Genomic DNA, 72,089 nt, shown 5'->3' with positions numbered 1-72,089 from the left:
AAAATGCCTAGTTTAACATGGTGACCTTTATTTGCATGTTTAACAACTCTAAAATATTGTTTAGGGAAGAACAGGACCAAATCTAAAATATGCTATGGGGATTTACCGGAATTGTTGTTCGTTGCTTCCGGCCTCATTTAAACTTGACTAGATAGGTAGTTTTCATTTGCTTCACTCTCTTGCCATGCTAACAACATTTAATCTTGTTGGGTACATAAACGAGATCGAACTAAATAACGTGTTGTGGTGTTTTGTCAATATGCAACTCGTTGCATATTGAGCTCCACTTAATTTGTAGTGTTGTTTGTTGCACTTTGCCATGCCATGACATGTATCATTAAACCGGACATGCATCATACTTGTTGTGCATCATGCCATGATCGTGTGATAGTTGTTTACTATGTTGTGTGCTTCTTTCCGGTGTTGCTTCTTCGGGTTGGTTCCGATAACGTCGCGTTTGTGAGGACCCGTTCGACTACGCCCGTTTGTCTTCTTCATGGACTCGTTCTTCTTCCTTGCGGGATCTCAGGCAAGATGATCATACCCTCAAAATCACTTCTATCTTTGCTTGCTTAGTTGCTCGCTCTTTTGCTATGCCTATGCTGCGATACCTACCACTTGCTTATCATGGCTCCCATATTGTTGAACCAAGCCTCTAACCCACCTTGTCCTAGCAAACCGTTGATTGGCTATGTTACTGCTTTGCTCAGCCCCTCTTATAGCGTTGTTAGTTGCAGGTGAAGATTGAAGTTTGTTCCTTGTTGGAACATGGAGATGTTGTTCCTTGTTGGGACATGTTTACTTGTTGGGATATCACAATATATCTTATTTAATTAATGCATCTATATACTTGGTAAAGGGTGGAAGGCTCGGCCTTATGCCTGGTGTTTTGTTCCACTCTTGCCGCCCTAGTTTCCGTCATATCAGTGTTATGTTCCCGGATTTTGCGTTCCTTACGCGGTTGAGCTATAATGGGAACCCCTTGACAGTTCGCCTTAAGTAAAGCTCCTCCAGCAATGCCCAACATTGGTTTTACCATTTGCACTAACAACCTACCACCTTCCCTTGGGTTCTGCAGACTCAAGGGTCATCTTTATTCTAACCCCCCCTCCCCGGGCCAGTGCTCCTCTGAGTGTTGGTCCGAACTAGAGTCCCGTGCAGCGCCCCCTCGGGGAAACTCGAGGTTTGGTTTTAGTTGTACGGAGCGCTCATCTGAGTGTGCCCTGAGAAAGAGATATGTGCAGTTCCTATCGGGATTTGTTGGCACATTCGGGCGGTGTTGCTGGTTTAGTTTTACCCTGTCGAAATGTCTTGTTGTACCGGGATACCGAGTCTGATCGGAATGTCTCGGGTGGAGGTCTATTCCTTCGTTGACCGTGAGAGCTTGTGATGGGCTAAGTTGGGACACCCCTGCAGGGATTTGAACTTTCGAAAGCCGTGCCCGCGGTTATGGGCAGATGGGAATTTGTTAACGTCCGGTTGTAGAAAACCTGAAGTTGACCTTAATTAAAATGAATCAACCGCGTGTGTAACCGTGATGGTCTCTTTCCGGCGGGGTCCCTGGAAGTGAACACGGTTATTGGAGTTATGCTTGACGTAGGTTGTTATAGGATCACTTCTTGATCATACTTTTACCGACCGTGCTTTGCCTTCTCTTCTCGCTCTCTTTTGCGAATATGTTAGCCACCATATATGCTAGTCGCTTGCTGCAGCTCCACCTCATGCCTTTACCTTACCCATAAGCTTAAATAGTCTTTATCGCGAGGGTGCGAGCTTGCTGAGTCCCCGTGGCTCACAGATACTTCCAAAACCAGCTTGCAGGTGCCGAGGTTACCTTGCAGATGACGCAATCAAGCTCAGGAGGAGCTCGATGAAGATCTTGTCCTTTGTGTTGTTTCGTTCTAGTTGATCAGTAGTGGAGCCCAGTTGGGGTCGATCGGGGACCTTTGTCGCTTTTGGGGTTCTTCTTTTATTTTGGTTCCGTAGTCGGACCATGAGTGTATTTGGTTGATGTAATGCTTTATTCATGTAATTGTGTGAAGTGGCGATTGTAAGCCAACTATGTATCTTTTTCCCTTATGTATTACATGGGTTGTGTGAAGATTACCTCACTTGCGACATATGCCTTCAATGCGATTATGTCTCTAAGTCGTGCCTCGACACGTGGGAGCTATAGTCGCATCGAGGGTGTTACATAGGTACAATGTGTTATTATGTGGTACAATGTGTTAGAGTTGATGAGGAGGAGGAGTTGTGATTATGACTATTGACCAACTTGGTATATGATGTCTCATTGATAAAAATGATGATGATGATGAGGTGTTATATGACAATGATGTATAATGATGATAAGTTGTTAATGATACTCCCTCCATTCCACAATGTAGTGCTTCCTCTATCCTCGTGCTTCAACTTTGACCGTAAATTTAACCAACGAGACTATTTGCGGCGGGAGCAAAAGTTATACCACTGAATTCGTATTCAAAAGAAGCTTTCAATCATGTAATTTTTTCTCCCACCGTAGTCGGTCTCGTGGGTTAAATTTATGGCCAAAGTTGGACCTCGGGAAGCGCGGGCGCACTATATTTCGGAATGGAGTATGATGATGAGTTATTATGTCATTGGGTGAAAGAACCGTGGTTTAGTTTGAAACTAATCCAGGGTTCTTTCACCCAATGATATAATAACTCATTCTGATGTAAAAACAATCTCTGAATTGCTACTGTATGAAAACTTGTATAATGGTGTATGAATACGACATAAAACAAAAAATAAAAACCCAACAATAGTAGTAGCACGGGTAGGGAGGCGCCCTGCTAGTAACTACCAGTAGCGCTCTGTATCAAAAGCGCTACTGCTAAGCAGGTATAGCAGTAGCGCGGGCAAGCACACGCTACTGATACACTTTAGCTGTAGCGCCGTATCAGTAGCGCGCCACCCCGCGCTATTGATATACCTAAAACCGGCACTACTGCTAGCCTTTTCCCTAGTAGTGTGGCGAAAAGTCACAGCTGGGCAACCAGGGCCTGCCTATAAGTCAAGAAAATGGGAAAATGCCTTGGGCCCCAAGAGAAGGAGGGTACAAAATACAAACTATATACTAGTAATCACTATATGATTATCTGTCATTGACGAAATATTGAAGATGATCAAAAACACTATTTGTAAGGGCAAGTCCACTCCACATACCAATAACATGTATTAACGAAAAAAAACCAATTTGACCGCGATAGTTTGGTTGTGACAGACTAATAGGAGATTTTGTATGGAGCCTATAAATAATCAATATAGTGTACGTGAAAGTAAATTTGAGACAATTTTTATGTTAGTTGTTAATTATTATACGCAATATATTTAATTCCCAGTAAAAACATGCAAATTTCAACATTTCACTGAATCCAAGTTCCAAGACCTATTTACCAATGGCACAATTTATACCTGAAAAGTTTATGTAAAAATAATTACCTAATAGTAGTACACCAGAAACCACTACTAAGATATTTGATGGACGATACACTTTAGAGCTATAAATTGTAATGATATTTAAATATATTGGACACATGTATATACACACAAATACATTCATATACACTACATGATTTATGCAATCATCAAAATTTATTCAAACAAGTTTTTTATTACAACAAAAAAAATTGTGGAAAGAAATTTATCAATATATACATCAGAACTATATTAGCAATATTAGTAAATTTTATTCAACAATCTTATTACGTGGTTTATTATGTCAACTATGTAATGCAAAGGACATTAATTATGAGAGTAGTATAATAAAATTTAATTTTGAAAAGTATAAATGTTTTGTATAAATATATTGGATATATCACCTAGGAACAGAATAAAAACTTAACAAGAAATTGTATAATTAAAATAAAGATTCTTTCTTCAAATGACAAACAGACACTTACATATATAATTTAGACTTAATTATTATCAATGTAGGAAGTAACTGGGGTTCCAATATTCTTAATCTCAGGAATAATCTCACTATTTTGGAGAATCTCAGGAGAAACTTTATACTCCAAGGAGCACTTCAGAGTGTGTGCACCAATAGAATAGGCATGATGATGTAGTTGGCCATAAAGGTTCCTGTATTGCGCTTTATTGGTTGTTGCAGGAAGCCAATCAAATGATAGGTTCTCTGCAATGAAAACTTCCCGACCGACACCTCGTGGAGTTCTAACCCACTCACGAACGATCACTCCATATTTGTACCCATATGGGAAAACAAGTTTATCCTACATATAGCACACAATAATAAGGTTGTCACTTCTAACAGAATAACACATGGGCAAAAACTTAATGTAGCTTAATGTCAACCTACCAGAGAAGTTTTCTAAACCAAATGTTCCGCTCTTGACTTGGCCGATTCCTTGGCTGCTTTCTCTAATTTTTTGTGCTACATTTCAGATGTTGTTTATCAAAGGTAAAACATATAATATCAAATCATACTGGCTGGGAACAATAGGTAACAATAACTACAAAAGAAGATATAAGCACAATCTTATTAATACCTCAGGATGTCCCATTTCATACAAATTTGGCACAAATCTGATTAATACCTGACAAAAACACATATAAGGTACAATAAAATGTGGAATTTACAGGGTGTACTAATATTTTACTGACACACAGACAAAAGAAATAATACTAGCACAAAATTCAGCTGATAACTGAGTGCATTATTAGCTGTCTTCCCAACTAATGAGATGTTGTTTTCAGATATGCAGTAGCAAAAATAAAGTAAATAAGCTTCAGGAAAATCTACTAACACTATAATGACAAGATGCTTTTTGTAAATGTATACTTCACTTAAGTAGTACCGCTGTCCCATAATATAAGATCATTTTTAACACTATACTAGTGTAGAAACACGTCATTATGTAATGAGACAGAGGGATTCGAATCACAGTTACCAAATAATACTCAAGTACTGACTAGCAATAACATAGTAAACAAGAGTTGATTACAGAAAAGCATCTTCCAAGAAATGGAATAGACAGGCACGGGGACAAAAAAATAACTTAGCCTTAAAGCAGTTGTTACAGCAAAGCAAGGGTTCAAACAGAAACCTTCCAACTAAGCAAAATCAAGACAACAACAGTTCTAACTGATGCGAGTTAACAAACTCAATCCTTAAAAGAGAAAAAAATCAGATATGTGCCTACACCTACACCTTCAGCAACTCAACCAAATGCGAAAGTGATCAAACAAGGGGCACCGATCACAATAGAGGAATGGAACATCAGCAGTAAATATTGGTTGCCTTTCTAGATACTGAGATGCTATTTTCACAAATATATGTTTCATTTGACTATGATTTTTACAGAACACTCACCAGCAGCTAATCAGTACTTTCTATTCTCATATATGCAGTAACACTATAATGACAAGAAGATACTTACTAGAAATATCACATCCAAGTACTGACTAGAAATATGAAGTAGTAAACATGAGTTTATTATAAAGAAGCCAAGCCTCTTAAAAATGGAATATAGCTCACCTTCAATGGAGGACAGGCATCGTATGAAAATAGATTTCGGCATCAAGCAGTGGGTGCTGCAAAGCAAAGGTCGGTCCAACATCAACAGTTACAACTAAAATAAACAACCAGGGGAGACAAACCACACACAATACATCTAGAAAACAATATTACAGAATGTGAATAAAACGCAAAAGTGATCAAACAAAGGGCACCTCTCACGATAGAGGAATAGAACATCAACAATACTTATTAAAGCAAAACATCTTTGAGGAAAATCTTCCAACACTAGTATCACAAGATGACAATTTTCCAAATATATGTTTCATTTGACTGATTTTTCCAGAACACTCACCAACCATTAACAGTACTGCTACAAAAGTTTAAAATAGTAAACATCAGATTACAGCACACAAATTGCCTCATAGAGTAGCTGCAATTGGACATTGGTTACAAAGAAATGATTGAAAGCAATGAGCCATGAACTTACAGTTATTTTCTGGTCATCCTTGCAGATGCACTTTGGAGGAAACGCTTCATGTTGGTCCAACAAAACAAAAGCTTCAAGATGCACTGTGCCCTAACACAAGAAAAAAATGAGCATATCACTCAGCTAGGAAATCTTGAACAATACAAATATGAGGAAGTAGCTGCTAACAAAAAAAAGGGTCACCTTTGAAATCTAACTTCAGAAGCTGGGAGGAGAGTTTGGTGCCCTATTTCATCTTGCAAAGGGACAGATGGAAGAACTACCCTTGTACTTGTAGCAGGATGCGTTTAGGAGGGGCTGCAGAGCTACAATGAACCACGATGCAGCAAGCAGAAGGAAATCTCCTCAGAAAACAAAATCCCGTCATGAAGACCAACAGGAGGGGAGGGGGCAAGCTCACATGCTGCTTGGCTTGGCGTCGAGTGGACGAGGAGGAGCCGCTCCACCGTCGGCGTTGAGGGGAGGGCACCATGCTAGTCGAGCGTAAATGACGGCGCGTTGCTTCTGCTGGTTGGTGGGAGGGCGGCTAGGTTACAGTGTAGGCATAGTGAATGGGAACTGGACTGGGCCGCAATGCAAGATTGGTGGACTCGTCGTGGGTACCTGGGCTCCGTTTCACAGGCGGGCCGGAGGCAATTCGGTCCAGCAGGACGACGGTAGGCTCCTTTGTGGTAGCCCACACATCCACCATACAATGGGCGGACACCAATACGACCGTCATGCCGCAGTGCACCACGCCGGCTTGAAGAATCTATCCCTTGGATTGCATGATGATGGTGATCCATCCAACATGACCGCCGGCTGACTGGATCGTCCCATCTCATGGTTGTTGATGCGGAAGGGCACCAACGACGAAGGAAGGATGCGTGTCGCCGGCCGGCAGACCACCACCGGTGAAGGACGTGGCGAACGGCTGGTACGAGTGAGAGAGATTCGATTTTAGGAGGAGGGAGGATGGGAGCGTGGCGGCTGGATGCATAGCAGAGGAGTACAGGGGCAAGTGTGTATTGTGATTAGGTGGGTGTTTATATAGGCCGACGGTGGAGGTGGGGCATTGATTACATTCGGGCCTGCCACCCCTGCCTACCATGTCGCATTCTTACTTGGATCCGATCCACATTCACTCAGGCGACAAAAGCATAAATGCGCCAGTCAAGCAACAATTATCGAGAACGCTCACGTGGAAAGTGACCCGTCATGCATGAATTGAATTGGTGCGGTGCGCTGCACGCGCGCAGCGTCAATTGAATACCGTAGAAGGGAAGGAGCCGTCTAATGAGTAAAATCAGATTTAAACCTTAAGGTTGTAGACCTCGTCCGAAACGGACCGTCACGTTTAAATCCCTGAAGTTTGTAGCCTGTCCTTTTTGATCCTGCTCTAAATGAACCTTCACTCTGTTTTAGGAGGGGATTTTGTGACGTGGCACCGAGGGTCCCGGATTATGGACTTTGACCAAAATAATTATTGCCATGTTGGTGTACACATATGTGGGTCCTTTCTTGTCAGTGTGTTGGAGAAAGAAATGAGGGTTTGAGGCAAAAAATAAAAGCAATCAGTAGCTTCCCGGCGCGCACGGCCAATCCGGCTTTGGCTCGCTGTAGCTTCCCGGCGCGCACGGCCACTCCGGCTTTGGCTCGCAGTAGCTTCCCGGCGAGCCGTGCTCCTGTTTGAAACAGTAGCCCCAGGCATACGGTCCGTCGGGCACTGCCGGCCACCCGCCAGTGGTCTCGTCTCTCGTGGGAGGTCTGCCTGAGGAAGGCCGCCACCTCCCGCTTCCGTGTCTCCGTGCTTCCCGTGGGGCCGAATGACGGGAACGCGGCAGAGGCGGTGAGGAAGGTGTCGTACGTGTAGAATGTTGGTTCTCAGGCCAGATCACACAACGACGACGATGAACACACGCACGCACGCGAGAGAGGCACACACGAACACCCGGTGGGAAGAGTAGTTTTGCGACGCGCTTAACCTGCGTCTTTTCCGTTCTTTCCTTTATTCTATTAGGAAACAGACTAACAAACTTGGACCGAATCCTAAGCCACGATCCACTTCCATCGTGCCATCCCACGATTAAGATCACGGCCTGGTCCTTCTACTAGACGCACCCCACGTGAACTCGTAGCACATGTCAGGTTCTTTTATTCTGCTACGTACAAGATGAAAATACAGACTAATGGGCACGTACATGTACAGAACATGTTTACGTCCACCAGACTTCAGTTGGAACAGAAAACCTACATGATAAAACTGAACAAACTTGACAGCAGCAACATTCTCTCCCTCAAGTTTGCTTCATGTTGCTCACTGCCGTGACCCCAGCCTTCTTCCTCATCTCCTGAAACTTCACTCGCCCCAATGACTTAGTCAAGATGTCGGCCAGCTGATCATCAGTTCGCACATGCTCAATATCAATGTCACCAGTCTCCACCTTCTCTCTCACAAAATGATATCTCAAATCAATGTGTTTGCTTCTATCGTGAAAGACCGGATTTTTGCTGAGTGAGATCGCTGACTTATTATCAACCTTCAGCAGCACCTTATCTGTCTCTCTTCCCAACAGGTTCGCGAGCAGCCTCGCCAACCAAATACCTTGACATGTCGCTGCCGTAGCAGCAACATACTCAGCCTCACATGAAGAAAGGGTCACAATCTTTTGCTTCTGTGAGGACCAGCTGACCGGGTTTTCACCAAGATAGAACAACACACCAGAAGTACTTTTCCTAGTATCCAAGTCTCCGGCATGATCACTATCGCTGTACCCAATCAGTTTTCCATTTCCACCCTTCTTGTACATACAGCCCAAGTCCAAAGTACCTCGCACATACCTGAGAATGTGCCTCACCGCTGCCATGTGCTCCGACGTGGGTCTCTCCATGAAACGGCTTACTATGCCAACTGCATAACATATATCTGGCCATGTATGCACAAGGTATCGCAGACTACCAACAATGCTGCGATAATATGTGGAATCAACGAGTGGAGCATCACTTACTTTTCTTATCTTCAGTCGTTGTTCCATCGGTGTAGGAGAGGGGTTGCAATTTTCCATTTGGCACTTCTCCAAAATTTTCCAAGCATAAGCAGATTGAGAGAGAGTTGTACCATTAGGGCCTTGTTTCACTTCAATCCCAAGGTAAAAACTCAACAAACCGAGGTCACTCATCTTGAATTCTTTCTTCATTTGTGACTTGAATGCTTCTATCTCAGTCTTGGTGCCTCCGGTAATGATCAAATCATCAACATAAACACCAACAAGAAGACCTGAATTACCTTCTGACTTCTTTAAACAGCATGCTCGGTTGGACATTCTTCAAAACCCAAAGCTTGGAGAGTAGCATCCAACTTTGCATTCCACGCACGAGGGGCTTGGTGCAGACCATAGAGGGCTTTGTGCAGCTTGTAGACCTTGTTCTCTTCTCCCTTGACAGCAAAACCAGGAGGTTGTGACACATAAACCTCCTCTTTAAGTTCTCCATTCAAAAAGGCGGATTTCACATCCATGTGATGGATTTCCCAATCCATATGAGCTGCCAATGCGATTAGGAGACGCACGGTTTCTATCCGTGCAACAGGAGCAAATACTTCATCAAAGTCTATGCCTTGCCTTTGCACATATCCCTTTGCTAGTAACCTTGCTTTATGCTTTACCACATTTCCTTCGGTGTCTTTCTTCAACTTGAACACCCATTTGAGACCAATTTTTGTCTGACCTCGTGGAAGCTTCACAAGTTGCCAAGTCTGATTGCTCTCAATGGACTCAAGCTCCTCTTTCATAGCTTGCTGCCAACATGCCTTTTTCTCAGCTTCCTGGAATGTCGCCGGCTCCTCCATACCCATCAAACACAGCCCGGAGTACTCAAGCTGCATCTCCTTGGTTTCATCATATATTTCTTCCAAAAACCGCTTCCCTTGGGGTCCCACGGACGAGCTTGAGGTGCTGGTAATGCCCTGCGACCCAATGGAACCAAGTCCAGGAAGTGTTGGCGAAGGAGTCTCAAAAACAGGAGATTTCGCTGTCGTGGCAGGGGTTCTTGCTGGAGTTTCTGCTGCCACGGCGGTGGTTCTGGCTGGAGTTCCTGCTGCCACGGCAATGTTTTTCCCTGATGATTCCGTTGCCATGGCAGGAGTTTCACTGTCCAGTCCAATTGAGAAGGTGCTCCACGCGGCTTCATTCGCCTGCTGCTCAGCCCCCTTGCTCGACCAATCCCACTGCCTTTGCTCATCAAACACGACGTCTCTTGACACAAGTAGCTTCTGAGTTTCTGGATCATACATGCGGTACGCCTTGGATTTTGCTTCATAACCAATGAACACCATGGGAGAGCTCCTATCGGCCAACTTGGGGAGATGCCCACCTACTTTCTTCACATGTCCAACACAACCGAAAGTGCGTAGGTGCTCAACACTTGGCTTCTTCCTGTACCATGCTTCGTATGGAGTCACACCACTAACACTCTTTGTGGTAGCACGGTTTAACAAATACACCGCTGTGGTAGCCGCTTCACCCCAAAATTTGGCCGGTACCTTCATACTTTTCAGCAAGCTCCTGGTCATACCTACCACTGTTTGATTTCGACGCTCCACTACACCGTTTTGCTGCGGGGAATATGGCGCTGTCAAGTGGTGGTTTACACCCAATTCCTCACAGTATTCAACGAACTGATTTGAGGTGAACTCGCCCCCACGATCTGTCCTCAAAACCTTCAGCTTGCAACCTGATTCCAACTCGGATGCGGCCTGAAACTTCTGAACAGCAGCAAAAGCTTTGTCCTTTGACCTCAACAATACAATCCACATGAAACGAGACATGTCATCTACAAGTAAGAGAAAATACTTCTTTCCTCCCGGTGTTGCTGGAGTGATTGGGCCGCACAAGTCACCATGCACCAGCTGCAATTTACCCTCTGCACGAAAACGAGCTTGACGGGGAAAAGGGTTTCGGTGTTGTTTCCCTAGCATACAGCCATCACATACTTGATGAACCCGATCGAGCATTGGTAGGCCCTTTACCATACCTTCTCTTCCCATTTTTTTCAGTGCATGAAAATTTACATGACCATATCGAGCGTGCCATCGCCATGCCTCATCATCTTGACGAGAGAGCAAACAAACCGGTTGTGCCGGCTGTATGTCAAGGATGTATAATCTGTTCTTTGCATGTTTAACTCTTGCAAACAATTTTCTCTGCTGATCCAGTACCACCATGACTCCATCTTCAGCTGAGTACTTGCAGCCTATCTCATCTAGCTGACCCAAACTAATGATGTTGCTCTTCAGCTGAGGAATGTAATAAACCTCGGTTAGAACACGATGCTCTCCGATCTGAGTTTCCATTAGTACTGAACCTCTCCCACAAATTTCAACTTTGGAACCATCACCAAAACGTACAGTACCTTTCACAGATTCATCCAACTCTGCAAACTTGCTGATGCACCCGGTCATATGGTTGCTAGCTCCGGTATCCAAGTACCAACTCAGATTTTGTCCACCGGTCAGCTTCGGGATCACCCTCTCTTCATTCAATAGTACATGATCGACACCCTTATCAGAGGCAATGACCAAATCACACACTTCGGCCATCAGCAGCCCAGGCTCATCCTCTTCATCATTAGCAGCAAGGTGAGCTCGCTCTCTCTTGGGCTCAGGACAATCTGAAGAAAAATGCCCCATCTTCTCACAGTTCCAACACTTCACCTTGGTTATGTCGAACTTACGGTGTTTCTTTTGCTTGCCACTGTTGTTGTTGCCCTTCTTGCCGCCACCACTACCGCTACCGCCGGCGGCACTATTTCTAGGACATTGACCCTGGTTCGGCTTCCCCTTACTGCCGCTTCCGCCGGCGCCGGGACTACCTTTCTTCTTCTGGAAAAAGGACTCAAGGGCCTTGGTCATAAGCAACAGCTGATCATCCTTGCCGCCGCGACCATCATAGCGGTCAAACTCGTTTTCCTCAAACGTACGCAGACGACCTATAGCCTCAGCTACCGTCATCTTGCTCATGTCCGCCCACTGCTCAATAGTGCCGATGATCTGCGAGAAACGCCTCGGCATCGCTGCAAATAACCTCTGAACAACTGTCCTCTCTGTTACCTTCTCTCCCAGAGACCTGATCTCGCCCACCAGGGTGGTAAGGCGTCGAGAGAACGATGACACGTCCTCCCCATCGGCCATCGTCAACCGATCAAGTCGCCGCAGCAGCGACTGGATCCGCGCTTGCACCACGCGGTCTTCTCCGACCCGCATCGTGCGGATTGCAGCCCACGCCTCACGCGCGGTCTCGTACTCGGCAAGGATCATCATGACGTCGTCAGGGACAGATTGCGAGATCGCCGCCATCGCACCTTGATCCTTCTCCTCGTCGAACTCGGCGTCACCCTCGACCGCCGACCACACGCCCATCGGGCGCATGATGATCTTCATCTTCGTCGCCCACAACTGATCGTTGGATTCCGTCAGCTGCGGGTACTGGACGGGAACGTTTGTGGCCCTCTGCACCGGACGCACCACGATGGAACCGCCCTCCTCTGAGCTGCCATCGCCGCCGGCGCGCTTCTTGGGCGGCTGATACTTTGCGCCGCCCGAGAGATCCTTGGCCGCGTCCTTCTCCGCCATCTGCTTCACGCCGCCGCCACTGCTGCGCCTCCAATCACCGCCGCCGTATCGCCACCAAACCTCACGACCAAGCTCTGATACCAATTGTTGGTTCTCAGGCCAGATCACACAACGACGACGACGAACACACGCACGCACGCGAGAGAGGCACACACGAACACCCGGTGGGAAGAGTAGTTTTGCGACGCGCTTAACCTGCGTCTTTTCCGTTCTTTCCTTTATTCCATTAGGAAACAGACTAACAAACTTGGACCGAATCCTAAGCCACGATCCACTTCCATCGTGCCATCCCACGATTGAGATCACGGCCTGGTCCTTCTACTAGACGCACCCCATGTGAACTCGTAGCACATGTCAGGTTCTTTTATTCTGCTACGTACAAGATGAAAATACAGACTAATGGGCACGTACATGTACAGAACATGTTTATGTCCACCAGATTTCAGTTGGAACAGAAAACCTACATGATAAAACTGAACAAACTTGACAGCAGCAACATAGAACCCGTGGGCTTCTTGGCAGTCGTTGCGCTGGAGGAGGAGCCGGTCGAAGAGGTCCCTGAACAGGATTGACAACACGCTCTAATCGCCGGGAGGAGTGGGGATACCGCCGCAGCCGCTGCACTAGCTCTGGCAGCCGGCGCCGCAGTAGGCGTCGCTGATGCTGCAGTATCCGAATTTGCTGCAGCAGAGACAGTTTCAGCACGTCGCCCCACCAGCCTGGGAGCCGCACTGCTGGGCGTTCACGGCTGTGGCGAGTGCCGCCGCCACAACCATGGCCAGGATGGCCACCACCCTCGGGGCTCTCAGTACCGTGGGCATGTATGGCTTCATGATCGGTCTTGGGTGGTGCCTGATAGATTATGGCTCCAAGTGCTGCCATTAATTTATAGGCCTTTTGTGGAGAAAAGGTCATGGTGTGCCTTTAGAGTAAAGTCCGATTTAAACTTAAGGTTGTAGACATCGTCCGAAACGGACCCTCACGTTTAAATCCCTGAAGTTTGTACCATGTCCTTTTTGATCCCGCTCTAAATGAATCTAAATGAACCTTCACTCTGTTTTAGGAGGGGATTTGGTGACGTGGCACCGAGAGTCCGGGATTGTGGACTTTGACCAAATTAATTATTGCCATGTTGGTGTACACATATGTGGGTCCTTTCTTATCAGTGTGTTGCAGAAAGAAATACCGGAGGGTTTCAGGCAAAAAATAAAAGCCGCCGAACGAGGGTTCGAGCAGCAACCCGAGCTGACCGCCGGACCATCCCGCTCTATCTGCCGGAAGATATATTTGTATTCCACATTATGCAATAGCATGCCCATGGCGATGCTGGTACTTATCCAGCCGCTCTTGATCGCCATGAAACTGCTCCCACGCGAAACGAAGCTGGCTCCAGTTGCTTTCGTATCCAGCCGGAATCAATCAGCACTGTAGGTTTGAAGCTAGCTTGTACCGTTGTACGTATGCCTTTTTCTTTCCTTTGTATGGTCCACTAGGCCACTTTGCTGTTCGTCCTTCGAGGTTAGCTGCAGGATTATCCGGCAAAAACCAGTAATGTACTCACGGGCTACTTTCATCTGAAGGGCAGACTGTTGTTTGCAGGCCGTGCTCTCTCTCTCTCTCTCTCTCTCTCTCTCTCTCTCTCTCTCTCTCTCTGTTTTTTGATGTATTTCTTTGGTACGTGTTTCATGCATGCAGCTGACGTGCTACTCTATTTGACTTCTTCTGTTTGAAGTATGATAGAAATCAAATTCCTATGTACTGTGAGCCTTCCAATTTGGACAAATTATCTATGCAACTTTTGATGTACTTGAGGTGCAGGAATCTACAAGCAAGTTTGATAATGGAGAGAGAAGTATTAGTTAATAACATGCAGAGCTCAATCTAATGAATCAGAAACTTAGCGTTGAAGCAAGAAAAGGCCAAATCGTTGGAGCGGGAGGGAGATCAACTGCACTTTCAGGTGGCATTATTATTATTCGAGTCAAAGTGTGGACATGATACAATTTTAGTGTTCAAGGTCTTTGCAGATTGAGCTTTTGCGGTATCATGAATTTTCACTATTTTGATGACGTGGTGAACGCATGAGGCACAATCGTATTTATTTTTGTATTAGGATTTCTTTTGAAGGAATGAAAACAGAGATGCAAAGAATGTTTCTGCATATATTTTTTGGAAGATGATTTAGGCTACCCATCCTCATCTGATGAGCATGGAATCTATGATTGAACTAAGCGGACATAATTACAGATAGTTTGGTGCTCCCTTTCTCTGTATTTTTGTGGCTCTCTATATTATTTCTGTATTGAGCTGATATACACAACTCTGTTAAGCTACTTTAGGACATGACAAGATACATCTTTCAGATTTCATGCCAGAATTTATTCTTTTACGTCGGTAATTCAATTTATTTTCTTAACTGGGCTGCTTACATAATGGTGAAAGGGTGCATTAATTTATGTTTCACATTTTATTTTATCCATGCAAAACTCCATTTATTATTACGATTTGATTTGGGGAGGTTTTTCTCTATCATCAATTCGCAAACTTAAGTGAAAAAATTATATTGATTCCAGTTTGAGTTGATCCAATCTCTATATTGAGAAGCTATCACGAGGTTGACCTTGAATGGTTGTCTTGAAATAGTCCTTAGTAATTACCTTTGTATTCGGTCCCATTAAACAAACCAAGTAAGCATATCAATTTGCATGCCCCTGCAAACGAGAAAGAGATGATGTCAAACTAGAAACCAATCAACGGTCAAAAATTTAACACATGAGTCTTCCTTTTATCACGTATCCAATTTAAACATAAAGTATTAACAAAGTTCTGTATAATTTCATCATCGACACAAATCGGGCAAGCGGTCGAACATGGATGCTATGAATTATTGAAGAATCAAATTTTTATCATGCAATATCAATATGTATTCCCTTTATCTACAATGCATTGATTCTTTTTATGCAATAATGATTTTATCCATGAAATATTTCAGCATATGTACGAATATGATGTTTATACATACATTGCAACATAAAAATTAAAGTTGAATAAGCAACAATTGAATAATTAATCAAATAGTTAACAATTACAGTATAATATAACCATATGCAAAATTTATCACATAGTATATCAACAGGCGCGGCATGTTGTATACAATGCCAATAAGTAGACCTTATTAGTAATGTATCTGTGTGTACACTTTCGTTCATCAGTATGTATCATGCATAGCTGCAATAGATGACCCTTTTTCTATCTTTTTTTTACTGGACTTTATCACATAATGTATCGATAGGCGCAGCGTGTTGTATACAATGCCAATAAGTAGACCGCACCGCAGTAGGCGTCGCCGCTGCCGCAGTACCCAAATTTGCTGCAGCGGAGACAGTTTGCGCACGTCGCGCCACCAGCCTGCGAGCCGCACTGCTGGGCGTTCACGCCAGGATGGCCACCACCCTCGGGGCTCTCCAGTACCGTGGGCATGTATGGCTTCATGATCGGTCTTGGGTGGTGCCTGATAGATTATTGCTCCAAGTGCCGCCATTTATAGGCCTTCTGTGGAGAAAAAGTCATGGTGTGCCTTTAGAGTAAAGTCTAATTTAAACTTTAAGGTTGTACTCCCTCCGTCCGCGAATAAGTGTACATCTAGCTTTTGTCTTAAGTCAAAGTTTTAAAATTTTGACCAACTTCATAGGAAAAAGTGAAAGCATTCATGGTACCAAATTAGTATCACTAGGTTTGTCTTGAAATGTACTTCGATAATATATCAATTTGATGTCATATAGGCAGGCCGGAGGGAGTAGACATTGTCTGAAACGGACCCTCATGTTTAAATCCCTGAAGTTTGTACCATGTCTTTTTTGATCCCGCTCTAAATGAACCTTCACTCTGTTCTAGGAGGGGATTGGTGACGTGGCACGAGAGTCCGGGATTGTGGACTTTGACCAAATTAATTATTGCCATGTTGGTGTACACATATGTGGGTCCTTTCTTGTCAGTGTGTTGGAGAAAGAAATATCGGAGGGTTTCAGGCAAAAAATAAAAGCCGCCGAACGAGGGTTCGAGCAGCAACCCGAGCTGACAGCGGACCATCCTGCTCTATCTGCCGGAAGAGAGTAAAATTCATTGATAGTCATTGGACTTATCGTATACGCTCACTTTGGTCACTGTACTCAGAAATACGATCAATACGGTCACTATATACGTGTTGAGATGGTATTTCATCTATTTGACCGGTCAAACAATCTCGTTAGCTCATTTCTTCTCTCTGCCTATGTGGGTCCTACCTGTCAGTGGGTGGGAGAAATAAGCAGAGCGAAAATAAAATTACACGTGAATGGAGATTCGAACACCAGAGCTCTCGCGTACTCCCTCCGTCCTTTAAAGAGTGTACTTCCAACTTTATTGGAAAGTCAAACTTTTTTATGTTTGACCGTATTTATACAATAATACACCAACATTTATGCCATCAAACTGGTAGCAATAGATTCATAATAAAATATATTTTCATCATATACCTATTTGATTTCACAAACATGGATATATTTTTGCACAAACTCGGTCAAACTTTAAGATAGTTTGACCTTCCAACAAAGTTGGAAGTACACTCTTTTAAGGACGGAGGGAGTATGTGCGAGCTGCCTAACCAGCTGCACTACTATCTCGTTGTCCTTTAGCCAGTGCTAACTTTTATCTGTTGCGTGGAAACTGTCACGTGCGTTAAAAGCTTCCAGTAGATGAAATATATACGTGTTGAGTTAAAAGCTTACAGTATATAGGTGTTGAGGTCTTTTTTATATACGTGTTGAGTTAAATGCTCCCAGTAGTTCACTACTCACATGACAACTTCCAGCTTCTGTTGAAGTAGTTGAGTAATGAACTAAGGGGGTGTTTGTTTCAGAAGTCCTATGACTTTTTCTAGTCCCAGGAACTAATAAAAAAGACTCTTCAATAGAGTCTTTTTCTAGTCCCTGTAGAAAAAGTCCCTCCCGTTTGGTTTTTAGGGACTTTTTCTAGTCTTTGGGACTAAAAAGTCCCTGAACCAAACACCCCCTAAGTACTGCGGTTAAGCGCGTGATGCATGCGTGGATCAGTCGTGTAGCGATGCAGCTACCTAGCTGCTTTTTTTAGAAAAGGAGGTTGACCACTGGCTTTTGTATCTGGACGATGCATATGGCCACTTTATTAATTATTCTCACAAGACCTTACAAAAGTCATACAACAATAAGACTAAAGCCGCCGTCTAAGCAACAAACTGTCACTACACCTATCCAGTTGATGAAGGGGCGCAGATAGCCTGGGCCTAATACCAAACAGACATCGCAGCCAAGCCTAACATCTAAGACCTGAGACCTCAACCTAGCCACTTGCCGGGTCTGGGGCACACACTGGTCCGGCATGCTCTCAGAGGCTGCCGCTGCCAACTGTCACCGCTTCATCTTCAGAACTGTACTGATGCATCAACCTTGCTCGGCCCAGCTATCGTCAACGCCACCACGGCGCCCAACGGCACCTCCTCCCTGCGCTCAAACAGCTGAACACGTCGCGGTCGCCACTGATACACCTCAGCGCCATGCTGCAAGTATCACCAGCCGACACAGCTTGAAGCCCTTGGAGGATCTGTCGTGCGTAGCACCTGCCGGCCAGGCATGACCAAGCGTAGCAACTGTCGGTCAGGCATGACTTGACATCTCCACCGAAGCTCCGTGCAAGACGATGCCGCTCCACCTCCTGCCTCTGACTTCCAGCGCTACTCCACAAAACGATTCTCCCAAGAGAGAAACGACACCGCAGTGCCGCCATCGTCCGGTCTGGAACACTAGATCCTAGGGTTTCCCTCGGAGCAATACGAGTGGGTCGACGGTAGTCACATGACGATGCCTTCATCAAGGTAACGACGTGGAACGCCGCCATCGCCCGCCGTCGGCTCGGTTTTCACCGGCAACTACGTCTCACCGACTCGCAGCTGGTGCCAGATGACGGATCCCGAGATTCGAACACCCAGCCTCAGGCCGACCACCTCTGACAGAAGAGATGACCACCACCGGCGGCTGCACCGGTCAGAATAGATCTGATCAGAGGTGCCGCCGACGAAACCACCAGGCCCTCCACGCCGCCGTCGCCGATCTGAAGGCAGCATGCACGCCACCGCAGCCAAGCCGGCCGCCGCCGACCGCAGCAGCCGCCGCCGCCGTCCGAAGGGCCATCCGCAGCGCCCGCAGCCCTGGCCTCCGCGGTGCCAAGCCGTCACCTAGCTGCTACTTGACGAGATTCCATTTTTTCATTCCATTTCAACAAACAGACAAGGCATTGGGAAGCAGCAATGAGCATGGCATGTGACGAACGAGATGGATCGATGGGGGGTGGACCCTATGCCCCAGGCTACCAGGGCTGTGGCCTGGGGCGTAGCAGCTTGATGCTTCGTTGCCTGTAGCAAAAGTAACACTATTTACTACTATTTGGCACTGTAGCAACGAGCTTGGCCTGGGGCGTGCCTGTGATGTAGCTACGCCACTGGGTGGACGGACGGGGCGTGCCTGTGATGTAGCTACGCCACTGGGTGGACGGACCCGCTCCGTCTGAGATTCAGAGATACTGCTAGTACTTAATAAGAAGAGCTAGCTGTTAATCAGTTCATAAGTACTCCACTTGTTTAGACTCCTGCGTGAGGCGCGAGCCGGTCCATCCATACTGTAAATCGTCGTATAGCTGCCATCGTTGGATCGGCATCTAACTAAGCTCCGCCGGTCCGGCCGGTCGTTGATTGATCGATGCGAGCATACATGTACATTGAAAGGGAACTTAAAGCTAGGTAACCACAATGTGACACTGGTGCAGCTAGTTAGGCTATTGGCACTCGAGCATGTGGTCTCGCGTTCCAATCCACGCTTGTGCATCATTTTATTTTTCGCTCTACTTCTTTCTCCACCTACTGACAGGTAGGACCCGCGGAGAAAATGAGCTGATGAGGCAACACGCGGATAGTTTGACCAGTCAAATAGATGAAATACAAACCTATACGATCTTAACACGTATAATCATCTTAACACGTATATAGTGATTGTATTGACCGTATTTCTGAGTACAGTGACCAAAGTGAGCTTATACGATAAGTCCAATGACCACGAGTGCATTTTACTCGCCGAAAGATATATTTGTATTCCACATTATGCAATAGCATGTCCATGGCGATGCTGGTACTTATCCAGCCGCTCTAGACCGCCATGAAACTGCTCCCACGCGAAACGAAGCTGGCTCCAGTTGCTTTCTTATCCAGCCGGAATCAATCAGCACTGTAGGTTTGGAGCGCCGAACAGAACGAGGTACTCTATGCCACACAGCGGGTGCATGCCACGGGCGACACGGGCGACACGGCCGTTGCCCGCGGCGATCGCTGCGATCCGGACGCCGGCGCGCGTTGCTCCTGGTGCTAGGCAAGTCGGGGGGAGATTCTGGGCTCTCGCCGAATCTGATGAAGAGGAGGACGACGATGGAGACTGCTCCGGCGTCCCGTCCGACGGATATTCGCCGACGACGTCGGACGTGATTTGTGAAGCTTTTAACCCTGGGTATTCGGAGGAGGAAGTGGCTACAATCGTCCAGGGAGTTGTGCCGATTGACGATCCGACGCGGCAAGGTCTTCATCTGGAGGACAACGTGGAGGTGGTGCGCCGGATTGTTCATCGGAGGACGGTGGCTTCCGCGATTCGGCCGTGGAAAGGTCCCATACCTAAGGTAAGTCTTCCGAATTTGACTGTTTTTGATCTGATTCGACCGGATTCTTGGACTACGGTTACTAGAAGAAAGATTCCTCGCCGGACTCGGGCTCGATCGGCGCCGGAGGTGACCGCGGCGGCGCAGCGGCGGTCACGGCGTCCCAGATCGATGCGTTCCGCCAGGAGCGTTTGAATTCGCTCCTGGGCCGCGAGGGGGGGGGTTTCGGTTGTTGGGCCGCGGGGTGTTGCTGGGCTGGGATCGGCTGCGTATGAGGCCCAGTCAGATCGGGCCTTGGAGTACGTACAGGGCATCGAGGCATGCAGCCAGAAACGTACGTCGCTCCAGCAACATCCGCCGCGACCTCGGGTTCCTGGCTCCAAGCCGTCGCGCCGATCTTTGCTGCCGGGGGACGGCCGGGCTCGTCGTATTCCGCCGCTCGGGACCATGGCCGGGCGCGGTGGGCAGCCGGTGCTCCCTAAGGCCTCTTCTGGCGGGAGGGCTGGCCGTGGCGGGAGTGCGCCGCCGCCTGCTGCTGCCGGTGGCTGGGCCGCACTGCCCCGGCCTGTGCATGGCTCTGGTCGTGGGGGGGTGCTGCCCGTGCCGGTGGGTCGGGGCACCGGAGCTCCTGCAGGTGCGGCTGCAGCCACGATGGGTCGTGGACTTGGTGCTCAGCCCGGGGTGAGGCCGCCAATTCCGACCTCGATGGCCGCCGCGGGACGTGGTGCGCCTCCGCCGAGGCCTCCGTCTACTTCGGCCATGGGGCGTGGAGCTGCACCGCCATGGCCGCCGGTGCATGATGGTCATGATGGGGTTCGGCCGGGGGTTCAGGCAACCCATGCCGGTGTGCAGCCTCGTGCAGCGCCACCGCCTCATCACATCACGAGGCCGAAGCATAATCGATCGGGTCCGACGCAGATGAGAAATGACAACGTGACTGCCGAGTCATTGGATCCGCCCCGAGGACAGTGGGGAGATGATGGTTATGATGTGTATGGAAATGCCCAAAACCGTGGGTCGTCATCTACGGGAGGTGGACGCGGATACGCCTGGCAAAGTGATGGTTCGGATGAGAGACCTTTCCTTGGTCCGGCGGGTAGCTTCGTTGAAGGGACTTCGGGCCCGAACAACTGGCAGAGAGGTGGTTTCCGTGGCCATCGTGGTGGCCGTGGTGGTGGACGGGGTGGTGGTCGTGGTCGGTTTCGCAAGCCGCCCCCAACACCGGTCGTGGTTGACCAGGCCTCTTCGGATATGGCTATTGATCCTGTGCAGTCGACTGTGTTGCCTAGCCAGCCGATGGAGGTGGTGACGGCTTTGGACAATGTGGAGGTCCCTATTACTGGTGGAGATGCCGAGGTAGGGGACATGGCTGAGTCTGAGAGGGCATCTAAATGGGCTCGTAAGAAAGAAAAGATGTTATGCTATAAATGTGGTGAGAAAGGCCACTTTATTGCAGAATGTGTAGCGGAACTATGTAGCTTGTGTGGCAAGAATGCTCATGTTATGGGGGACTGCCCGGTTATGTGTGATCAGGCTCCTGTGCTCACGATGTATGGAGTATATTGTGCCGAACTCACTTTCTTTGAGTCCCCGGCGGCGAGGGATATTACTGTTATGGCTCAGAGTATGACTACTGGCATTGTGAAAGCCACCCGAGAGGTGGTGTCTGAGGCTCAAATTGTGCGGAGACTTCAGGAACTGATTCCCGGTGACTTTCAGTGGGAGCTTGTTTGGATCGAGGACAATGTCTTTAGGGTTGATTTCCCAACGGTGGACGACTTACAGAAGCTGCTGAGTTTCGGGTTATGCAGGCTGCCTGGTACTAAGTGTATCCTGGAGTTCCACGAGTGGAAAAAGGAGGAGCCTAAGGGCAAACCGCTCACACAGGTGTGGCTGCGGTTTTCAGGGGCCCCATCTGAGGCTTTAACCGATGCTCGAGTTGTGGCGAGTTTGGGTATGCTGGTGGGTAAGACTGAGGAAGTGGACATGGCTTTTACCCGCGCACATGGGGTGGCCCGGATCTTAGTGGGCGTTCTGGACAGTGATTTTATCCCGAACATGGTTAACTGGTTTTATCGGGGAGAGGTGTTTCCTCTTGAGATAGAGTTTGAGGATGTCGAGTTGTTTGCCGATGTGGGTTCTGGGGCTGATATGGACATGCACGAGGGGGATGGTGATGCCGGTGCTCGTGAGGACCCGACTGAGGAGGCAGGACGAGAGAGGGCCAATGGGACTAGTACGGCTGCTCAGTTACCCGGTGATGGTTCTGGAGTAGAACCTGCATCGGCCCCGACGGTACCGATGAGTACATTGCGTTTTGGGTCCTTCGAGCCATCTTCGGCGCCTCCTAGGCTTTGGAGTGACAGGGTTGAGTCTGTTGATTGCTTTGAGTGTATGCTTCCTCCTTTGGAGTTTGATGTGGTGGCTAGTCCTGGGATGGTTACGGAGGTGGAGCCTCAGGTGGGTTCGCTTCCTACTACTGTGGCTTCGACTAGGGATATTCCAACAGGCTCGGAGGTGCTCTCTGGGGAGGGGAGTCTAGGGCAGGTGGCCCCGGCTTCTCCTTCTCGTGGTCTGCTACAAGTCACACCGGTGAGGCCGGCGTTGGTCGGCCGTGGGGGAGGTAGCCTAGCCTCCTCTCCCACTGCGACGCCGGGACCGGTCGACTTGGCCAGTGCCGGGGTAGCGAGCCCGAGGCAGGAGGCCTCGGCTCCTGCTTCTCCGGTTCGAGCGGTGGCTCTCGAGCCGGCGGTTGCGCTGGGGGTAGAGCTGGGGCAGGTGGCCGTGGCTCTCCCCTCCTCCCCGGTAGTCGGGCGGACTGCTTCTCCTACGAGTTCCTCGTCTGCGGTCAGGAGGACCGCACTGTCGACGACTCCCACGCTTCGCTCTGAGCCGGTGGGCGGGGCAGGAAGAGGGACTGGGCAGGTGGCCCCAGTTGTCCCGTCTCTTGTCCTACCCGCCGGGCACTTGTCCGAGGGCATTGGGAGCCCGCGGCATCCTCATTCGCGAGAGGAGGTTATTGCCTTTGGCGGGGTCCCAGACCCGGTCTTGACGGGGAGACGGATGAGTGCTCGCGTTATGGACCTTCCGGAGGTGGACGATATGCAACAACGGTGCACTATGAGGGCGGCCAAGCTTCAAGATGCTGCGATATCTTCTGGTATGTCCGTTAACATATCTAATTCTTTATTGCATTATGCTCCTGAGGAGATTATTAATAATGCAAACCAGTTAGGAGTTTCAGTAGGCGCTACTGATAATGAAATTTCCAATTCGGTGAATGATATGTTAGATTTAGAGGCGGAGCGGGCCTTAGAGACTATTCGTTATGTTGTTGCGGTCAAACCCATGAACGATGAGGAAATTGATGCGTTAGGGGTTAGAGTGCTAAATAACCTATGTGCGGATCTAGCACCTTCTAGTCAGGAGTCTGAGGGCGATGATGAGCCCTTAGATGATGTAGCTGTCGGTTCCGTTCAGCCCGGTTATGAGGACCGGGTGACGGAGCCCACTAAACCTAAGCGTAAGTGGAAACGAAAGATTTATCCTGATTCTGCAGTGCGTAGGAGTGCTAGGATTTGGACTGCTAAAAAATTTCATGATGAACTATGAAAGGAATCTTTTGGAATAGCAGAGGTCTGAAGGACTTGGCTAAAAAAAGATTTCTTGCTGAAGCTTCTCTGGAACATCGGTTAGATTTTATTGCTTTGTCGGAAACTGGTAGGGAGAATTTTGCGCCGCAATTTCTTTCCTCTCTTGTGGGTGGTATTGATTTCGACTGGCATTGTCTCCCACCACGAGGTAGATCGGGAGGTATCTTACTGGGTGTGAGGTGCGATTCCCTTGAAGTCCGGAGTGTAGTAATGGGTGACTTCGCGGTAAAGTTTCGAGTTAGGTCTAAAGTTGATGGGTTCAACTGGGCTTTGGTAGCGGTCTATGGTGCCGCCCAACCCGAGCTTAAACCGGAGTTTTTGGCGGATCTTGTTCGGATTTGTGGGTCCGAACAGCTGCCGATTTTGGTCGGGGGTGATTTCAATATCATTAGGAGGAGAGAGGAGAAAAATAATGATAACTTTGACGGCAGGTGGTCGTTTATGTTCAATACCATTATTGAAAGCTTAGATCTAAGGGAGATAGAGCTTTTTGGTAGAAAGTTTACCTGGGCTAATGCTCTGCCAAACCCGACGTATGAAAAGCTTGATCGGGTTCTCGCCAGCGTGGAGTGGGAACAGAAGTTCCCTCTTGTTACGGTGCAAGCTCTCACGTGGGGAATCTCCGATCACACACCATTGTTCGTTGACTCAGGGGAGCCGAACCATATGGGAAACAAAAACACCTTCTCATTTGAGATGGCCTGGTTCGAACGCGAGGGGTTCTTAGACATCATAGCCAGGGAGTGGGCCAAGGGTGTTGGAGGAAGGACGGCGGTCGAGCGCTGGCAGAATAAAATTAGGCATTTGAGAAGTTTCTTACGGGGTTGGGCTAAGCACCTTAGTGGGGTGTATAAGATTGAGAAGGATAGGCTCCTCTCTCTTGTACAGGCCTTGGACGTAAAAGCCGAATCCGCGATATTGCTGCCCGCCGAGCTCCAGGTTAAAAATGAGGCGGAGAAGAGGCTGAAAGAACTTCTCCGCGAAGAAGAATTGAAGTGGGCTTTGCGTGCCAAGGTCCGCAAAGTAGTCCAAGGGGAGGCGAACACGCAATTCTTTCACCTCATTGCTAATGGTAAGCACAGAAAGAAGCGGATCTTTCAGCTAGAGCAGGATGAGGGCACTATTTTAGGTCAGGATAATCTCAAAACCTATATTACCGAATACTATAGACAGTTATTTGGACCGCCGGAGGACAATTGTGTGTCCCTCGATGAGTCCAGGATCGAGGACGTGCCTCAATTGTCTGCTGCTGATAATGATATCCTGGTTGCTCCGTTCTCAGAAAAGGAGGTGTTAGATGCTATTGCACAAATGAAAAATAATAAGGCTCCCGGTCCGGATGGGTTCCCGGCTGAGTTCTATAAAAAGTGCTGGCATATTATTAAGGGGGATTTTCTACCGATATTTCATGATTTATTCTCTGGACAGCTTCAGTTATTTCACTTGAATTTTGGAACTATCACATTGCTCCCGAAGAAAACGGATGCTGTGAGGATTGAGCAGTTCAGACCGATCTGCCTCCTCAATGTTAGTTTCAAAATCTTCACCAAGGTCGGGACTAATAGGCTCACACAGATTGCGCAGTCTGTGGTGCAGCAATCCCAAACTGCTTTCATGCCGGACAGGAACATCCTTGAAGGGGTGGTTGTTCTTCATGAGACGCTCCATGAAATCCATTCCAAAAAATTAGATGGAGTAATTTTTAAGGTGGATTTCGAAAAAGCGTACGATAAGGTTAAGTGGCCATTCCTCCAACAGGCACTGCGTATGAAAGGTTTTGATGAAGCCTGGCGCCGACAGGTCGAGTCCTTCACGCAAAAAGGAAGTGTGGGAATTAAAGTGAATGACGACATAGGTCATTACTTCCAGACACATAAAGGCCTAAGACAAGGAGATCCGATGTCCCCTATCCTGTTTAACATTGTGGTGGATATGTTAGCAATTTTGATAGGAAGGGCTAAGGAGAATGGTCAAGTGGGTGGGTTGGTACCTCATCTTGTTGAGCGAGGTGTTTCCATCCTTCAGTACGCCGATGATACAATCATCTTTATGGAGCATGATTTGGCCAAGGCGAGAAATATGAAGCTAGTGTTATGCCTATTTGAATAATTGACCGGGTTAAAGATTAACTTTCATAAGAGCGAGTTGTTCTGCTTTGGTAGAGCCAAAGTCGACCAGGAGTCTTACAGGCAATTGTTTGGGTGCGAGTTGGGGAGTTTACCCTTCTCTTACCTTGGTATTCCGATTCACCATCGTAGGCTTACAAACAGAGAATGGAAGTGCATCGAGGATCGATTTGAGAAAAAACTGAGCTGTTGGAAGGGTAAGCTCATGTCATACGGAGGATATTGATTAATTCGGTGCTCACGAGTATGCCTATGTTTCTCTTATCTTTCTTTGAGGTCCCAGTTGGTGTTAGGAAACGACTGGACTTCTATCGGTCGCGTTTCTTTTGGCAGGGTGATGAACTTAAAAGAAAATACCGGCTTGCTAAATGGGACATCATCTGTAGACCGAAAGACCTAGGGGGTCTTGGTATTGAAAATCTTGAAGTTAAGAACAGATGCCTTCTTAGTAAGTGGTTGTGGAAGCTGTCTTCCGGGACTGAGGCCATGTGGGCGCAGATCCTCCGCAACAAGTACCTCCAGACTAAAACATTGTCCCAGGTCGCAGTCAGGCCGACTGATTCGCCTTTCTGGAAAGGACTAATGAAAGTCAAACAATCTATGTTCAATAGGACGAGATTTGTTATTGGAAACGGTACAAGTACACGTCTCTGGGAGGATACTTGGCTTGGTGAATCACCTTTAGCCATTCAATATCCGTCTTTATATCGGATTGCTCAATGAGACGAGGTGTTCGTGGCAACGGTATTCCAATCTGTCCCCCTTAATATTCAGTTTCGACGGTCGCTAGCGGGCAATCGTTGGGAAGAATGGCTCCATCTAGTTAGGAGACTGATGGAGGTTCAACTTTCTCACCAACCCGATATATTGCGCTGGAAGTTGACTAGCTCTGGAGTATTTACAGTTAAATCAATGTATATTGATGTTATTAATTCGAATGCTATTCCAATTTCAAGTATGTTTGGGCTGTCAAAATTCCTTTAAAAATTAAAGTGTTTATGTGGTTTGTCCATAAACAAGTTATTTTAACAAAGGACAACTTGATTAAACGCAATTGGACAGGACCTACTAGGTGTAGTTTCTGTGATCTGGATGAGACGATTAAGCATTTATTCTTTGATTGCCCGTTGGCCAAAGTTCTTTGGCGGACGGTCCATATTGCTTTTAATATTACTCCACCGACTTGGGTCAATACTTTATTTGAGACATGGCTTAATGGGGTTGAGCCTGCATTAGCAAGACATATTCGGGTTGGAGTTTGCGCTTTGTTATGGACTATCTGGAATTGCAGAAATGATTTGGTTTTTAACAGAACGTCACGGATTCATTTTTTGCAGGTTATTTTCCGAGCTACGGCACTGATCCGTTCGTGGTCGCTACTCACTCTGATGGAGGCTAGGGAGCATTTGGTTACTGGATCTATCCGTTGGGAGATGGTAGCTCGGGATATCTTCAACCGGTTTGGATGGCGGTCATGTAATAGGATAGGCAATTAGTTTCCCTATCTATTTTTAGCCAGCCGGTTGTGGCATCTTTTTCGGGCTAGTTTGTGTATCTAGCCGTCTGTCGCTCTGTGTGAGCTGCATTTATCCTTTGCTTTTGTCTGGCTGGAGACTGTGGAACCTTGTTGGCACTTTTTGTTATTTGGTTAATAAAATGGCCGTATGCATCATTTTGATGCAGAGGCCGGGGAGATCCCTTTTCGAAAAAAAAGAAAAAAAGAAAAAAAAGGTTTGAAGCTAGCTTGTACTGTTGTGCGTATGGCTTTTTCTTTCCTTTGTATGGGTACTTGCTTTTTCTTGTACCATTGTACGTATGTCTTTGTACAGTTGTACCGTTGTGCATGCATGCTGTGATGTGCTAGACATGGACAGGACATGGTGGCCGCGTGGCCTGGATCGAAAGCAGCCCCGTGGACATGGACGCCGCCGTCTTCCATCTGCTGACAGTGTGCGCGTGGATTTAGAGGCCCCGTCGTTGGAGGTGGCCAAGGTGAGCGACCGCACAGGGCCCCTAAAAATTTGGGGCCCCAAATTACTAGGTATTAATAATATATTATGTATACAGATTTAATCACATTTTGCCATTAATGCAGCGGCAAGGCCTAAGCAGCGTACGCAGCAACAAAAATCTAGCCCACGAGGCCCGCTAACTGCTTATTCACGTATCTATCGAGTGTTCCTGAATCCCATCGATCACTAACACGCCGCCGGTTCGCCTGCTTCCGCCACGAGTAGATGTCGTCTCATCTCCTGCGGTCCTGCCTTCCTCCAATCACCCGCCTGCTGGTTCCGCTAGTCGCCCAAGACGCCGTCCCCTGCTGCCTTCCAAGGTCCGCCAGTCGCTCGCCCGGAAAGTTGACCGCTGCTGCCTTCCGCGTCCGCGGTTCCGCCATCGGCGATCGCCAGGCTGCCATTAGGTATACTTAATTTTATCCCTGTACTTGGTAAATTTCAAAATTTGATCTCTCTGAATTGTGTTGCGAGCTAATTTTTGTCCTGAATTCACTTCAAAAATCTATGGACCCTCTTGATATTCTGAATTATTTGAAGATCTATGACTCTTTTTGAAGTTTTGGGCCCAATTTTGATTTTCGCCCCAGGGCCCCGAATTTCTGGAGTCGGCCCTAAGTCATGGTCCTAGCCAACGACGAAGTGCGCGCACTTCTCTTTTCTAGTGCGTGCGTCTTGTCTATATACGCCTACTAGTGATTGAGGCGTCACCCTGTGACGCCGTTTGAGTGGAAGCTGTGTGCACGTTTTTATTGACAAAAAATACATAGAGTTATTGCCTCCGTCTAAGAAAGCATCTCAGAAAAAAAATCATCACCTTCATCTAAAAAAAGAAGTAAAAAAAGAAAATATTACCACTGCAGCCTACCAACGGGTGCCGCTTTGCATAACTCTTCATTTATAAAATACCAGAGGTCATCACCTTTATCTAAAAAAATACATTTAAAACTAATCCACACCTTCATCTAAAAAAATTCAAAAGATTTCTCACCACGGCCAGCCAGCTTGTGCCACGTGGCATAACTGGTTGGCCGCCCTTTATGTGTAGCTTAATGGGCCTAAAAATACATTTAAAAAATAATCCACACCTTCATCTAAAAAAATTCAAAAGATTTCTCACTGCGACGAACCAGCTTGCGCCATGTGGCATAGTTGATTGGCTGCCCTTTACGCGTAGCTTAATTGGTTTACTAGAGGCTGGGCGCGCCTCTTGGGCGTGAGTGTGCGCACTAATCCGACTTATGCAATTGTCTACATGTTTATACAGTCCAAATTAGTGCTAATGTTCCGCTTCTAATACACTGGCTGAAACTAAACATATGTCATGAAAGGTACGTCTAGAGACGATGGACAATGAGAGACTAAATTTTGTACACTCAAGCATCCACAAAAAAAATTATCAGGTGAGGATGATGTATGATAACCGCTGGACATAGCCAAGGACTCCTCGATTAAATTTCTGAATCGTAAAAGAGAATCATAGAAAGCCTACGATCTGGACTAAAATTTTGAATCTTAAAAGAGAATTATAGCAAGCCTATGATCTGAACTACAGCTGAGGAGCTTCTAGCTTGATAGCTTTATAGATCTGACCTTTGAAATTCTCCACAAACCTCTGTGGCATGGCCTACAGGAACAAGCAAACAACAAAATTATCATTCTGACCAGGATAGCATTCAATCCAAACGAGAGATAGGGTATCGATGCACGACGGCTTGCCATTTCCTCTTTGAAATTGCCAGCCATGCACTTGGAAAAATAATTTCTGGGTATCATCCATATGACACCAACAGCAATTTGCATCGCAGCCCTCGCATCTTTGAAAGGATTTGTTGCTGATGTTGTGACCACTCATGTTACCTTGTTCATGGTCTTTATCCTGGGCCGGGGCCATGAAAAATATAATCAAAATGGTGGGGAGTCAAGGGAGCAAGATCCAACAGCCTAAAATATGAAGCTATAGTAATGTGTTATTATCAATAATCTGTTCCAACTTCACTGAAAATGAGATTGACTCGATCATATTCATAACCACATTTACCCATGGCTGTGCAAAGCCAAGCTTTACCATCATTGCCTGAAGATAGTCCCATTCAAGCCTGTCATAGGCCTTCATCATGTCAAGTTTTAAAGCACAATGGCTGTTATTCTTTGACTTGCTCCTCTTCATAAAGTGTAGACACTCATAAGCAGTAATATGTTGTCAGTTATCAGTCTCCCTGGCACAAAGGCTGACTGTTCTTCTGAAATTATGTCTGGTAAAATCTGCTTCAACCTGTTTGCCAAAACCTTGGAGGCAATTTTGTACAAAACATTACACAAACTAATGAGGCGGAATTAAGATAACAAAGATGGGCTCATTACCTTTGGAATAAGTAGCAGAAAAATTTCATTGATACATTCTGCACTTTCCTCCCCTCTGACAATACGCAGAACAGCCTTTGTCACCTCTTCACCACATACATCCCAGTGCCTCTGATAAAAATGCGCAGGAAAGCCATCTGGCCCAGGTGATTTAGTTGGGAACATCTGAAACAACGCTGTTTTCACCTCTTCCTCTCTATAATTTACACATAAACTTGCATTCATCTCCCTGGTAACTTTCATGGGTACATGGTTGAGCACTGCCTCCATATCATTCACACCCTCCGAGGTGTAAAGAGTTTTATAAAATTCCGTTACCATGGATTTAAGCTCCGCTGGATCACCAATCTGTATCCCTAAAGAATTCATCAGATCCCTGATCATGTTCTTCTTCCTCTTCATGCTTGCCCTCATATGAAAAAAAAATTATGTTTCTGTCACCCGCAGATAGCCACTGTATTCTCGATCGCTGTCGCAATAGTATCTCTTCTCTGTGATAGAGCTCAACTAAGCATTCATTGATCTTCTGTTCTGCGTGACTCAGGCCCGTGCGATCAGGGCTGCTGCGGAGCTCCTCCAGCTTCTTCTTTAAACCCTTCATCTCCCTCCGGGCCGAGCCAAAGGTCCTCCTATCCCAGCTTTGCAAGCTGCTAGATAGGTTAGATAGCTTATGTTTGATCTCCTCTGCTCGTGTGCTCGCCGCCGTAGAAGACCAAGCCGACATTATTGTCTCCTTTAGATTCTCATGAGTCTCCCATGCTACCTCATAACGGAAGATTTTGTTGCTTGCCGTCCGCATATCAACATTTCTGTTAAACTCTAGCTGGATAGGGCCATGATCCGAAGTTGCCGCCGTTAAATCGTTCAGTGATGCGAAAGGAAATTGAGCACACCATTGGGTAGATCCAAGAGCCCTATCCAGCCGAACCCGCGTGCAAGTGCCTCCTGAAACCTTCTTCTCAAACATCCAAAATCGTCCTTTGAACCCAATGTCCATCAACATGCAAATGTCAATCACATCCCGAAATCCTTGGATCTGAGCATTGCTTCGTTCTCCTATCCCTTCATGTTCCTCCGGACGTAAGACTTCATTAAAATCGCCCATACAGAGCCACGGGAGGGTGCTTGAACTTGCAATGTTTTTCATTGTGTCCCACGTCTAATAACGGAGATGCGTTTGGGCCTCCCCGTAAATCACTGTTAGTCTCCATGGGTTAAAACCCGGCTCCCTCACAGCACAAGCAAGATGATAGTCAGAGTATCCCAAAGGTTCAACATCTATTGCATTATTCCAAAACAATCCAATTCTTCCGCTCCTACCAACACTCCTACCAACACTGCTAACAGCATAGCATTTATCAAATCCAATAGAACTAGCTAAACTCTCCACCCTTGCCTTGTCAACTTGTGTTTCTACTATACAAAGCAAAGTAGGGACAAATTTCTTCGCGATCTCACGAAGTTCGCGAATTATCGAGGCTTTGCCCACACCCCGACAATTCCAGCTGATGATACCCATTGCGTCCGCCGGTGCTCCCAAGAGGAGCCCGCCGATGTCCCATTCTTGTTGGAATAAGCCACGGCGTCTGGTGCGGTCGGGCTGATCGGGCGCGACGGGTGCACGCGGGACGTGCGGGACGTTGCGCCGTGGCGAGTGTGTGTGCTGCGTGAAGCTGCGGTGCAAGTGCTGAGGCCAACAGGGTGTACTAGTACTAACCGAGGGAATTGGCGAATCAGTTTAGTCCGCATGCATGCAGTGTGGTTAGTTAGTTAGCTTGGTGGAGGTAGTAGCCGAGCTGAGTCAAGTTAGTTAGCTGCATGCAGAGTCATGTGGATCATGGAGAAACTAGTGGAGTAGTGGCTCTAGTGGTGGCGTGAAGTGCATGCCAGGAGTGCCTAAACCTTGTGTATATATACTACTTTGAGTTGAATGGAAATGAGGCCGTGCGGCCTGAGAAAAGAATGTAGTGCTTGTGGGTGCCAAGGGAGAGTCTCGGCAAAGCCTGTGTGTTCTACCTTGGTGTATATGCGTGTGTGTGTGTAGAGTTCATCACCATGTGTGTGTTTGTGAGAGAAGGGAAGAGAGAAACCTTAGGAGAGTTGTGAGATGCAACGAGAGGGAGGAAGAAGAAGCGGCGCTGCAAGGGGGCAGCGCCAACAATTGGTATTCAGAGCCAAGTTCGAGTTGCGGCCGTGGCGCGCGGCGGCGTCCGCGGAGCGCGCAACGAACATGGAGGCTGCGGCGCGCGGAGAGCGCAGTGGGGCGAGGCACGGAGACGCGGCACGGCAGCGCACGGAGCTGCGGGTTTCGGCAGCGGCAGTGAGTGGCGCTCGAAGGGGCGCAGCGCGGCGGTAGCTGCAACGGCGGCGGTGCGCGACAGCGGCCGGCGAGGTGGCCGCGTTGCACGACATCTGCGGCGGCTCGTGCTGGAAGCACACGGTGGCGTCGGACGGCAGCAACCATGGCGATGAGCTTGTCGCGTCGTGCGCGTGTATGGGCGCGCGTCGGGTGCGCTGGGCGCGTCCGGTCCACGGCGGGTCGTGCGTGTGGTGTGCACGGGCGTGTCCGTGCACGAGTGCATCTTGTGTGCGTTCTGTTGGCGAGATCGGGGGGAGCGTGGAGTTGGTCCTAGGCGGGCTCGCACGACCCGGACGTGTGTGTGCATGTCGCGGGAGTGGGCAGAGCGGCCCGGACCAGGCGCTCGGCATGGACTGGGGCGTAGGGTACATGCCCTTGCGCGCCCCAGGGTATAAGAACCCCCGGTATGCGTTGTAACAGATGTGGCTCGAGTTCGTGCTTGAGGAAATCGGCCGTAGTTGCGGCCGGTGGCGTCAGTGCGCCAGGAAGAGAAGCTGCGGCGTGTGTCACCGGCGGAGAAGGAGCTCGGCGTGTGTCGCCGGAGACGTGACGAAGCACGGTGCGACATGCGTCAATGCGCCAGATCGGGTCCGCGGGCTGGGTCACGGTCGTGGCGACGACATCGACATAAGCTACTCCGGCAATGGCGAGGCCGTGGCTTAGGAATTGTGTGTTGGAATAAGCCACGGCGTCTGGTGCGGTCGGGCTGGTCGGGCGCGACTGGTGCACGCGGGACGTGCGGGACGTTGCGCAGCTGCGGTGCAAGTGCTGAGGCCAACAGGGTGTACTAGTACTAACGGAGGGAATTGGCGAATCAGTTTAGTCCGCATGCATGCAGTGTGGTTAGTTAGTTAGCTTGGTGGAGGTAGTAGCCGAGCTGAGTCTAGTTAGTTAGCTGCATGCAGAGTCATGTGGATCATGGAGAAACTAGTGGAGTAGTGGCTCTAGTGGTGGCGTGAAGTGCATGCCAGGAGTGCCTAAACCTTGTGTACCCAGGAATCATTGGGTATTTCCCTTGTGTATATATACTACTTTGAGTTGAATGGAAATGAGGCCGTGCGGGCTGAGAAAACAATGTAGTGCTTGTGGGTGCCAAGGGAGAGTCTCGGCAAAGCCTGTGTGTTCTACCTTGGTGTATAAGCGTGTGTGTGTAGAGTTCATCACCATGTGTGTATTTGTGAGAGAAGGGAAGAGAGAAACCTTAGGAGAGTTGTGAGATGCAACGAGAGGGAGGAAGAAGAAGCGGCGCTGCAAGGAGGCGGCGCCAACAATTCTTTGTGTTCCTCCCTCCTTCAACTTCTTCCGCTGCTGCCACCATGGCTGCAAGTGTACTCGCATAAACGTACGCCGCTGCCGCCGGCGTACCATTATCCTGATTGGTGGACGGCCCCAAGCTACGTGCATCTTTCATTGTCGTTGATACTGTCATGTTCAGATCAGTCCTGGCCAGCAGTTCCTTCCCCACGTGATATACCTGACTTGGCACCGTGGTGCTAGCTAGCAAAACCAGGTCCGGCAACACCAAGACTTTGCCTACAGTTGTACCAGGCTGAGCGTCAGCTCCAGTTAGCTCCTTCCTCGCTTGGCCCGCTGGACTCAAATCCGATGCAATCATGGCATCCAAACTCCACGTAAGTGAAAACCTCCGAGGCGATCTGACACTGCCGTCGTCTCCGTTGTCGCCAAAACCCCAAGGCCGGGCGGACGGACCAGCCGTACCCTTGTTCTACCCGAGGGATGGCGCTAGGAGACCAGCGCAGATCATGTACCAGACAGGTAAGGGAAAACTCAACGACGCCAGAGCCGCCGGAGTAAAGAAAACCCTAGTCGCCATGGCGACGGATAGGTTTACAGCGACGCTAAAGTTTCCTAAAAGTCTTCTTTGTATAGATAATATGGCTGCGCTTCTTTTGATTGGTTGTGCTTTCATTTGGGCTATATATTTTTCCCAGAATATCTACCGAAGCTTGTTTTGGTTTGGTCATGGTTTTCCCATGAAATCGCCCAAGCTCGTGTGTGGCCAGGATAATTAATTGCTTCGTTTTTTGTTTTCTCTTGGGTAACAGACCCATATCTCCGCCTCTATCTGTTAATGCCTCGTCAGTTGATTCTCACAACTCCCAACGTATATAAGCTAGTAGAATTTTGTGTAAAAAGGCGATGTGGGACTATTGATTCAAAAACGGATCCTAAGTTTTAGCACAGGCAGGTGCTAGGTCAATTGGCGGCAGCCTTAACGTCGAGATGGCAGGTCGTGAGAGATTGATCTAGACACACACAATTCTTTTTTCATCGCTTCGATGAAGTCCCTTTTTTTTTTGAACGGATTGATCGAAAGTGTTTTTCATGGAAACGGATTGATCGACGCTCGTATGTGCGCTAGGCGGCTGCTGGGAGACGCCTGGTCAAGATCATTCGTTTTTTTTTCTTTTTGGAATGGATAGATAGATATCAACTTGTGCGCCTGGTCAGCCGGTGCTTTGATGAAAGAAATACAGTTTGTCTAATTCACATCTAAATATTTTTTAAGGATGTCACATCTAAATTTTCACAAATAACGCAGCAACAAGGAACAAATAAAAAAAGTTGAGACAAAAAAATGGAACACAAACATAGTGGACATCAGGTTAGATGTGTCCTAGACAGACCCAAAGAAATATGTACATGCGCTAGTCATCAAGTGCTTGATGAAAGAAAGATGTATTGGGAACTAAAATGAAAAAAGTAAATCCTTTCTTTTATCTAAAACCAGGCCGGCCCATTTCTTCCTCCCTCTCCCCAACATTTTTCCTGCAGCCAGCTGGCCTAATAGGCCAAACCAGGCGACCTGGCCCAGCAACATCCCACGTACCATAGAGCGTGTGCTCGATCCCCTATCACTCGCTCGGATCGATCCCCGCCGCCACACGCGCACGCATGCAACCGGTTACTAATAGGCAAGAGGGGACCCTTTCTCGCCCAGCCCTACCTACATCAGTGAAGTTGGAACTGAGGAAGACAATGTTTAACACACCTGAGACAAAATGAAGGTATGGAGAAAAAATCCCGGTTTCCCGTGTGTTGGCATATAAGCCGAGTGCTTTTTTTCGGGCACCCGGCTTATGCTTCTCTAAGCCGAGTCTGGAGAAAAAAACACCCGGTAAATAATCAGAACTCGGCTTATGGTCATCTATAAGCCGAGTACCGCAGAAAAGCTCACGGCTTATATGACACACACGGTATCTACGTGAAAAGTCATCCGGCTTACAACACACACTCGGCAAAGACATCTGCCACGTGTCTGCAACAGCAGTGGATGACGGCGCTGTCACGGAGCAACCTATAAGCCGTGTGTCTGAAGCAGGCACTTGGCTTATATGACATATAAGCTGTGTGCCCGAAGAAGGCACTCGGCTTATAGGACATATAAGCCGTGTGCCCGATGAAAGCACTAAGCTTACATTTTTGTAGATTTTTTGCACCACGTAACATTTGTGCGAAATTAGTTTAAGATGGTTTTCATTGCATTTATATTTACTACTTAATTAGTATTATTATTCTAACCTGTTTTCTGTCGACTAGTTTTCATCGGTCTTATTTGTAAAATTCTTAATTTAACGCCACTTTAATATTTTCATGACTCTTTCGATACCCTAGCATACCCGCCAGCACACTTCTAGACGTCTATGAGGCCCCAACGCAAGATTTTGCGGATTTGGCGGCATGGCTAGCCCCCGAAAGCCGCAGGTCACAATCGTAGACACGCGAAGATCAATCCGCATAGAGGGAATTGTTCATATACTTCTGCATCACCAAAAATTATGAAAAAACTACCATACGTCCTATATCACATGTGCCCACGCCGTGTAAGAAAATCATGATTTTATCGTGCTCTGAATGTTCAATAATATTCACGCCGCACCGTTACCGCAGAACGATTATTATACCATGTCATTGCTGTCTGTGAGGGGGGCCACACCCGGAGCCGTGTGCTGCCTCCTCAAACATGCCACCACAACAAATTATGGCATGTATGAGGTCCGCGGACGATGCTCCGGTGGCATTGCTACCCCCCAAGGCACCCGTCCCGCCAAACCCTGGAGCGGTTGACCAGGAGAACTAACCCTTTGACTTTCGCCGGTATGGCTTTGACTAATGGACCTCTCCACCCGGTTGTGGTAGGTCAACTCATAGGAACACTTCGGAACAAGGTCCGGGTCAAACCCACCGCAAGATTCCCTCAGTGTCGACCCAACACGGCCGTTTCCCCCCTCCAGGTGCCGGCGGCGGTGCCGTCCGTGAAGGGGTCACACTCCGGAGACGCGTGCCGGGTGTTGGCACCCGCAACCACACTTCTAGACCTGTAAGAGGCCTCGAGGCAAGATTTGGCGGCTTGGCTAGCCCCCGAAGGCCGCCGGCCACAATCGTAGACACGCAAAAGCAAACCGCGTAGAGGGAACTGTTCAGATATTTCTGCATCACCAAAAATTATGAAAAATTACCATCCGTCCTATATCACATGTTCCCACGCCGTGTAAGAAAATCATGATTTTATCGCACTCAAAGTATTCAATAATATTCACGCCGCACCATTACCGAAGAACGGTTACTATACCGTGTCATCGTCGTTCGTGAGGGGGGCCACACCCCGGAGCCGCGTGCTATCTCTTCAGACATGCCACCACACCTTAAGGCATGTATGAGGGCCCCGCGCGATGCTCTGGTGGCGTTGCTACCCCCCAAGGCCCCGTCCCGCCAAACCCTGCAGCAGTTGAACAAGAGATCTAACCGTTTGACTTTCACCGGACGGGCTTTGACCAACGGACCTCTCCACCCGGTTGTGGTAGGTCAGCTCATAGGAACACTTCGGAACAAGGTCCGGGCCAAACCCACCGCAAGATTCCCTCCGTGTCGACCCGACGCGGCCGTTACCCCCCTCCAGGTGCCGGCGGCGGTGCCGTCCGTGAAGGGGGTCACACTCCGCAGACGCGTGCCGGGTGTTGGCACCCGCCACCACACTTCTAGACCTGCACTAGTGCAGAACCGGGCAATAGCACCGGTTCGTAAGGCCCTTTAGTGCCGGTTCCTAAACCGGCACTAAAGTTTCGGCACTAAAGGCCCCCCCCTTTAGTACCGGTTCAGCACGAACCGGTGCTAAAGGGGATCCACGTGGCACGAGCCAGCTCCGGGGGCCGGGAGCCCTTTAGTACCGGTTGGTAACACCAACCGGTACTAAATGGTTGTGGGGTCTTTGGTTTTATGATTTCTTTTTCATTTAATTTTGTGTTTTCCATTTTAATTCTTTTTCGTTTGCTGGTATTTTACGGTACTACACATTATACACGTTATGCATATATATATATATAAATAGAATTTCTAGTAGAACCAATCATATATATATCATCAATGTCTCACAAACCACCATATTAATTTACACATACACACATGTATAGCTATATACAATTTCTCCTACATATGCATGTTGCCTTCGGAGCCAGTGGCATTAGCCTAATTGGTGCCTTCGGAGCACGATGACAATTGGAAGTGGTTCATGGGGGCAGTAGCGGGTAATAGTATTCTCCCTTTGGATTTATGACCTGGTCGAGCAAAAATCCCGCTATTTCCTCTTGAAGTGCTTCTACGCGCTCCGTTGGTAGGAGCTTGTCCCGCACCTCTTTGAACTCTTAAGAAGGAGATCAATATGCATGTGTATTAGTTGTGTGACTAGATATTGATAATGGTGTAAAAATTGTGAATAGTGTTCTGACAAGCGTACCCATTCCTGTCTTTGAGATCTGCTCCTTTCGGATGCCATCATGCTCGCAAACGCAGAATGCACACAGATCAGTCCCCTGCGCCTGCTTCAGGGCCTTTATTACAAGAATGGAATTTAATTTGATCAGATAATAATTAATCAAGCATGATAATTAAAGAGATGGCAGCTAGCTAGCTAGCTAGTACTACTTAATTACTTACCTTGGATCGAAACCATTTCAGCTTTGGTTTCCATTCGCCTTCCGTGACGCTGATGAACCTTGCCCAAGCCCTGCCCGCCGACAAAGAAAATGAATAAAGGGGTTATTAAATAGTTCATATCATGAAATTAATGACGAACTAAATAGGCCAAGATATATAGTTAATAATGATTGAAATTACCTGTTGACTATCCCAAACAAGATGTTATAGTCACTATTTGCTTTGAGTAGCGAGTCCAGTATTTCAACTGTTCCGGCGTCAACTTTAATGATACACAAGATTCAGTGAAATCTGCATGCACACATGTTTGCATGTCTTAATTAAGCGGGCATATGTAAGCAAAAACATGTAGCTAGCTAGTAGGCAAAAACAGAGAATTTGTAGTATAAGAAAGTGTGACTCACTAGAAGTTGTAAGGAAGTAGTATATCTTCATTGTATTTGAGGCGCTTCAAGAACTCTAGCATGCTGTCCTCTACCTTTTTTTCTTGATGCTTGTTCATTTTCCATGTGTATTCATTAACGGTGTTTGGGTCAATGAACCCAATGCCATAGCGTCCACCTTTTCTCATTTCATACATCTTCATCCTGCATAATACCACAGAAAAGAATATAGTGAGGATAATTACAGGTAATGATTGATCAAAAGGATCACTACAGCTAGCTTGAGACCTAAATTACAGAAATAAATCACTTACAGACAATAGCAACTAACGATAGATTTGTCGAGTGCGTCTTGATTGTATAACTGAAACAGTTCAGGATACTCAACGGCCACAGCTTTCTCATGGTAGTAATCATCCTTCTTGACATTCACCATGAGGGACTCTCGATTGGATCTCTTAGTAATGTCCATGTACCATTGATGCAATTCATACATTCTCGTTGGGAGCTTGTTGACATCTTCTGGCTCGACCAAAGGTTGGCCCCGGACATATTTCCGTTTTATTTCCTCCTCTGTAATCCCAGGCATGTCCTCGATCTCGAGGAGTTGTCCAACGGTGATCTTGAGTTCTTCAGCCTGCATTATATGCTCCTGGGTTATTACCACATCGCCCACCTCGGGAACGTAAACTGTTTGGCCACAATAATATTGGGCGCGCGTACTGTCACGTGTTGTTGGCGGCACAACAAGCGGGGGGATCGATTGCGCCGCCTGTTTTCCCAGCTGGGCAACGGTTTTCCCGCATTTTTTGACAGCTGCTTGTTGTTTCTGATGTGGCGCCTCCTTCTGTAGACGTCGTCGATGTAACTTCCTGATGTGGCGCTCATAGTCTGAGTCAACAAGCTTAGGAGCTGGTGGTTGAGCCATACGAATGAAGTGGTCAACTACTTCCACAGGCACTTTCTCCCTTGGCGGCGGTGACGGTTTCGGTCCAAAATGGGCGTCGACTTCTGCCTGCACTATGGCATTGGTTTGCTCCTCGGTCCTGTCGTAAGCCCTCACAGGAAGAGGAGTAGTGAGGTTTGGACCATATTTATATTGCTTGCCTCCGCCTGTACTTCCTGTACTATGACCTCGACTCGTACCGCTACGCACCATAGCTGCGGGGTGTCTCTTCTGCGATTGCTGAGGCAGCGGAGACGGCTGACGGGGCTGAGTTGGACGAGGAGGAGTGGCCTGAAGCTGTGCCGGACTTGCAGTGGCCTGAGGTTGTGCCGGACTTGGAGGAGGAGTGGACGTCTGACGCTGTGTCGGACTTGGAGGAGGAGTGGCCTGACACTTTGCCGGACTTGGAGGAGGAGGAGTGGCCTCACGCGTTGGTGGACTTGGAGGAGCGGGAGTCTGCTGACTCGGTGGCGGACTTCGACGAGGAGTCGGGTGACGCGGTGTCGGTGGCCTTCGAAAGATGATGCAATCATTTCTCCATAGGATGACACGATGTATGGCCTCTCCCAATGTGTGCTCGTCGTCACCTCCAGGAATGTCAAGCTGTAGCTCCGAATATGGGTCCACCACCTCATCAACCAAGACATGAGCATAGCCCGCTGGAATCGGGTTGCAATGGAAGATTGCCTCGGGGGAATTTGAAAAAGCAACGGCGTCGGCCACCTTCATGGATATGTTCTTCATTTTGAAGTGTAGCTCGCAGTTAGTGTTCTCCGTGATGTCATCCACGGGGTATCTATCCAGCACTACTGCGTCGCCCGGGGTGGAACCCACGCTGCTTCTCGGCATGGATGGGGCGGTGGTATCCAATGCTGGATCATCCGCTAGCTGTGCAGATGCTGAGACCCCCTTTGCTGGCTAAGTGAGTCGATCTGCTCCTGCTGCCGCTGGAATTTAGCTGCCAATTCCGCTTGACTTGCTTCTAGGCCTTGAAGGCATTCATAGTCCCGCTTCCTCTGCTCCTCCTCCATCTTCCTCTTCTTCTCCTCCGCAATCTTCTTTCTCGCACGGGTTCTGTAGTCGGCGTTCCAGTCCGAAAGCCCCTCATACCACGGAAGAGCGCCCTTGCCTCGTGTTCTTCCCGGGTGTTCAGGATTTCCCAAGGCACGCGTAAGCTCGTCGTTCTCTCTGTTGGGCTGGAACACCCCCGATCGAGCCTCTTCTATTGCAACAAGTAGCGCATCGTCGGCTCCGTTCAGACATGCCTTCGTCGAAACATTGCCTGTCTTCGGGTCCAACTCCCCCCCATGCGCATAGAACCAAGTCCTGCACCTGGGGGCCAGCTCTTAGTAACCGGAGTGACACCTGCATCCTCCATCTCTTTCTCAGACTTATCCCACTTAGGCATTGCCACCGCGTAGCCACCTGGCCCCAGCTTATGGAACTTATCCTTTTTTTCGGCATTCTTCTTGTTTATTCTCGACCATTCCTTACCTAATTCTGAATCCTTGAATTTCACGAAATCGTCCCAATGAGCACTTTGATTCTCTAGTATCTCCTCGAATACTGGAGTCTTCCTTCCTCCCTTGACGTACTTCTCCCACGTCATTCTCTTGTGGTTCTTGAATGCAACCGCCATCTTCCTAAAAGCAGCGTCCTTGACTTTCCACACATCTGCTTCTGTGAAATTATCTGGTAGGGTGAAATGTTCCATGAGAGTATCCCAAAGCAGATTTTTTTGATTCTCGTCGACAAAAGTAACATCTGGACGTGGATTTGCTAGCTTTCTCCATCCTTGGCGGTGGACAACCAAAGTGAAGGAACCATCACTGGATCATAGCTCGGGTGATCTCCCCAAAGAACCTGCCAGGTATTGGAGAACCTGACGTCCATAGCAGCCATGTAGCGATGGACGTGCTCGTCCTCCTCCCTGACACAGCGACGTACCACCTCCGGCGGGGCCAGCTCCCTCCGCACCGAAAGTGGCCCACGCGAATGCCACCAAAGGAGATGAGGGTCGACGACGGGACCCGGGGCCGGGTTCCTCACCAAGCGTCGCGCCCCTGAAGGTAGCACCTCCCAGTGCCAGCCCGGCGGAGCCCAGTCCTGGACATGGGTCCTCTGAAGCAGGACGTCGTCGTGAACGAGTCGACGGCGAGGATGCGGGCCGGGCATCGTCGACAACAAATACTATATGCAAATGTAACACTAATTATGCTATCATTGCATATGTCAAAATTCTATATACTATTTCATACTAATTAAGCATCTAACACTAAAAACAGAAAAAAACAACTTCTATACATCCATTAAAAACAGAAAAACAACATTATATAAAAAAATTCCATACTAATTAAACACTAATTATGTCCATCTAACATGCATTCATACATATATACTAGTGAAAAAATAATAATCTGAAAAATCTAAACTAATTAAACATACAAAATACGTATATACTAATTAACTTAATTAAGGAAATGTGCGTGTGTGTGTGTGTGTTCATGCTTGTGTGTGTGTATGGGCTCGGGGAGGGGCGGCGGCCACTGGGGGCGAGGGATCGGAGAGGGGTTAGAGGGGGAGAGCTCACAGCGGGGCGACGGCGACGGCGAGGCGACGGCCCGGGGCGTGACGGGGCGGCGACGCGGGGACGGCGCGACGGGGACGGGGACGGGCCCGGGGCGGCGACGGCGACGGGGGCGGCGACGGGGACAGGGGCGGCGACGGGGATGAGGGCGGCGACGAGGATGGGGGCGGCGACGGCAACGGTGCGCGACGGGGGCGGCGTAGGACGGGGGCGGCGTCGATCGATCGGGAAGAAACAGAGGGGGAGAATGAAATTTTTCGAAGTGTTGTATATATAGAAGGCACCTTTAGTACCGGTTGGAGCCACCAACCGGTACTAAAGGTCTGTTTTGGCTAGCCCAAGCGGCGGGAAGCGACCCCCTTTAGTACCGGGTGGTGGCTCCAACCGGTACTAAAGGCCCCCCTTTAGTATCGGTTGGTGCCACGACCCGGTACTAAAGGGTGTGCGCTGCCAGGCGAGGGGCGCAGAAGTTTAGTCCCACCTCGCTAGCCGAAGGGCGCTCACACCTGCTTATAAGCCCCGCCGCCGCTGCTGTCTCGAGCTCCTCTCTAAAGCAGGCCTTCTGGGCCTACCTTTGCTACTCTGCCCTGTGGGGCCTATTGGGCTTGCGGGCCTGCATCCTGGCCCAACCACAGGTTGGGTTTCTAGTCGTATGCAGGCCGCTGTGGCCCGGTAGGTGGGCTTTTTTCATTTAGTTTTTTCTTTTCTGCTTTATTTATTTTGTTTTATTTATTTTTAGTTGTTTTTTTCTGTATTTAGAGTTTCTTTGTGAATATTTTTGATTGTTTTTAGAAACTTTCAGTTAGTGCCGGTAGTTTTTAAATTTGAATAGTTTAAATTTTGAATTATTTGAAATTTGTGTGAATCACTAGTTTGTGAATAACTTAACTTTAAAAATACATTTTCCAGTGATTCTTTTTTCTTATGTTTAATATTAGTGTGTTTTATCATCATATTCAATTTGGTAATGCTTAAGTTATTTAAAAAATGAAATGCCTTTGTAACGGATGAGTTTTCGTCCGAAACCCTGATACTTCAAAACAGATTGTCCATTTTGTACACGAAGTGCATCCAGTTTTTGCGGTAACCCTCTCTACTTTTTTGCACATGCTATGTGGGTGAAATTATGATACCATGCCAACTTTCATCCTTTTCTGAGTTCATTTGAAATGCTTTTCAATTTTAGGGTCATTTAGCTGAAAAAATTAGTAAATGCATGAAAGAATTTGCTTGCACATAAAATTTCTTCGCGTTTCAAATGCCAAAACACATAACTAGCTACCCTAACTATTACAGAGATTCCCTCCTGGGTGTGAAACACAGAAGAAAGTGATGATAGTTAAGCCGATCACATCCCAGATCTTTGGGTATGAAACTTTTTCTTCGCGTGTGTCCCTTTGCGTCGTAGCCATGAAAAATCTTCATCATTTAACGGGATGCTCGGGTCAATATTCACTGTGAATGGAGCAATTTCATCAAACTTTTCATAATCTTCTGACTTGTCTGTCTTGTCATCCACTCCCACGATGTTTCTCTTCCCAGAAAGAACTATGTGCCGCTTTGACTCATCGTACGATGCATTCGCTTCCTTATCTTTTCTTTTTCTTGGCTTGGTAGACATGTCCTTCACATAGAAAACCTGTGCCACATCATTGGCTAGGACGAATGGTTCGTCTGCATACGCAAGATTGTTGAGATCTACTGTTGTCATTCCGTACTGCGGGTCTTCCGTTACCCCGCCTCGTGTCATATTGACCCATTTGCACCGAAACAAAGGGACCTTCAAACCACGTCGATAGTCAAGTTCCCATATGTCCTGTATATAACCATAATATGTTTCCTTTCCCGTCTTGGTTTCTGCATCAAAGCGGACACCACTGTTTTGGTTGGTGCTCTTCTTATCTTGGGCGATCGTGTAAAATGTATTACCATTTATCTCGTACCCTTTGAAAGTCATTATATTCGAAGATGGTAACTGGGACAGCAAGTACAGGTCATCTTCAATAGAGGTGGCATGCATGGTACGTGCTTGCAACCAGCTGGCGAAACTCCTGGTTTGTTCACGTGTAATCCAGTCATCAGACCGCTCCGGGTGTTTGGAGCGTAGCAAATTTTTGTGTTCATCCATATACGGAGCCACCAAGGCGGAATTCTATAGAACTGTGTAGTGTGCTTCGGTGAGAGAATGTCCGTCCATACATATTATTTGTTCCCCTCCTAGCATGCCTTTTCCATCCAGTCTGCCCTTATGCCGCGATTCAGGAACACCAATCGGCTTAAGGTCAGGAATAAAGTCAATACAAAACTCAATGACCTCCTCATTTTGACGGCCCTTGGAGATGCTTCCTTCTGGCCTAGCACGGTTATGAACATATTTCTTTAAGACTCCCATGAACCTCTCAAAGGGGAACATATTGTGTAGAAATATAGGACCCAAAACGTTAATCTCTTCGCATAGGTGAACTAGGACGTGCGTCATGATGTTGAAGAAGGATGGTGGGAACACCAACTCGAAACTGACAAGACATTGCACCAAATCATTCTGTAACCTTGGTATGATTTCTGGATCGATTACCTTCTGAGAGATTGCATTGAGAAATGCACATAGCTTCACAATGGCTAATCGAACGTTTTCCGGTAGAAGCCCCCTAAATGCAACCGGAAGCAGTTGCGTCATAATCACGTGGCAGTCATGAGACTTTAGGTTCTGGAACTTTTTCTCTAACATGTTTATTATTCCCTTTATATTCGACGAGAAGCTAGACGGTACCTTAATACTGAGCAGACATTCAAAGAAGATTTCCTTCTCTTCTTTGGTAAGAGCGTAGCTTGCATGACCCTGATGTATGCCGTCTTTTCCGTGCATACGTTGCTGGTCCTCCCGTGCCTCAGGTGTATCTTTTGTCTTCCCATACACGCCCAAGAAGCCGAGCAGGGTCACACAAAGATTCTTCGTCACGTGCATCACGTCGATTGTGGAGCGGACCTCGAGGTCTTTCCAATAGGGCAGGTCCCAAAATATAGATTTCTTCTTCCACATGGGTGCGCGTCCGTCAGCGTCATTCGGAACAGGTTGTCCACCAGGACCCTTTCCAAAGACCACCTTCAAATCCTTGACCATATCATGTACATCAGCACCAGTACGGTGGCGAGGCTTCGTCCGGTGATCCGCCTCACCTTTGAAATGCTTGCCTTTCTTTCTTACGGGATGCCTGCTCGGAAGAAATCGACGATGTCCCAGGTACACATTCTTATTAGCCAAATATATACTGTCGGTATCGTCCAAACAGTGCGTGCATGCGCGGTATCCCTTGTTTGTCTGTCCTGAAAGGTTACTGAGAGCAGGCCAATCATTGATGGTCACGAACAGCAACGCCTTTAGGTCAAATTCTTCCCCCATGTGCTCATCCCACGCACATACACCTGTTCCATTCCACAGTTGTAAGAGTTCTTCAACTAATGGCCTTAGGTACACATCAATGTCGTTACCGGGTTGCTTAGGGCCTTGGATGAGCACTGGCATCATAATGAACTTCCGCTTCATGCACAACCAAGGAGGAAGGTTATACAAACATAGAGTCACAGGCCAGGTGCTATGGTTGCTGCTCTGCTCCCCAAAAGGATTAATGCCATCTGCGCTTAGACCAAACCATACGCTCCTTGCGTCATCTGCAAACTCCTTCCCGTACTTTCTTTCGATTTTTCTCCACTGCGACCCGTCAGCGGGTACTCTCAACTTTCCGTCTTTCTTACGGTCTTCTCTGTGCCATCGCATCGCCTTGGCATGCTCTTTGTTTTGGAACAAACGTTTCAACCGTGGTATTATAGGAGCATACCACATCACCTTGGCAGGAATCTTCTTCCTGGGGCGCCGGCCCTCGACATCACCAGGGTCATCGCGGCAGATCTTATAGCGCAATGCACCACATACCGGGCAAGCGTTCAAATCCTCGTACTCACCGCGGTAGAGGATGCAATCATTAGGGCATGCATGTATCTTCTGCACCTCTAAACCTAGAGGGCAGACAGCCTTCTTTGCTTCGTACATACTCTCGGGCAATTCGTTGTCCTTTGGAAGCATATCCTTTATCATTACCAGCAACTTTCCAAATCCCTTGTCAGATACACCATTCTCTGCCTTCCATTGCAGCAATTCCAGTGTGGTGCCCAGCTTTTTCTTGTCACCTACGCAATTCGGGTACACCAATTTTTTGTGATCCTCTAACATGCGCTGCAACTTCTTCTTCTCCAAATCACTTGCGCAGTTTCTCTTTGCATCGGCAATGGCCCGACCTAGATCATCAACGGTCTCATCTGATGCCTCTTCTTCAGCTTCTTCCCGCATTGCCGGCTCAGCTTCTTCCCGCATTACCGGCTCAGCTTCTTCCCCCATTGTTGTATCATCGTATTCAGGGAACCCATGGCCAGGATAGCTGTCGTCGTCCTCTTCTTCTTCATTGTCTTCCATCATAACCCCTCTTTCTCCGTGCTTGGTCCAAACATTATAATGGGGCATGAAACCGGACTTAAACAGGTGGACGTGAATGGTTCTTGACGTAGAGTAATTGTGACCATTCTTACAGCGAGCACATGGACAAGGCATAAAACCATCTGCCCGCTTGTTTGCCTCAGCCGCAAGCAGAAAAGTACGCACGCCCTCAACGAACTGGGGAGAGCATCGGTCATCGTACATCCATTGCCGGCTCATCTTCATTACACAACACCGAATAGACCAAATTAATACAAGTTCATACATAAAGTTCATACAACACTTAAATGCAACAAACAAATAACTCTCTAGCTAAAGCATTTAAATGCAACAACAAATACGATCAAGATCGCAACTAAGGTAACAATGGATCCAACAGCATAATGATACCAAGCCTCACTATCGATGGCATATTTTCTAATCTTTCTAATCTTCAAGCACATTTTCTCCATCTTGATCTTGTGATCATCGACGACATCGGCAACATGCAACTCCAATTCCATCTTCTCCCCCTCAATTCTTTTCAATTTTTCTTTCAAGTACTCGTTTTCTCTTTCAACTAAATTTAACCTCTCGGCAATAGGGTCGGTTGAAATTTCCGGTTCACATACCTCCTAGAAAAAATTTATATGTCAACTTGATGGGCATAATTTGTCATAAACACGAAATGCAACTAGTTTTAAAAGAGAATATACATACCAAATTCGAATCATAACAAGGACTAGGGCCGACGGGGACGGATATCAAAACCATGGCACTATATGTATAACAAACAACGTACGGGTAAGATAATTATACGAGTAACTATATATCCAAATCACACAAACATCAATTTTTATATAAAATTTCAGGAACAAGAGGCTCACCACAAGGTGGTGCCGGCGACGGGACGGTGCGGGCGATCGACGGTGGCTACGATGGAGATTTAGAAGGCACTAAGTAAACCACACCTACATATGCAAACTAAGTGTTATTTTTGACCTCAAATTGCATATAAATCAAATACTAGCACATATATATATATCCTCCCAAATTACTAAACTCACAAATTAATCACTATATAAACCAATGCAAGAGCTAATCTAGCAATGAGAAATGAAAGGACAAAGTTGCTAACCTTTGTGATCATTTGAATGGATGAGGGCCTTCAAATCTTGACAAATTTTGGGCAAATTTTGTGATGAACTCGAGTGGAAGAAGGGAAGAACAGAGGAGAGGGCCGGAGAGGGGAAAGGGGGAAGAACAGAGTGCTGGTGGACGAAGGGTTTATATAGGACGACCTTTAGTACCGGTTCGTGGCACGAACCGGTACTAAAGGTGCTGGAGGGGCCCCACTCTGACAACATCCTGCCACCACTCTCATTAGTACCGTTTCGTGGCACGAACCAGTGCTAAAGGTTCGCCACGAACCGGTACTAATGAAAGCGGCCCGGCTATCCGTTGGAACTGGCACTAATGTATACATTAGTGCCGGCTCAAATACAAACCGGCACTAATGTGCTTCACGTTTGACCCTTTTTCTACTAGTGTTGTAAGAGGCCCCGACGCAAGATTTGGCGTCATGGCAACCCCCGGAGGCCGCCGGCCACAATCGTAGACACGCAAGAGCAATCCGCGTAGAAGGAAGTGTTCAGATACTTCTGCATCACCAAAAATTATGAAAAATTACCATCCGTCCAATACCACATGTTCCCACGCCGTGTAAGAAAATCATGATTTTATCGTGCTCCGAGAATATTCAATAATATTCACGCCGCACCGTTACCGCAGAATGTTTACTATACCGTGTCATCGTCGTCCGTGAGGGGGGCCACACCCCGGAGCCGCGTGCTACCTCTTCAGACGTGCCACCACACCTTAAGGCATGTACGAGGGCCCCGTGTGATGCTCCAATGGCATTGCTACCCCCCAAGGCCCCCGTCCCGCCAAACCCTGCAGCAGTTGACTAGGAGATCTAACCCTTTGACTTTCGCCGGACGGGCTTTGACCAATGGACCTCTCCACCCGGTTGTGGTAAGTCAGCCCATAGGAACACTTCGGAACAAGGTCCGGGCCAAACCCACCGCAAGATTCCCTCCGTGTCGACCTGACGCGGCCGTTACCCCCCTCCAGGTGCCGCCGGCGGCGCCGTCCGTGAAGGGGGTCACACTCCGAAGACACGTGCCGGGTGTTGGCACCCGCCACCACACTTCTAGACCTGTAAGAGGCCCCGACGCAAGATTTGGCGGCTTGGCTAGCCCCCGGAGGCCGCTAGCCACAATCATAGACACGCAAGTGCAATCCGCGTGGAAGGAAGTGTTCAGATACTTCTGCATCACCAAAATTTATGAAAAGTTACCATCCGTCCTATATCACATGTTCCCACGCCGTGTAAGAAAATCATGATTTTATCATGCTCCAAGAATATTCAATAATATTCACGTCGCACCGTTACCGCAGAACGTTTACTATACCGTGTCATCGTCGTCCATGAGGGGGGCCACACCCCGGAGCCGCGTGCTATCTCTTCAGACATGCCACCACACCTTAAGGCATGTATGAGGGCCCCGCGTGATGCTTCGGTGGCATTGCTACCCCCCAAGGCCCCCGTCCCGCCAAACCCTGCAGCAGTTGACCAGGAGATCTAACCCTTTGACTTTCGCCGGACGGGCTTTGACCAACGGACCTCTCCACCGGTTGTGGTAGGTCAGCTCATAGGAACACGTCGGAACAAGGTCCGGGCCAAACCCACCGCAAGATTCCCTCCGTGTCGACCCGACGCGGCCGTTACCCCCCTCCAGGTGCCGGCGGCGGCGCCGTCCGTGAAGGGGTCACACTCCGGAGACGCGTGCCGGGTGTTGGCACCCGCCACCACACTTCTAGACGTGTAAGAGGCCCCGAAATAATGAAATAAGGGGAGAGCGTTTCATTTATAAAAACAATGAAATAGAAATATAAAAAATACAATAAGATGAAAATAAAATAAGTATAATACAAAGACAATAAAAATAAAATGCAGAAATTATAGACCGTGTATTTTTCTTATTATTGAAATAATAAACATTTATTATTGAAATAAAATAATAAACTTTTATTATTGAAATAAAATATATTTTTTATAAACCGTATATTTTTCTTTGACACTTGGCTTACTCTTTTGTTGCGCGCGGGACTTATCGAAAATAGACGCGCGAAGAGCTCACCTTCGGCCCAAATCGACCGCGCGCGCATAGCCAGGTCGCCCCTGCCTCTTTTCCCCGCCGCCCCCTGCCTCTCCCCCGCCGCCCCTGTCTTCCCCCAAATCTCTTCCCTGCACTCACCGTCGGCTGCGCCGCCACCCGCCCCCGCGCCGCCACCCGCCCCCGCGCTGCAGATCCACACCTCGCCACCTCCCTCTCCTAGCATGAGCTCCCCCAACCAGGCCCTCCCACCGGCCGCCGCCCCGCCTCCCCTTGCCGTCTGCTAGGGTTGAGGTCGTCGGGCCTTCTCCACGGCGCTACGTTCCCTCCGCCGGCAGGTACATCTCTCTCTCTCTCCCTCACTCTCTCTCTTTCTCTGTCCCTCTCTCTCTATCTGACCGGCCCTGCTGCAGATCCGGTTCGGCTCCTTCGGCGGCAAGGTGCTTGGCGAGGAGAAGGACGCTTGGAAGGTGACCCAGACGCAAGTTTCTTGGTTCCTCCGGCGGCAATGTGCTTGGTGAGGAGAAGGATGCTTGGAAGGTGACCCAGACGCAAGTTGCTTGGTTCCTCCGGCGGCAAGGTGCTTAGCTCCTCCAGCGGCAAGGTGAGAGGCAACATGTTCTCTGTACACACATATGTTCAGTACAGAGCGGACGTTTAGGTTCAGTTTGCATCTTCAGTACATATACATGTTCGGTTCAGTTTGCATCTGTCCATTCCAGTAGAAACTAATAAGCCAAATAATGTGCAAGGTGCTCCGGCGGCAAGTTGCCCCTGCTGATCTCCTCCTCCTCTGCAAGGTGCTCCGGCGGAAAGGTGCCCCTGCTGATCTCCTCCTCGTCTTCAAGAACAGCAGCAACAAACCAGGTCTTGGTTCTGCTCCCTCCCACAATTGCATCTTCAGGAACCAAAATTATGGCAGTACTTATGTTAGGCTATGGTAATCGAGACGAAACCATTGTTAGGCTATGGTAATCGAGACGAAACCATTGTTAGGCTATGGGAGTCGAGAAGAAACAGTACCCATGTGGAGTCGAGAAAAAGGATGTTGTGTTCTGGTTTGTGCATGTTAATTATGTTTGATCTTAGATTGCACTTTATTGCAGGACACACATTAGTTTGATGTCGGACACACAATGAGGACGACATGCGTGATAGTGATGATGTACTTTTTGATGTAAACCAACTATGTACTATGAACTTGTACTCTTGAATGTAAACTTTGCTGAGTCTTAACTATTCAATGTACTTCTAGATGTAAGACAACTCTGTACTATGAACATGTGCTTCTCACAAGAAGTTCTTCCCTATGAGTTTTAACTTATGCATATGATTTTTTTATGATAGCATATGAACTTTTAAACATGGACTTCTCAATTGCTCTACTTTTGCATATGAATTTTTAAACATGGACTTCTGAATTGCTCTAATTTTGCATATGAACTTTTAAACATGGACTTCTGAATTGCTATACTTATGCATATGAATTTTTAAACATGGACTATGACTTTTCAACATGAACTAATCGAAATACTCTTTCTCATAGCAGGTGACTGAACGATGCCAGGCAACAAAAAGAACAAAGTTGAGAGCATCGACAATGTGATTAAAAGGTTAGGCAAGGTGACAGGAGCCATAAAGAAGGGCACCGGTGCGGCAGCTTCCACACAGGTGGGCAGGGCCAAACCTGCTCAACGAGCCACGGTGGATAGTACCCGGGGTAGACGATGTGGTCGTACCGCTGTATCCCGTGTTGCTAGCCCTATCCCCTCTGCCGATTCTGAGGAGGAGTCAGAGGAGGGGGCAGAGGAGGATGTAGAGGAGGAGCCAGTTGTGGAGGTGGAGCAGACGAGGTCTCGTCGTGATTGGCAGCATGTGGAAGGGTCATCACGTGGTGCGACTCAGGAGGAGGAGGAGGAGGGGGAGGAGTTGGAGGAGGGAGAGTATGAGGTGGAGGTATCGGCAAAGGACATGGAATGGCCGGTTCCTAAGGAGACCAAAATATGGTTGTGTGGGGTGTCCACGCTCCCTTCGCGACCATATCCACATAAGGGGCTCATTGTCAAACCAGTCGGTGTGAGGTAAGTGCTTATGTGGACTATTATTTGCGTCTTTACATTCAAGATTTTTGTAGATACTAACTTACTTGCCTTTCCATTGTGCAGGGCCTTGCTGGTTGTAGGAGAAGACATAAAGGTGCCATGCCAGCCAAGTAGCATCATTGGATGTCTTTGCAGGCATTATTACCCTGGCTTGGTCCCCATAGGAGATGGTGAGGAGGAGCCAGCTTGGTCTTGGGAGCATTGGAAACGCGCTCCGGATACCAAAGACAAGTGGGGCAGTGAGTACAACAATGCTGCCGACCGAGTGGTCAACGATTTCTGGGTAAAATTTCTTTGTCATTTTTCATAGTTATTTCTTTTCCAATATTCAAAATCATTGCATTGATAACTATCTTATGCGGCTTTATACACTTGTGTAGGACTTCTTTACTTGTGCCGAGGGTATGAAGGATGAAGCTAATGCGGTCGTGGAGGCGATTGCCAAGAAGATTGTCCAAGACATGCACTACGAGGGGCGCGTCGATGCCGTGGTGAAGTATTCCGCGCATGAACACAACATGCTTCTCAAAAAGCAACTAGCCCGGAGAGTCCATCTCACCCGTTCGATGTACATGAAGGTACTTTCCATTTGCTTATGACTGGTTGGATCAAAACAACTTCATTTCATTCCTAAGTTGGATGTATTTGGCATACCCTAGGCGGTTCCCTCGTGGTGCAACAACAAGATTCCTTGCTATCAGCAAATCATATCCAGGTGGATAAACCCGAAGTGGAGGGTCACACATAGAGCTTGTTCGGAGCGGCGTGCCTTGATGGGTGGTCCGGTACACCTTCAAGGCAACCTCAACCTCCACGCTTACGTGCAGAAGAAGGTAATAATATCATTCAGCTTATGAACTTCTGAACTTGTGCCCTTATGGATATTATTGCTTCTATTGCAGAATAGGGAGAGAGGCGAGGGAGAACAACCTCTCAACAGCTTCATGGGATTATGTCTTTCCCGCACGTCAAAGAAACCTGAAGGGGGGTGGGTCAACCCTGGTGTTGGTTCGAGGATTAAAGCATATAGTGGGAAGTTCAAGGAGTGCAACGGGCCCGACTCTGATCCGGCCTCACAGGACAATGACGTCATGGTTTCCCTCATGTCGGGAGAAGGCAAGAAGGGTGGCCGGTTATATGTTGGTGATGGTGCCATCCGTAAGAAGGACATTCCAAAACTCGCCCACCTCCGTGCGACCACCTCAAGCTCAGGTCCTGCTATAGAGCGTCGCCCACAGCCTGGGCTGGACATGCTGCATCAATTCGAGGTATATTTTGCTTTATTGATATTCCTTGTGATTTCTTCTTTGCATTGCAATGATGGTGAACTTGTTGTGATGGCATATTGTAGGCACGCCTAGAGGAACAAAACAAGTTGCGGCAGGAGGCTCAGGCCAATGCCCAACTTCAACAGGACCAAGCCATGAAAATGCAACAAGCCCTCCTGCAACAACATAAATTCATGGTCAAACAACAGTCAGCCCTGCAGGAGACGTTCGCTCGGTTGAGAGCTAATATGCAGGGTTCTACTTTGCTAGATCTTCCTCCTTTTCCGCCTCTTCCTACTTTTAGCTTTGTAAGTCTTCCAACTTTCTAATAATGCATCTTACCATCATGCTTAAAGATCATGAATCTTACCATCTTACCTTCTCATGCTTTAAGTGTTCTCAGTCAAGACAAGACTCAAATAACTTCGTGGTACCTGCATCCATACCTACCCAAGCAAGCCCAGTGACTCCCACTACAGCTCATGGCGCTTCGACCTCCTTGCAACAATAATCACTCGAGGTAGTTGTCTATGTTTGTGCATTGTTGATGCTTGAGTCTTGTCTTTGTGCTTCTCAACTTACAACTTGTGCATTGTTGATAGTAGAGCCCACAAGTGTTGATGCTTATATTGTTCATACTTCTTAGCTTCAATTTGAACCTTATATGTTGATGCTTGTTGACTCTTGTGCCTTATCGATCATTTGAAAACTTAACTTTGAAAATTCATGCGTTTGGTAATGGACTTATAGGTTTGCATCGTGGATGCCATTGACGGTGGGCATACATGTTACGGTGGAGCTCATTGCATCTTTGAGGTTCATGCTTGGTGTGAACTTGGAACTCATGCTTTTGTTTGTGAACCTTGTTGGATATGCACGTATGTTGTTGTGAACCTTGTTGGATATGCACGCATGTTGTTGTGAACCTTGTTGGATATGCACCTGTGTGGACTTTGACCTCATGGTCAATTTGTAATGGTTGTCAAGTTGTAATATATTGTTGTTGTGAACCTTCATTGTAATATACTTGTTGGATCCGGAAGTCCTCTTCTGTGCTCGAGCGCAGCTGCGCTCGTTATCCCTTTCGTCCAGGCTCTATGAGATTCCCAACACAGCCCGGGTCAGCCCATGTATTTTATCTGTATTCAATCTTTTATGCAGGACTGATGGCCCATATCTGACTACTGACTTAACTTACATCGTTAGGCACTCGTTCGCCGGCTCAGATGGGCATAAACGACATGGGCCGTTATACATGAGAGTCTGGACTAACGGAGTTCACCGAGCCCATTTATTCTATCCTACCGTTGCACCTACCGAGCTTCCCCTTCACGAGGCATCCTCTTCCTATCTATTCAAAGCCAGCCCACGCTTCCTTTATCGATCGTTGTAAACTCGTGATTATCATGGACGAGGAGCAACAAATACACGAGCTCAGAGCCTCGCATGATTTGCCCCAACAGAAACGCCGGAAGCCAAACTAATCGCCATGTCTGATCCTATCGCTTGGTTAACAGATGATTCTGAATCTGCCGCCTCCTGCATGCTTCCTGATACTTCAGGGGAAAGAACATACTAAACTGACACACAGACATGCATAACTAATGCAGCAAACGTACCTCTGCTAAACCCACATTATTTGTGGCGAAGGCAACTGAATCCATGATTGCCGAGCCGGCTCTAAGAACTCTGACGGTGCCCGGCTGTATTTCCCCCCACCACTACAGAGATGGCTTTGCTTTCTCGCTCGACGGAACAGTCCTTCAGTGCAGCTCATAAATCTTCAGCTCTGGCCCTCAACCCCCTGCTTATATATATGCTAGATACGGATGCCAGCACCATTAAACTTTGTACCATGCAACAAGAAATATTGAATCAGTACTTTCATAATTTTGTGTAACACATAACGTGTGCAACCTCCAAACTAATGTTGGAGTACATACCAATTTTGGCATCAATCCACATATAAAGCAGTGCACTTTGATGGTCACTATGAAAACCCCAATGTTTAGTTCCACATCATCAGCTTCCGATATCAGTACAATTATAGGCTAGAAAACTGTAAATGAAATCAAGCAGACAACTTTTTCTTAGGAGCACAAGACCAACTCAAATAATTCACTACAGGATAACATGACATAATTTCCTAGAACATTCATTGAAATGAAGAGTTTAACTCATCCCATCGCAACAACAATTTTTCAGCAGCCACCGCCTTGTAGCGGTAGCTCTGCAGCTTTGTTGCAGTTGCTCTGTCAATGTCCCTCTACGCCACAATTCTTGCACCGAGATGGTCGTGGAGGCTGCTTCGGGACATCTCTGTCAGGGAAGGTTGTCCTGTTATATCCCTTCCGCCGACAAATGGTACAGAATCTTGTCTGCTTGCTCAAACCTTCCTACAACACCTTTTCTCTACTAGTTGTAGGCCGGCCCATCTCCTTCCTCTTAGCCAGTGGCAATAATCCTGCTAATTTATTCCTAGACTGATTAGCTAAATTGTTATGCCCATTAGCACCGTCACTCTGCCCTCTCTTATCGGCAATGACAATAGCCCCCCACTCTGCCCTCTCTTATCTGCAATGACAATAGCCCCCTCTGACACAGGTGGTTATTAACATCACCATTTTCAGCAAGCCCGTCCTCCAATCCTAGGCCATCCGTTATTTTCGCAGATGGCTGCATTTCAACCATACAGCTTTTGAAAAGAGATATTAGACGATCATAAGCTTCCACACTTGTGACACCCAGACGAACCAGTTCCATGGAATGAATATACATATTGAAATGCCTGAAACTAAATGGATTTTTGTGTGCATGGTCTTTTTTGGTAATGCACAAGGTGTTGAGGATGTCCCGTGCGTCCCGAGTTCATCATTTCACTATGTGCTTTTGCAGAATTCCCTTCACCCCTATGAAGTCCAACACCTGAAATCGGAAGCGACAATTCTTTTATAAGCAGCACTTCTCTCTCTGTTCTGCTTCTGTGTGTATGGCGGCATACATCTTCCCTTCCTCGATCTCCCTCACCTGGTATGCTCTGCATTCTTAAAAGAAATGACCAAACTGTTTGAACACTTGCCATGTGTATAACTTGCCGGCATGCCTTTTGTGGCCAAGTTATCCCTCATAAGCGGTCTACCCTGTTATGTGCATAATCAACCAATATGGTCCTCTTCTCATAATTTTCATCTAGACTCCCAGTTGAATTGCAGCCTCATGTACTTCCTCACAAACAAATGCATAGGGAGGCCTGGTGGCACATAATTCTTAAGCATATGGTTTGCGCTCGTCATTTTTTCACAGAAATCCCCCTTGAAATAATGCTTAGCCCACTTGTGCCTGATCACATACAGCTGTGTCATGTATGGGTGAGTCAGCAAGTTGTACTTCTCCATCAGGAATTTCCAAGCTTCCTCAAACTCATCTACTGTTAGCATGTGATCTAACAACTTTGTAAAATTCTTCCTGGAACTCTCTCTTGGTGTACAAGGATCCCAACAATTCCTTTGCCTTCTTCAGGACATGCCCTTGCACCATCAGTGTGCGGTACTAGGCATGACATTCTTGATGCAACCTCCATTGCACTATTTTGGTCTGCACAGCAAGATCAAAAGGTTAATGTTGCTTATGTCCTAACAAGTATTGCAATACAGCGAAGCCACTATTTTTTAATGTAATTCATATGAACTCACCTGTCAGTTTTTCTTTTGGTTCAATAGCCCCCATCATCCTGGTAAATTCATCGAACACCCCATTCAAAGCTCTCCACTTTCTCATCGCAAACCAATACCCCCGCCAATATTATGCTTGGGAAATGGTTGTTTCTCTCTCGAAACAGGCTTTCGCTCCCTTTTATAAATAAAGGCACCAATGGCCGAACTGATACAAAGTGGTGAGGAAACCCTCATACAAGCAGGTCCAAGAAAAATAAAACGGCAATGGTCTAGTGGCACAAGTACCACTAAACCAACACAGAGCATTAAACCAAGAGACACCATCCCTAACACATAACACGCAATACTACTGGACAAGACCGGAGCCGAGCCGCCTAAAGAAACCACCGGTCACCAGGTGTAACGCCCCGAGACCAATGTGCCAGGTGTCGTTCAGTTATTCGTTGTTGTTGCCTTGTCATTGCTTGCGTGTCATGCATTGCATATCATGTCATCATGTGCATTTCATTTGCATACGTGTTCGTCTCACGCATCCGAGCATTTTCCCCGTTGTCCGTTTTGCAATCCGGCGTTCCGTTCTTCTCCGGTGGTCCTTTCTACCTTTCTTTCATGTGTGGGGATTAAACATTTCCGAATTGGACCGAGTCTTGCCAAGCGGCCTTGGTTTACTACCGGTAGACCGCCTGTCAAGTTTCGTACCATTTGGACTTCGTTTGATACTCCAACGGTTAACCGAGGGACCGAAAAGGCCTCGTGTTTGTTGCAGCCCAACACCCTTCCAATTTGGCCCAAAACCCACCTAACTCTGCTCCATCATCTCGGTCGTTCGATCACGATCGCGTGGCCGAAAACCGCACCTCATTTGGACTCTCCTAACTCCCTCTATGCCTATATATACAACCCCCCTCCGAAATTCACGGTTCATTCTTCCCCTAACCCTAAAAATTCTCAGATCCGCGCCGCCGGACGAAATCCCCACCTTCACCGGACATGTCCGCACCCCTCCACGCCGCTCCAGCCAACCAGAGGCTGCCACGTCACCTCGCCGCCGCCGCTAGCCAACCAGCGCGCGCCATCTGTCCGCTCGGTGCCCACTTTGCCGCACCACGCCGCAGAGCCCGCGAGGCCCGCCGCAGGCCCTCCCGGGCCCGAGGCTCCCCGCCGCGCCTCTCCTTCGTCCCCGCCGCCTCGGCGCTTCGCGCCGCCACCGACCCTCGCCGGAACGCCGCCGCAGTGCAGCGCCGGACTTGGCTCCGGTCATCACCGACCCTCGCTGGAGTCCGCCCCCGTCACCCCTTCGTTTCCCAGCCGCCGTCCAGCTCGCCTCTGCCTTGATCCGGCCCCGGGGAGCCGAGCCCCGCCGGATCCGGTGCTCCTTGGCCTCCCTACCTCGCCGCACCCTGCCGGAATCCTCCATCGCCGCCATCGGCATGCATCGGGAGGAACCGATCCAGCTGGTTCCTCTCGTCGCCGTCGACCTTCCGCGTGGGCCGCGCCCTCCCGAAGGCCCAGCCTCCGCACCAGGCCCAGCTCCCCTTCGTCCGGCCCTTCATCGCCGGCCTGCTTCCCCGACCAGCCCAGCGCAGCGCAGCGCCAGGCCAGCCGGGCCAGATCCGCAGCCGATGCGCCGTGCTCCCCCCCTCGCCACAGCAGCAGCACCCGAGGCCGGCCTCCTCCCTCGCGACCACCTCTCTCTCCCTTCATTCTTCCCCTTCTGGCTCTCTTGTGCTCTCAATTTCTCTCTCTTTCTCTCTCGCCAGGTACATGAGCGAGGAGCTCGTCCCGGTTGGCATGGCGCCATGGCCACCGTCCGTGTCGTCGAGCCTCGCCAAGTCCTCCCTCGCACCGGATTCCCCCATCCCCGGCCAGCATCCGGCCTCCCTCACCTTTCTCCGCATCACCGGAGCCCTGCGTACAAGCTCTCCAAGTTCCACGCCATGCCGGCCGCACCATGGAGCCACTTCGACCTGGACCCCGGCCGGATCGACGCAGCCCGCCGCCGTCCTGCTTCGCTAGCTCGGGCACGACCGCCCCGTCTTCCTCCTCGTCGCACGGATCTAGGAGGAGCCCCCGCCAGCGCCGCCGCTCCTCTGCGCCCTCGCTGCCCAAGCCGCCCGCATCCCCTGCTTCGTGAACGAGAAGACCGGCGCCGCACCTTCGTTGACTTGTCCCAGCGCTAGCATGGACGAGATCCACGTCGCCCACTCCCTGGCGTCAAGCCAGATCCAGCAGGCCCAGCCTGCCTCCCCTTCGCCAGTCCAGCCCCGCAGGCTTGGCTCCGGCCAGCCTCTCCACCGAACGGCCCACGAGGCCCAGCTGAGCACCCCCTGTCGGCCTCCCTTCTACCACCGAACCGGGCCGAGCCCATGGTGAGCTGCCTCCCAGCACCTACCACTGTTGGGATTGCCCCAGATTCAGCCCGTCATGTGTTTTTTTTCAGCGCCTGAGCTTTTCCTATTTATCCTGAGACAACAGTTTTGCAGTATAGCCCCCCTAGTTCATGCATTTAATAACTCACTAACCGTGCATCGGATTAAAATGTATTATATATGAAACTTGCTCAGAATTTTGTGTAGATTAATAATATCCAACTTTCATCTATGTTTAAAATGATTAAAATGTTGTTTGCATTAATTTGCTCCTATGCCATGCTAATATGATTTAATTCATAACTAATTAACCGTAGCTCCGAATTTAATAAACTTTATATGTAAATGGGGTAGAAAAATGCATAGATTACCATGTTGCACTTTATTTTCCTGTTTAACAACAATAAAATATGGTTTTAGGCAGAACAGTACCAAACCTAAAATATGCACATGAGGAGTTTCCGGATTTGTTGTTCGTTGCTTGCGGCCTCATTTAACCTTGACTAGATAGGTAGTTTTCATTTGCTTCACCCTCTTTCCATGCTTAACAACATTTAATATTGTTGGGTACATAAACGGGATCAAACTAAATAACTTATCGTGGTGTTTCGTCAATATGCAACTCGTTGCATATTGAGCTCCATTTAATTTGTAGGATTGTTTGTGCACTTTGCCATGCCATGCCTCATTAAACCGGACATGCATCATACTTTTTTGCGCATCATGCCATGTCTTTGTGGTGGTTGTTTACTATGTCGTTTGCTTCTTTCCGGTGTTGCTTCTTCGGGTTGGTTCCGATAACATCGTGTTTGTGAGGACCCGTTCGACTACGTCCGTTTATCTTCTTCATGGACTCGTTCTTCTTCCTTGCGGGATCTCAGGCAAGATGATCATACCCTCGAAATCACTACTATCTTTGCTATGCTAGTTTGCTCGCTCTTTGCTATGCCAATGCTACGATGCCTACCTTTTGCTTGTCAGCCTCCCAATTGCCATGTCAAACCTCTAACCCACCATGTCCTAGCAAACCGTTGATTGGCTATGTTACCGCTTTGCTCAGCCCCTCTTATAGCGTTGTTAGTTGCACGTGAAGATTGAAGTTTGTTCCATGTTGGAACATGGAGATGTTGTTCCTTGGTGGAACATGTTTACTTGTTGGGATATCACAATATATCTTATTTAATTAATGCATCTATATACTTGGTAAAGGGTGGAAGGCTCGGCCTTATGCCTGGTGTTTTGTTCCACTCTTGCCGCCCTAGTTTCCGTCATATCGGTGTTATGTTCCCGGATTTTGCGTTCCTCACGCGGTTGGGCTATAATGGGAACCCCTTGACAGTTCGCCTTAAGTAAAGCTCTTCCAGCAATGCCCAACATTGGTTTTACCATTTGCCACCTAGACTTTTCTTTTCCCTTGGGAGTCGCGCTCCTATGGGTCATCATTATTTACCCCCCCGGGCCAGTGCTCCTCTGAGTGTTGGTCCAACTTGTCAGCCGCCGGTGGCCACCAGGGGCAACTCTGGGCTGGCCTACCAGAAGTTTGGACGATCCGGTGTGCCCTGAGAAAGAGATATGTGCAGCTCCTATCGGGATTTGTCGGCACATTCGGGCGGTGTTGCTGGTTTAGTTTTACCCTGTCGAAATGTCTTGTTGTACTGGGATACCGAGTCTGATCGGAACGTCTCTGGTGGAGGTCTATTCCTTCGTTGACCGTGAGAGCTTGTCATGGGCTAAGTTGGGACACCCTGCAGGGATTTGAACTTTCGAAAGCCGTGCCCGCGGTTATGGGCAGATGGGAATTTGTTAACCTCCGGTTGTAGAAAACCTGAAGTTGACCGTAATTAAAATGAATCAACCGCGTGTGTAACCGTGATGGTCTCTTTTCGGCGGGGTCCGGGAAGTGAACACGGTTGTTGGAGTTATGCTTGACGTAGGTAGTCTAGGATCACTTCTTGATCATACTTTTATCGGCCGTGCTTTGCCTTCTCTTCTCGCTCTCATTTGCGTATGTTAGCCACCATATATGCTAGTCGCTTGCTGCAGCTCCACCTCATACTTTTACCTTACCCATAAGCTTAAATAGTCTTGATCGCGAGGGTGCGAGATTGCTGAGTCCCCGTGGCTCACAGATACTTCCAAACCCAGCTTGCAGGTGCCGATGAGACTGTGCAGTTGACGCAACCAAGCTCAGGAGGAGCTCGATGAAGATCTTGTCCTTTGTGTTGTTTCATTCTAGTTGATCAGTAGTGGAGCCCAGTTGGGGTAGATTGGGGACCTTTGTCGCATTTGGGGTTCTTCTTTTATTTTGGTTCCGTAGTCGGACCATGAGTGTATTTGATTGATGTAATGTTTATTCATGTAATTGTGTGAAGTGGCGATTGTAAGCCAACTATGTAATATCTTTCCCTTATTATATTCCATGGGTTGTGTGAAGATTACCTCACTTGCGACATATGCCTTCAATGCGATTATGCCTCTAAGTCGTGCCTCGACACGTGGGAGATATAGTCGCATCGAGGGTGTTACAAGTTGGTATCAGAGCCTTCCCCGACCTTAGGAGCCCCATTGCTTGATCGTTTTTAGCGGCCGAGTTGTGTCTAGAAAAATGTTTTGAGTCATTTAGGAATTATATATCGGAGAGTTTAGGAATTCTTTTTACTCCCCAGTTCCTTCATCGCTCTGGTGAGGCATCCTGACGTAGAGTTTTGACTCTTCTCTTCTCAAATTTCACTAAAAAATTTTAGGATCACGCGGGTATCCTGGAATCGTTCCGATGGTTTTATGATGAGAACATTGTCTTGGTGCCTCCTGTCAGGGGTTTAGTGGAAGTGTCCCGGGGAGTTGAGCTCTGAGGTGTTGTCATCATAATTTTATCGTTGCAGTTCTGGTATACCTGAGTTTAGTACGCCGACATCGAAAAACTCTTTTATGCAGTTCGTTGGTGAGATAACCTCGACGCCACCCAGTACTGGGGCGGGAGTTCAGGAGTATTGCCATAACTTGTATAGCGGATGCTTTTCGAAGGTTGAGGTAGATGATTTCCGAAGGTTTCTTGGTTATGTGTTGAAGGATGGATACAGCTGGATGTAGGATTTGCTAGTTTGGGTGAGATATTATGCTTCCCCTGTATCCCCAACACCTGATTGCATAACCGGAAAATTTCGGAAGTTTCATAGGTGGGAATTCAAGTAGCTCTTAGGATATCTTTCTGACAGATGTATGATATGAAATTGGGGTTCGACGTCTAGTGGTCCGCCTATTCACGGTCGATTTTACAGTAGTCTCGTTGTGTCTTAAAGAGTCCTTGGCTATGCTGACTCGGGGACGCTTCGTATGTCATGTGCACTGCCTTGTACATGATGGTTCTGTACGATCGAGCCCGTGTAGGCCCCACCACAAAAACTTCGGACGAAATCTCTATCATATGTTTGTTCCGGCTTATTCCGCAAGCCAATCCTTTGTTTTGTTTTGAGTTGTGGTATTCGAGTTGCTTCAAAGTCAAATGTTGATTCCATACCTTCCCCAAATGGTGTTCTCATACTTCGGTGTGAATACAAATCCTTCTTGATCATCGAGATTGTGCTGTCAATCCTTTTTAACCGGTGTGCTCCTCCTCAAGTGGATCCAATCATTTCAACTTCCGCAAGATCAATTATCACTTCTTCTCAACGATGTTTGTTTCGTCCGTCTCCAAGTTGCCTTTGTTTTCCTGCCCACCCACTCTTTTTCTTCGAGGACTCAGATTTCTTAATCAAGTATCCTTTTATTATTGTGAAGTCTCTCCATTCCTTTTTCCGCCAATGTTCTTACCCGGTGTTTTCCATGAAGATGTTCTACTAGCTCATCTTTCATCATTCTTTTTTTCTTCTCCGGTGGTTTCAATTCAAGCTTTTGGTGTTGATCTTATCCTTTTTCTTCGTGGCAAATACCTTCTTATGTCGGTGCACCGCATAATCATTCCCCGCTTGCTATTCAAATTGTTCCGGAGTGCTGAAGATATCTCGAAGATTCGTGTATCCACTCTTCTTTCATTCAAGCTATTTCGAGGATGTTATCTCTTTCAAGCCATTTAAATTCAACCGGTGCAATCTCTTTTTGAAATCATTCCACGACGTTTCTTTTGAGTGGGCCCTAATCCACAGGTCTTTTCCCAGGATCTTACCTGACTCTTCCTATTTTCCCGGAGCTACCCTCAAATTCATCTTAAAGTTGACGTAAGAATGATTTATCATCAGTCACATGTATTTCTCCAAGATCTCTCAAATTCTTTTCATCGTTGGCTCAACCTTTCCATTCTTCATTCCGGAGTGTCTAAATAATTCATGGTGGTGTTTCTCGTCGTCATTCTCGGATTTTGAAGACCGAAGAAGATTTTCTCTCAATCTTGCTCCATTCTCTTCAAGATTCGTGATTCTAGCTTGTTGCCATCCTCTCATAACTGTGTTCGATTGTGAGATATTCTTTTCACCTACCCGGAGTAATTCAGGAGCCTTTTCAGTTTTGTTCATCCGGAGTCCATCAATTCTGATTTATTCATTCCAGCTTTCAGCTCTCGTTCTCCAAATCTTACCGGTGCATCATTCAATATTCTTTAATCAGCGCGTGATCTCTTCGTTTCAGTTGTATCTAAATTCGCTAAAGTACCTTCGTTCATTTGCTAATTCTTACCGGTGATGCACCCCTACTTCGATCATTTTTCAATTCTTACGGTGGTTCATTCAAGAGTTTTCTTCCTTCGTGTATCATATCTATGCATTCGTGCTTTCAAATTCTACCGGTGGTTCGTTGAAGACCTTCTCAAGGTTGATATATCTCTTTTAATCCTTTCTACGAGAATAAGTAGTATGCCAAATCCATTGTTTGTCATCAATTTAATTGGTGAGGAATAAGCATAATGTAATTCTTATTCTTGTTTCATCGAGTTTGCTCAATTCCTATTTTTCCGGAGTGGTTCATCATACTTATTCTTGTTTCAAGTGCTCTTTTTTTTTCTTTCCCGGAGTTCCAAGCTCTCGCAATTACGTAATCACGGAGATCTATCTAAATCATTACAAGGTTTCACCTTGTGTTTTCAACTTCTCTTTCCTTTTGTTTGATCATCCTTTTGTTACCGGAGTTCTTCTTGAAGGCTCTACATGTCGGTTCATCAAAGATTTAATTCCTTCTCAAAGTGTTCTTTGAGATTCTTTTCAGAGGAGTTCAAGTATTCTTCATCTTGTAATCCGGAGTGCAATTTCTTTCTATCATATCGTTTGAGGTGGTATTATGTCATTCTTGATAATTTGAGTTCATGTTTCATGATTCACACGTTGTTAAGAATGAGGTATTTTAAATTCATCAATCTTGCCATTGGAGTTATCTTGGGTTATACTTCACCTAAAGCCTTCCCTATGGCTTGTTGCTATCTATGTTGTTTATAAAGGACCCAAGTTCTTCTTTATCCTCTCGGTGAGATAGTTTCTCGTCTTCTTGTTCTTGTCAATCCAATCTTGTTTGGCAGGTTGTCACCTCATAATTTGAGTTGTATTCCATAAGACCATATCAAGCTTATTATTTACGTTGTGGGTTTTCACAACAACTCCGTTCGACCCTTCTCCTAAGGATGCCTTCTCAAGCTCTTTTATGGCAGAAGTTGGCATTTTCTTTTCCATTCCCCTGTCTCAACTATCTATCTTCTATTCGTTTGTTCCGGAGGCATTGTGATGTTGCTCTCTTCTACCCATCTTCTTGTTTTGTCATGATAGTATTCTTTTCTTTGCTTATCCATTCAACCGGAGTGTCGTGTTTTTCTTTCGGGCTCTCTCATCTTATCAAATTTTGCATCCCTTCTCAACCGGAGTGCTGTCCAAATTATATCAGTCTTATTCCTTCTCTATCTTGTCTTAACCGGAGTGTTTTTCTATATATATATCTTCCCTTCAATCTCAAGGTTTTCGCAATGCTCCTTGTCCCTCGTTTCTAATGGAGTGTTTTCGACCTAGTTCACCTTCGTTGTATTCTTTTCTCGAATTTGTTCAACCTTGCAAGGTTCTTGGTTTCACTCGTTTGTCAAAGAAGCAACTTAGTTTCCCTCTTCTCTTTCTCCTCCGTTTTCCCTCCGGTGCCATTCTAGATCTCGGGACGAGATCCTCTCGTAGTGGTGGAGTGTTGTAACGCCCCGAGACCGATGTGCCAGGTGTCGTTCAGTTATTCGTTGTTGTTGCCTTGTCATTGCTTGCGTGTCATGCATTGCATATCATGTCATCATGTGCATTTCATTTGCATACGTGTTCGTCTCACGCATCCGAGCATTTTCCCCGTTGTCCGTTTTGCAATCCGGCGTTCCGTTCTTCTCCGGTGGTCCTTTCTACCTTTCTTTCATGTGTGGGGATTAAACATTTCCGGATTGGACCGAGTCTTGCCAAGCGGCCTTGGTTTACTACCGGTAGACCGCCTGTCAAGTTTCGTACCATTTGGACTTCGTTTGATACTCCAACGGTTAACCGAGGGACCGAAAAGGCCTCGTGTTTGTTGCAGCCCAACACCCTTCCAATTTGGCCCAAAACCCACCTAACTCTGCTCCATCATCTCGGTCGTTCGATCACGATCGCGTGGCCGAAAACCGCACCTCATTTGGACTCTCCTAACTCCCTCTATGCCTATATATACAACCCCCCCTCCGAAATTCATGGCTCATTCTTTCCCTAACCCTAAAAATTCTCAGATCCGCGCCGCCGGACGAAATCCCCACCTTCACCGGACATGTCCGCGCCCCTCCACGCCGCTCCAGCCAACCAGAGGCTACCACGTCACCTCGCCGCCGCCGCTAGCCAACCAGCGCGCGCCATCTGTCCGCTCGGTGCCCACTTCGCCGCACCACGCCGCAGAGCCCGCGAGGCCCGCCGCAGGCCCTCCCGGGCCCGAGGCTCCCCGCCGCGCCTCTCCTTCGTCCCCGCCGCCTCGGCGCTTCGCGCCGCCACCGACCCTCGCCGGAACACCGCCGCAGTGCAGCGCCGGACTTGGCTCCGGTCATCACCGACCCTCGCTGGAGTCCGCCCCCGTCGCCCCTTCGTTTCCCAGCCACCGTCCAGCTCGCCTCTGCCTCGATCCGGCCCCGGGGAGCCGAGCCCCGCCGGATCCGGTGCTCCTTGGCCTCCCTACCTCGCCGCACCCTACCGGAATCCTCCATCGCCGCCATCGGCATGGATCGGGAGGAACCGATCCAGCTGGTTCCTCTCGTCGCCGTCGACCTTCCGCGTGGGCCGCGCCCTCCCGAAGGCCCAGCCTCCGCACCAGGCCCATCTCCCCTTCGTCCGGCCCTTCATCGCCGGCCTGCTTCCCCGACCAGCCCAGCGCATCGCAGCGCCAGGCCAGCCGGGCCAGATCCGCAGCCGATGCACCGTGCTCCCCCCCTCGCCACAGCAGCAGCACCCGAGGCCGACCTCCTCCCTCGCGACCCCCTCTCTCTCCCTTCATTCTTCCCCTTCTGGCTCTCTTGTGTTCTCAATTTCTCTCTCTCTTTCTCTCTCGCCAGGTACATGAGCGAGGAGCTCGTCCCGGTTGGCATGGCGCCATGGCCACCGTCCGTGTCATCGAGCCTCGCCAAGTCCTCCCTCGCACCGGATTCCCCCATCCCCGGCCAGCATCCGGCCTCCCTCGCCTTTCTTCGCGTCACCGGAGCCCTGCGTACAAGCTCTCCAAGTTCCACGCCATGGCCGCCGCACCATGGAGCCACTTCGACCTGGACCCCGGCCGGATCGACGCAGCCCGCCGCCGTCCTGCTTCGCTACCTCGGGCACGAGCGCCCCGTCTTCCTCCTCGTCGCACGGATCTAGGAGGAGCCCCCGCCAGCGCCGCCGCTCCTCTGCGCCCTCGCTGCCCAAGCCGCCCGCATCCCCTGCTTCGTGAACGAGAAGACCGGCGCCGCACCTTCGTTGACTTGTCCCAGCGCCAGCGTGGACGAGATCCACGTCGCCCACTCCCTGGCGTCAAGCCAGATCCAGCAGGCCCAGCCTGCCTCCCCTTCGCCAGTCCAGCCCCGCATGCTTGGCTCCGGCCAGCCTCTCCACCGAACGGCCCACGAGGCCCAGCTGAGCACCCCCTGTCGGCCTCCCTTCTACCACCGAACCGGGCCGAGCCCATGGTGAGCTGCCTCCCAGCGCCTACCACTGTTGGGCTTGCCCCAGATTCAGCCCGTCATGTGTTTTTTTTCAGGGCCTGAGTTTTTCCTATTTATCCTGAGACAACAGTTTTGCAGTATAGCCCCCCTAGTTCATGCATTTAATAACTCACTAACCGTGCATCGGATTAAAATGTATTATATATGAAACTTGCTTAGAATTTTGTGTAGATTAATAATATCCAACTTTCATCTATGTTTAAAATGATTAAAATGTTGTTTGCATTAATTTGCTCCTATGCCATGCTAATATGATTTAATTCATAACTAATTAACCGTAGCTCCGAATTTAATAAACTTTATATGTAAATGGGGTAGAAAAATGCATAGATTACCATGTTGCACTTTATTTTCCTGTTTAACAACAATAAAATATGGTTTTAGGCAGAACAGTACCAAACCTAAAATATGCACATGAGGAGTTTCCGGATTTGTTGTTCGTTGCTTCCGGCCTCATTTAACCTTGACTAGATAGGTAGTTTTCATTTGCTTCACCCTCTTGCCATGCTTAACAACATTTAATATTGTTGGGTACATAAACGGGATCAAACTAAATAACTTATCGTGGTGTTTCGTCAATATGCAACTCGTTGCATATTGAGCTCCATTTAATTTGTAGGATTGTTTGTGCACTTTGCCATGCCATGCCTCATTAAACCGGACATGCATCATACTTGTTTGCGCATCATGCCATGTCTTTGTGGTGGTTGTTTACTATGTCGTTTGCTTCTTTCCGGTGTTGCTTCTTCGGGTTGGTTCCGATAACATCGTGTTTGTGAGGACCCGTTCGACTACGTCCGTTTATCTTCTTCATGGACTCGTTCTTCTTCCTTGCGGGATCTCAGGCAAGATGATCATACCCTCGAAATCACTACTATCTTTGCTATGCTAGTTTGCTCGCTCTTTGCTATGCCAATGCTACGATGCCTACCTTTTGCTTGTCAGCCTCCCAATTGCCATGTCAAACCTCTAACCCACCATGTCCTAGCAAACCGTTGATTGGCTATGTTACCGCTTTGCTCAGCCCCTCTTATAGCGTTGTTAGTTGCAGGTGAAGATTGAAGTTTGTTCCATGTTGGAACATGGAGATGTTGTTCCTTGTTGGAACATGTTTACTTGTTGGGATATCACAATATATCTTATTTAATTAATGCATCTATATACTTGGTAAAGGGTGGAAGGCTCGGCCTTATGCCTGGTGTTTTGTTCCACTCTTGCCGCCCTAGTTTTCCGTCATATCGGTGTTATGTTCCCGGATTTTGCGTTCCTCACGCGGTTGGGCTATAATGGGAACCCCTTGACAGTTCGCCTTAAGTAAAGCTCTTCCAGCAATGCCCAACATTGGTTTTACCATTTGCCACCTAGCCTTTTCTTTTCCCTTGGGAGTCGCGCTCCTATGGGTCATCATTATTTACCCCCCCGGGCCAGTGCTCCTCTGAGTGTTGGTCCAACTTGTCAGCCGCCGGTGGCCACCAGGGGCAACTCTGGGCTGGCCTACCGGAAGTTTGGACGATCCGGTGTGCCCTGAGAAAGAGATATGTGCAGCTCCTATCGGGATTTGTCGGCACATTCAGGCGGTGTTGCTGGTTTAGTTTTACCCTGTCGAAATGTCTTGTTGTACCGGGATACCGAGTCTGATCGGAACGTCTCGGGTGGAGGTCTATTCCTTCGTTGACCGTGAGAGCTTGTCATGGGCTAAGTTGGGACACCCTGCAGGGATTTGAACTTTCGAAAGCCGTGCCCGTGGTTATGGGCAGATGGGAATTTGTTAACGTCCGGTTGTAAAAAACCTGAAGTTGACCGTAATTAAAATGAATCAACCGCGTGTGTAACCGTGATGGTCTCTTTCCGGCGGGGTCCGGGAAGTGAACACGGTTCTTGGAGTTATGCTTGACGTAGGTAGTCTAGGATCACTTCTTGATCATACTTTTATCGGCTGTGCTTTGCCTTCTCTTCTCGCTCTCATTTGCGTATGTTAGCCACCATATATGCTAGTCGCTTGCTGCAGCTCCACCTCATACTTTTACCTTACCCATAAGCTTAAATAGTCTTGATCGCGAGGGTGCGAGATTGCTGAGTCCCCGTGGCTCACGGATATTTCCAAACCCAGCTTGCAGGTGCCGATGAGACTGTGCAGTTGACGCAACCAAGCTCAGGAGGAGCTCGATGAAGATCTTGTCCTTTGTGTTGTTTCGTTCTAGTTGATCAGTAGTGGAGCCCAGTTGGGGTAGATCGGGGACCTTTGTCGCATTTGGGGTTCTTCTTTTATTTTGGTTCCGTAGTCGGACCATGAGTGTATTTGATTGATGTAATGTTTATTCATGTAATTGTGTGAAGTGGCGATTGTAAGCCAACTATGTAATCTCTTTCCCTTATTATATTCCATGGGTTGTGTGAAGATTACCTCACTTGCGACATATGCCTTCAATGCGATTATGCCTCTAAGTCGTGCCTCGACACGTGGGAGATATAGTCGCATCGAGGGTGTTACACCAGGGTACCAAACAGACCGAGCCAACTCCGGAAAGGACCGCCTCACCGTAGAGGCAACCCCCTCGCTCCGGGCCATGGAGTGCCGCTCCTGCCAAGAGAAAGTAGGGACTGAGAACGGAGGCCACATTAACACGTCTATAGGATAGGAGAAAGCAGAGTCGAGGACGCGACATGGCAGGGAAAGGCAAACCCTACGTCGTAGGCCATCTGCAACCGAGAGGGACCGAGGCTCCACGACGACGCCCTCAAGAGGGTGATGGCGCCAAACGCCACTGTCATCGAGTCCGAGAGGATGGACTAGGGCTTTCACTCGGGAGCCCTAGGGCTTTCGCTTGGGACCCACAACAACGCCCCCAAGAGGGAAGCGACACCCATAAGTGCCACTGTTGTCGGTGTCGGAGCACAAAGCATTCGCTCAAACCCACACAAGTGTCAATTGCGGACTCAAACGTGCCGACCCACCCCCTGAGGGGGGCCGTGATTTTTTCTGGAGTTGTAGACATTCCTCGTAGGTATGTTGTAAAAAAATAGGTTTTTTTTTGAATTGTCTAAATATGAAATTTTGGGATTAATCCTATGATCTCACCTAAAGGTCAGATCCTATACTAGTCCCCCCCTAGGGCAGTTGCTCGGTTAGGATAGAGTGTCCAGCCTGGTGCAGGTGCACCAATCCTCACTCTGCATCAATTGAGTATACAAACACATAAGGCAGATTGCTTAACCCTTTTCAGTACATTTGTTTAATAATCAACTAAAGGCAAGTTGATTAATCCTCACACAGATTACATTTTCTTAACTATGTCGTACCAATTCTTTTCAAGGTAACACAAGCATTGAAATTCACACTCTGATTATATTTTCTTAACTATGTTGTAGCACTTGTTTTCAAGGTAACAGAAGCATTCCAATTCGCGCTCTGGTCCTTCAGTACTGTCACAAAGTGGCTGCAGTGTTCGTGGTCAGAAAATGCTAGTATCACAACCAAGTTGCTTAACCCTTTTCAGTATCAAAGTTCCTGACAGAATCATCTATTCTTGCAGCAGACCTAGTTCTTTTCTTTCTTTCTTTTTTTTCCGGGGTAGCAGACCTAGTTCTGACTAAGAAGTGGTGCTACCTCCATGTACAGCTACCATGATGAAAATTCAGAAATCTGTAAAACTACATACTGTCGTACCTTCAGGTCCAGCCATGGTCACTAGTAGAAAAAGGGTCAAATGTGAAGCACAATAGTGCCGGTTTGAATTTGAGCCGGCACTAATGTGTACATTAGTACCGGTTCGTGGCGGCGATCAATACTACCGGTTCGTGGCGAACCTTTAGTACCGGTTCATGCCACGAACCGGTACTAAAGAGGCTGTGTCAGCCTGATGTCAGGCTATGGCCCCACCATCACCATTTAGTGCCGGTTCGTACCACGAACCGGTACTAATGAGGTTATGACAAGCTGTTTTTAGTCCCACCTCGCTCCCCTAACAAGCCTTTTACCACCTTAAATATGTTATTTCTCAAACTATCACAAGCACTTGGTCTTTATTGAACTCTATGTGTAGAATTTGTGGCCGCAATATGAGTCTTCATCGGTTTATAAATCGTTGACGACTCATATTGACAATTCAGATTGTACACACAAAGATCATTGATGATCAAAGTATTTTTGATGTATAAGATCATATTGACAATTTAGAC

General features: G+C 47.9%; 1 protein-coding gene and 1 pseudogene across 1 annotated transcript; one reads left to right on the top strand and one right to left on the bottom strand.

Moving 5' to 3' along the window:
- Nucleotides 1-7,543: 7,543 nt before the first annotated feature.
- Nucleotides 7,544-13,443, bottom strand: LOC147988067 (26 kDa endochitinase 1-like; annotated as a pseudogene).
- A 6,498-nt stretch (nt 13,444-19,941) lies between these two features.
- Nucleotides 19,942-27,783, top strand: LOC147988066 (uncharacterized). The gene is made up of 2 exons (XM_087540509.1): nt 19,942-20,328; nt 27,424-27,783. The coding sequence occupies exons 1-2, from the start codon at nt 19,942-19,944 to the stop codon at nt 27,580-27,582; spliced, it is 546 nt and encodes a 181-aa protein (XP_087396635.1). The 3' UTR covers nt 27,583-27,783.
- Nucleotides 27,784-72,089: the final 44,306 nt, after the last annotated feature.

Source organism: Triticum urartu, chromosome 2A (genome assembly GCF_056163025.1).
Source record: "Triticum urartu cultivar PI428250 chromosome 2A, HENAU_Tu73, whole genome shotgun sequence".
NCBI classification, from domain to species: domain Eukaryota; kingdom Viridiplantae; phylum Streptophyta; class Magnoliopsida; order Poales; family Poaceae; genus Triticum; species Triticum urartu.
Note: the sequence above shows the minus strand (reverse complement) of the source record. Positions and strands in the feature narration are given on the sequence as shown.

What these genes read in the sequence shown, in the direction of transcription:
- LOC147988066 (XM_087540509.1), top strand. Translation starts at nt 19,942, where the DNA reads ATGCCACGGGCGACACGGGCGACACGGCCGTTGCCCGCGGCGATCGCT. An exon ending in GGAAAGGTCCCATACCTAAG is followed by an intron (nt 20,329 to 27,423) that starts GTAAGTCTTCCG and finishes CATTTTTTGCAG; the next exon opens with GTTATTTTCCGAGCTACGGC.